Source organism: Epinephelus moara, chromosome 23 (genome assembly GCF_006386435.1).
Source record: "Epinephelus moara isolate mb chromosome 23, YSFRI_EMoa_1.0, whole genome shotgun sequence".
Taxonomy (NCBI): domain Eukaryota; kingdom Metazoa; phylum Chordata; class Actinopteri; order Perciformes; family Serranidae; genus Epinephelus; species Epinephelus moara.
The window spans coordinates 14,373,928-14,445,624 of NC_065528.1; the positions used below are offsets into that span (position 1 = coordinate 14,373,928).

Sequence of the window (71,697 nt, forward strand, 5' to 3'; positions counted from 1 at the left end):
CTGGTGTGAACCCAGCATTAGTCTAGTTTAGATTAGTCTTTAGATAATATAAGAAATACCATTGAGGGACATAGTATTTCTCTCTCTTGCAATATTGTAACAGTACATATCTGGGTGATACCTTGTCTGTAGGTGGACTTCCTGCACCAGTGTATTTCGGAGCCCTGATTGATTCAACTTGCCTGAAGTGGTCAATCAAAAAGTGCGGGGGCAGGGGGGCCTGCCGCATCTATGACTCTGACATGTACAGGTACGCCATGGACTGAAAAAGTGTTTCGTTTTTCTCCACCACAGTAATAGATACTTCTGACATTTATTGCCTTTTGTCAATCTTTTGTCTTCCAGGCTGGTCTTCCTGGGTCTGATCACATGTCTCAGTGGTTCCTCATATTTCTTCATCATTGCTGTCATCGTCCTCCTCAGACGACAGTTTAAAAAACCAGAGCAGGAAACAGAGGCGAAGGAAATTGAACTTAAGACAAACCGTAGCGCTACTAAAATTTCCAAATGGCCTTATGTTCCCAAAGCTTGGGTGAGGACCACAACAGAACTGGAGGTTCACAGAACGGAGCAGCTCCCTCAAGGCCGCAGATTCAGCTCCACAAAAAACACTGAGAAGAGGCAACAGTTCGAATCTGTGACAGTGGAGTTAACTCCACTTCCAAGTGAAGAAGCAAAGATAGAGATGGACGGACTGAAGTCAGAGGAGGTGGTGAAGGAGGGAAAAGACGAGGTCTGCAAAGAGACGAATGCACATGTGGAAAAAGAGGACCATGTCACAGATGACAAGGAGTTAGAGAATGAAACAACACACAGCAAAGAAACTGATGGCCAAGTAAACTAAGGTGTTTACCGATGTCTCTAACAAGTGGGGACCATTCTAGAAACGTTACTGAGTTTGGCCAAAAGTCACATTTATTGTCAAGAGGGACTTTTCATCTGAGCTATAGCACACGCCAGGCTAACACTATTTCCCCCCTCTTTTATTACAGTGTAGTGCTGTTATGTTGAAGTTAGTCCGAAGAGGAAATGGGCCACCAGTGATCCCTTTCACAGCTGTAGAAATAGCTGCAATACTTGGAATAAAAAATGGAATAGCACTGAGCGTGCACGTCGACCAACGATTCAAATTATAGACTCATGTATGCACCTGATTGCACAGCAGCCCTTCAAGGCCCAAAACATTTTAGAGTAAACTTAATGGTTTTTCCTTTCATGTCAATAAATGAATCCTTGAATGTGTGATATTTATTGTCAGATTTTATCTATGCAGAGTCTCAACAACATACATGAAACCAGGGCTACCTCAGTGTGATGTTGAGGATACAAATATCGTGAAAATGATGCCAGGATTTTTTCTGCATAGAAGATTACAAGGCCATTGCCTCCATCAAATTTCGTGCCACCTCCAGCTCTTGACAAAACTCTTATGGGTGTCTTCATGGGAAACACTATTTTCTAACAAGCACTGCACTTGTAAGTGCAATTGCGGCACTACGCCGATGTGGTGGAGCTGTATCCTAATCAGCACAATGCGCCAGGAAAGGCACTGCCGGCCAGAGGAAGAAAAGAGCTGTCTGTTTTCGGCTGGACCACAGCAAAATTGTTTCTGCAGGTAAAGTGTTTGCCCCCACAGCAGACAAATCAAAACAAAACTCCTTTTCCCTGTCGTTTTATGTTTAAATATAATTAATTAAGACTGTTGCAAAGTTGGCATTTGTGACTGCTGCTCCATGCACCTTTACATGTGCCTGAACGCGTCTTGTACCAAGTATGTATAGCTGCAAATGGAGCAGCTACATGGCTCACCCACCATACCTAAGATCAGCCCCTCTTTATGAATGCATGATGGGCCAGACAGAGACCACACACTGAACAGTTAGGCTGTTATTCCACCAAGATCTCTGTGACTGTGAGCTGGATGTACATTCCTCAAACTGTGCAAAGGTATTGCACAGTATCTCTCATTTAAATAGTACATCATGCAGTATTGGACAAGTCCCCAGTTAACGATGTAATGAACATGAACAGTCATTATCAGAGGCCACAGCACCATTACCTTTACTGACTCTGGCTACTTATCTACTAATCATTCCCCTGTGACATTTGAACCCTCTTACGTCCATCGCCAGAGGAATACTAATCATATAGAGCCTGTGTATTGGAGCTTCAAAGCCCAAATTAAAATGGAAACAAAGCTGATGTGAAGATGAATGTGAAATAAAAATGAAGAAGAGTTTCTGGTATTTATACGACATTCACAGTCTGGAGCCATGATTGTCTCCATATGGCTCTCACCTCTTATGTCACAAGCAAACATGGTGGAGGCTGAGCCAAAATGGTGGCTAGCAGCTTTAGCAGTGCCAACAGAGCTAAAAACTTGCCTGTGTCCAGACCTTTGGATCCGTCCACTCCACCAAGTTGACTGTTTTTGTCTGGCATCATGACATGAAACAGAATTTTTTTCTGTTGGAAAAAAACAAAAACAAAAACACTGAGGTGGAGCATGATTGGCCAGTCAGTGCCACAAGCGGGACTCACACAGTTGTCAAGCTGTCACTGATGGTGAGTGTTGTAGACAAGATAGATGCTAATACTATTCTAAATTGTTATTTCTTCTTAATATCACCTATAGTAAATTGTTTGCTAAGCTCCACTCTTAAAAACCCAGCTAAACCAATATGTTTGCATGGCTATGCATAAGTGTAGACTTAAAATGTCGTCAGATTTAGGTGAATACGTTGGTCTTTATGACTGGTAATGGAAAATCGAATCTCCCTCCCCCACAGAAATTGGTTAGAGAGGACGCAATGTCAGACTGAAGATGGAGTGTAACAAGTTGACAATTCTGTTTGGTATCTGGCAAGCTAAAAATGGCAACAGTGCTAACAGAGCTAACTGTAGCCCCTTTTACACTGCCAGATTTTCGGCGAATGTTGGGCCGTTTTGCTGGCAAGCTGTGGGCGTTTAGACACACAGAGCCGGATTGGTGAGTTGATCCGATGCGCCCAATTTTCCGCCTCGCAGGGTAGTCATATTGGCGGAACCTTTTTGGTTTAAACAGAATGAGGTGGCCGTCCACAATGGGAGGGGCTGTTGATGATGCCGCACATGCGACCCACTGGCGGTGGATAAACAGGAAACAGCTGATAGCAAGAATTAGCGAGCAGCTAGTAGTAAGAGGGAAACGCAAACCTGACAGACACTGTAAAGATGAGCAACTGGGGAGACAAAGAATTGCACGCCCTCCTTGTCCTCGCAAACAAAGAGGCCATTAACTGTCAGAGGGCAGGGACGGTGTAGAACGGGCTGACTTACGAGAGAATCACAGAAGGACTGAATACCCGCAGCTTCCCTCCCACGTCACTGTTTGCGTCACACACTGAGCTACACGTTTTGTTACTTGCTCACGCCCCCCATTGCCCCGATAAAGGTGCATTCTGTATAAACGAAAGTAGGTACGCTGCATTTTGCCGCACTCCCCGATTTTGTTTTTATACTGCCAATGCTGAAAAAAGACTGATTGGGCTTTCCTGCAAATTTGCACAATTCCTGTTTAAAAAGAGCTAGTAATAACCTGGAGGGACCTGGACAGTGAGTGTTCTGGGACAAGGCCGTCCAGCCACCATGGGTAGAGACGGCATTATCAGCAGTAAATGCAGTGCAGATTGGCAAAGACTAGCCAGCCATTGGGACGTAAAGGAAGGAAGTCTCATGCACTAAATGCATGTGCTGCAGGCCCAGCTAACAGAGAAACTCTGATGAGCTAGCATAACCTGATTCACTGCTCAGGACACTATTACTCCACTATATAGTGAATAGTTGTTTGCTGCAATATCAATGTTCTGAATGTCGTTTGCAGCTCCTTTAAAGATTGTAGAGGTACATTCAGCTTTATTTAAACTGAAGGTTAGATGCGGTTTTCTCTCTGTGATGGGAACAGGAAAGTTTCCGCCCATGTAACATCTGGCTCCTCACAATAACCAAGGTAATCCAAGGGACAATAAAACAGAACATTGTATTTAATACAAGGGACATGTTTCCCCAGACTATAGACTATAAAATCCTCCACACACCACCCACTGTCATCATCTCCCTTTCTCTGCTTTTTCTGTCTTTCCTTCCATTTGTTCTTTTCAAGATTGGGCACATTAACCTTTCTAAACACCCTGCTCATATTCACAAGAGTAGTTAAATATTTAATGGGTTAATTATATATTAAATCAAATTATTATTATTATTTTATCAACTAGACTTTATCAGCGACGCAAGATATAATTGTATTAACACTGACAAAAATCTGTTGTACAGTATGTGGCCGGACTATCATGTTGAAGTAGTTGCTTTATTTGTTTTATGTGTTGCAGAAATCAAACAGGGAGTGTCACTAAACTGTGTCGTAAATGAAGTCATAACTTTGTCTCCAAGAAAAGTCTATAGGCCTACTGTAAATGCAAAATATATAATCAATGTAAAAGTAAAGACAGTTGAAAAACATACTGACACTCCATCTTTGTCTGCAGTTACTGCATGTTTTCTTGGGAAGCTCACAGGACACACAAGGTGTTCGTCGGACCTCGGTGGGTTGGGGGTGTTTAATGTCCATTACGACTGCACTATATCTCTCCGTTAGCTCACAGCTGCGGCAAAAACCACCGGCACTTACCGGCAGCCTGCAGCCTGTGGTGGCATCTTCCCACCGAGACTGTGTGATGAACATCAGAAACGTGGTCGTGATTTTAGATGTGATGTTTAATTTAAGGCTCTTTTCTCGCATTCCCTCATAATTGCATTTTTATGACCCTCCGCTCCTCCTGAATATCTCAAAGTCATTTTATGTTTAATCCAAGCAAAGCCCTGTTTCAGTTAAAAAACATCAGCTCCTGTGCAGCAGATGATTTACTAGAAAGGGAGAGTTAAAGTCCCTGTAAACCATGTTAGACAGCGCAGGCTTCTGATATGAGCTCAGTGATTCTGCTGAAGTTACAGTTAATGATCACAGAACAGATTTGGTTATTTCACATGAGAATTTCTTGTAATTGTGTTTTTTTTTTCTTTGCTTCTTTGAATAACGGATTTAAAGTGGGCGTGGCTTAGCTTGTAAAAGTTAAAGTCAAATATTTCCATGCATCAATCAGTTTAGTAACATTTCAATCAAAGTCTGATTATGATTGTGGGGTTGTTTTATTTCAACGTCCAATATTTGACCTGCAACTTTTATTTTTGGTCACATGGGCAGTGCTAACAAGCTGTAAACAAAACAACGAAACCACCTTTTAAGTTTATGTAGCTAACTTGCTAACAACAGACACGGAGCAACATTAGCCTTTATTTAGAGTTGTGTTTCTGGCCACCTGAGGATTGTAATTCCAGTACTCATTCTTTTTTAGCTCTTTTTGGTAGCAACTATGTCCTGAGGGAAATATCTGGATCTTAAGCTGGGAAATGGTCAGCTAAGTTCATCGGATGGTCAGTAAATGGGAACTGTAGATTATCTGTTGGTTTTCCACTACAAGCAATACCACTCACATTACACGTAGTCAGCTGATCAGTTGTGGATCATCGCAAACTTGACAACATAAACTTAAATGCTACACTAAATGGATCCCTTTGGATTTCCTGTGGAAATGTTTTCATGACATTAGCTGACAGGAAGTAAGACATGGACCCAAGCTGTTGCCTAGCAAGGCAATCCCAGTGAAACGGTCCATATAAATGTTGATTATAGCAGCTACAGAAAGGCAGGGGCATAGTGTGGGGTGGCCTCTGGGGCTCCAGTCCCAAATGTTTTCTATAAAGCCCTGAATCTTTTTGGTTTTTAAAATACCTTCAACTTTGTGTCATTCAGATAATAATATAATTTCATGTTGTTTTTTTCTACCATACTGTTCACTAAAGAAATCTAAAATAATTGAGTAAATGTTCTTATGTTTTGAAGACCATGCTTGGTTTTGTTCTGCATCCTTGATTTGCAGTTAGAGCAGTCAAGATTATTATGGCATAGATAGATTTGTCAGCTAAACATTTATTTTCTGACATTTACTCCAGCAGAGTATAATGGCAGCTGGTTTTAGAACGTAAAGCTCGTCACCTGTTTCAATAGCCAATCAGCTTGTAGTGAAGTCCAATAGTCAAGTCAAAATGACCACCGACGGCTGTTTGCTTGCTGCAGCAGGTGCTCTGTCCCCGCCAAGCCCTCTGTTTCCGTCCTCGTGGTGTGCCGGTGTGGGACAGTGCTGCTGCTGTTCGCTGTATGTGCTTATACCCTCCCACACACACATTCTCATTGACTAACAAATAGGCGATGGTTATTTATATTACTGTGGCGTATTTATTATGATTATAGTCCATCTGATGCGTGTTCTTGTCGCCATTTTATCACTAAACACAACCATAGCCAGTATCTCACTATCACTATCCTTATTCATATTTTAAGAGGCTACAAATTATATTCAGCCACAAAATAAGCCCAAAAAGCTGGAAATCAGAACAAAAGTACAGAGAGTTGTTGCATAGAGATGATACACCATCTCATCTAGTTGCAATGGTGTGAACCAGCAGGTTTTTAGAGCGTTGCAGAATGGCACATTGCAAGTAGTTGCCTGTTTCAACTCGTCTCATCGCAAATATTTGGTCTGAACTGGGCTTTAGATATGAAAAAGGAAGGTGGAAGGTGGACTATTGCAGGCAAATTTTCTGTAAGTTAGTAAGTAAGGCTATTGATAACTTACTCTGAATGCTACTTGATCACTTTATGATCACATCACTATTACACACAATCATTTCCACCTCAATTGTTTTTGAGGTTGCTTCAATTTAGGAAAAAATGCTGGATATCCTAAATACTGGCATTTTAACCCCCTTCACAAATTTTTTGAATTGATTAATATTCTACAGGCCAGATGGGGCTCTTAAGCAGGCTGTATGTGGCCCACTGGTGCCAGTTTATGATCGCTGCTCCACAGGATGATTTCTTTCCTTGGCAAATACCATGTTTTTCTCCAGCGATGTACAGATTTTTATGCATTCTATTATCTTAAATAGCTTGAGAAATAGTGCATATAGCTGCTGTAAATTGGAAAATGCCTTGGCACCCCCCTCCCCCCTTAGGTTTGTTACTGAGTCTGTTTACTGAGTGCTGAATGTTTACAACAGCAGAAAAGTACTTAATATTTTACACAAAGTTTGCAATAACTGTAAAGGGGTGTGATTGCTGATTTCTAACTCGTCGGATTCTCAGGTCACATCCGTCAAGTGTTACTCACAGGTTTTACCATCACTTCATTAATTAGTACTTTCTCAGTTGTTTGTGACGTGTCCCATCAAAATAATGAGACAACATTCATTATTAACGATAATTCATCTTCGCATCTATAATTCATGGAGGGAGGCAGAGGGAGGGTCAGAGTTTGGTGACCTAAAACTTCATTACGTGTCTCAAGGTAAATATGAAGACAACTTTCCTCTCCCTGGTGTGGGTTTCTGGCGGGTCAGTCCCATCACGGAGGCTCGTGACAATGATGACGGAGGTGGTGATGAGGATGGTGACGTACAAAGATGTGTTTGTGTGTTTATGTGTGTGTGTGTGTGTGTGTGCTGTGAAAATTAGCATTAACCTGTGTGTGCACAGGTTTAAGAGTGCACGTTAAGGTACAGCTGAGTGTGCGTATGGCATATATATAAGACCCTCTTGGACTTCCCGACACCCCCATACACCCCTCCTCCCCCCCTCGTCCTCCTCATTCTGTGTAAATGAAAATGCAAGGCTATATTTGGACAGAGCTGATGTCACAAGTGGTTTGAGCAACGAGCCTATAACTGTTGGAGTCTGTTTGTGTGACAGTCTGACAAACCCTGGGCTGCTCCAGTGACGGACTGGGATCTGCTGGCTACTGGCTGAAACAACAGAAAGTAAGTGCTCTGTCTTACTTAAGGGCTTAGTTTGTCTTTTATACAGGATTATGTTTCAGTCCAATTCTTCTGTGTATATATATGAATGGGATGCTACAGGAAATGAACAGTTTTTAGTTTGTATAAATAGTTTTTCTATGGGTTTGAATAGGATACTTTGCTAAATCTCCACCTCTACCTCTCTTTTAAATTAACAAAACTACTGTATATTACTGTACTGTATATTATAAATTCAAGATTCAAATGCTTTCCAAAGACATCAGATATGTCTTGTTACATCACAGGAAAATGTGTATAAAACGATGCAGAGGAAATTTTGGATTTTCTATTTAATGTAAGAAAACATCACCAACCATGTAACAAAATATGTTTTACTGAGAAGTGTAATGTACAGACACTTTACTAAAGCAATACAGCTGTGCAATATACATATCATGTTAAATCTGACGATATTGTGGGGTTGACTACTAAAATATTTTTACAGTGATTTTTTTTTATAAATAACCGCAAGTAATATGGATATAACGAGTAAGTGGATAAAAGCAAATAATAAAATATAACAGTCTGGTCAGTTCAGAAAATTACACCACTTTACTGTAAAGCAGCCTTTAAAAATAAGAAAAGACAACACTTAGAATATTATGATATCCAAAATTGTAGATGATACCTATTCTCATATGATATTAATACAATATTGACAAGCTTTAATCTCAAGATGAAAAGATTAATTAACAGAAACGGCAACTACTTTCATTATCAGTGTCATTATATGTACAATATTCACAGTTGCACGAGGTGTAGTTCTTTCTTTTTTTTTAACCTATTACACTTATTTATTAGTGTGAGGTTAAATGTATGGAGGATGTGGTTTAAACTGTCGGCATCTTGCAGGAGTCATTAATTTCATTGTGTTTTTTAATGAAACAGTGACAATAAAAGGCATTCTGATTCTGATTTCTCAAGCAAAAATGTCAAATATTCTCTGGTTCAAGCCCTTAAAATGAGATAATTTGCTTCTTTTCTTTGCCTTATGTGACAATAAATTCAATATCTTTGGGTTTTGGATTGTTGGTCAAACAAAAAAAAAAGCATTTTTAGGACAACAACTTGGCTTCTGAGAATTTGTGAAGGGATTTTTTTTAATTTTCTGCCATTTGTTAGACAATATTAACAGATAAATTTAGAAAATAATTGGCAAATTGATGGATAATGACAATAAGTGTAAGTTGCAACCCTACTTTAATTATTTAGCTGGGCAACAGGAAAAGATATCTGAAATCTGTGTATGCTTGGTAGATGCTGATGTATTACTGACACTGAATCATTGAGCACAGCTTTAAATTAGACTGTAGGTTAATGTTAGATTGTACTGAAATATAGGAAACAGTACCGTTGTTTTCTCCTGCATAATAGTGACTCTTTAAATTCAGAATTTTTAGAAATGAAACACTTTTATGTATGTTATATTTTGACATTATGTATTGTTGATGTGCATCAGTTGGTAAGTGTGTGTGCTGCTGTCTTTTGGCCGGGTCTTTGTAGTTAAATGAAGGTTAATTACAACAAATATTGCCCATAAGTCCCCCATAACAAATAAATCTAACTTTGTTCCTCTGATCTGTGTTGATCCAGGTAATCACCCTACACTATGTATCACCTGAGGGTGCCTGTGCTTCTCCTCATGCTGCTTGTGCTGCTGCGCTGCGTCACCGCTGCCCCAAGCTACAGGTAAGTGTGCATACTACAGGGAGAGCTCTCTGTGTGGCTGTGCAAGTGGTCTAAGATTAGGGGCAGAGTTTAACTGGTGGCAATCAATCAAATTGTGCAGGTTTCACTTTGCTGAGATGTTGATCATATCAGATCTGAGGTCAGCAGACGGGCACCTGAGTATCATGGAGATTGTGCGATAGGTGCTGTAATGTTCTGCGTGAGGAGCGGCAGAGCATTGATAACTCTGGAGGTGGGAGCCAATTGTGCTCGTCTGTGGGAAAGTGCTTCATTGTGCAACTCGTGGGGAGCTAAGTGCCCACTTTTTCTTCCCGCTCTCGGGACTTGTGGATGTTTTGAAGAGGCTATAATCAGCTATCAGTGTGAAACGCTTTGGCCCTTTTCCCTCTGTAATTCAGGTACTTCAGTCCCAGCTCATCTGGCGAGCAGGAAAGTGCTCTCCCAGACGGTGACGGCTGGTTAGCTCCTGGGCTAATCTCCAACCCGTTCCTCAGCCTCATGGGTACACGGCCGGAGAGGGGGCTCACAGCTATGAACAGGTAACAGCAAACCAAAAACTGTATTAAATCCTCCTTACATGAGAAACATTCTCTCTATGAGTGTTACTGTGACGTGTCTGTACTTCCTCTGATCCCCCAGTCACCATGTGGAGAAGAGGAAATGCAACACAGCCACCTGCGTCACCCAGAGGCTAGCAGACTTCCTGGTGCGCTCCAGCAACACTATCGGTACTGTGTACGCGCCGACCAACGTGGGATCTTCCACCTACGGCAAGAGGGACCTACTTCAGCCTCGCAGCTACCTGCCTCTCTAGTACCGACTGAGGAACCTCCACCAGCACTCCCAGTGCTCCAATGATATAACCAGACATCTTATGTAACAATGATTGTGACAATGACGTTACTAACGATGACACTGATAGTGATGATGATGATTATGAAGAGTTTTCTTGTTTATTTTATAAACTTTTAAGAAAACAGTGCCTTTAATTTAAACCATCAGAGTCCTTTTTTTTTTCTTTTCTTTTTTTTTGTATTTGTGTGTGTTGTGACTCTGTTAATGCTGTTCCACAATGGCATGATGTGAATATAACAATACATCAGAGTAAATAATAAAAAAAAAGAAGAAAAAAAAAACAGATGTAAAGCCATGAGAAATGTTATCTGTTGATTTTGATAATAAAATTGTAAAAATATATTTTTGAAAATCTTAATGCGTTTAAAGCCACATTATTGTGTATCATGACAGCTGCATGCAGAAGCTAAGAGCTGTTAGCAGCACATCATCAGCTGCTAGTCCTACATGGGATGTCCATTAAAACAAGTATTAGTTTTAGTTAAGTGAGTTTAATAACCAGCTCCCACCTAGTTTCTCCATGTGTCACATAAACTACAGAATGAACTCTCAAACAAAGGAGACATGCAATAGATCCGTTTAGATTAGCTTGCCATACACAATATGATTCGGTTCCTGCTTTACCTAATTAACCTTTAGCTAAGTCCCGCCCCTGAATGCAGACTGACCAATCATAATGTAGCATCGGGCCACAACACAGCATACACAGTGTATCCACCTTATTTTCAAACACAGAAGTAAATAGTGATCAACTTCCGTGTTTTTGTGCGTGACTTCCGGTCAGCCGCTTTCCCTCATGCTTTCCCTTACCNTCAGCAAAGTTTCCCTTTATATTCATTGTCTTGTGTGGCGATCAGCAGTGATGTGGTGGTTCACTTTTACACTGTGATCTGTAGCCTATATGATTGATTTGATTTTTTATTATTGTGTCATGCACCAGAAGTGCCCAGCCTGAGTGGGCTTACAAGACACCAAAAAAAAAGAAACAAATGACAGCAAATGAAAAACTACATGTAGATACCAGGCATTAGAGCAATTAAACATATAAACCATCCTGACGCTTTTTCCAGGCTTCACATACAAAATTAGCAAGCTTAAAGACATTAAAATTAAACAACCAGTTCATTCTATCATCATCAGAGCACCAGAGAATTTCTGGGTTTTTAACAGACATTTCAGTAAATATTGGAGCTCTCAGTTCATCATACAAGGGACAGTATAAAAGAAAATGTGATTCACTTTCAGCTTCGTTGAGTTCACATAATTCACATAACCTTTCATCTTCTAGAATGTTTTTAAATCTGCCAACTTCAAGATTCAAGGCAAGGATTCCTGTTCTCAGCTGTGCCACTAAGGACCTTTGATTTCTTGTTAGGTTTGCTTTAACATAAGGTTTGGGGCCATAATTGCTTAATTTGGATATATGTTCGTAATTTGGGCTTTAACAGAATATCATTTAACCATTTTATCTCAAATAAAGCGAATAGCTTCTCATTAATTGAGGCTATTGAATAAGTTAAATTATTACTACATATATACTGTAATCCAACCTCTTCAAGTAAAGTAAATATATAGTTCAGCTTTAGCTTCTAACTGTCTTTGTCTTTTTAATCTGTTGTTGCTGAGTCAGTTTGACATCCTGGATATATCCTTCAAACACAGACTGTAGACCCCTCTGTCTGCTTCTCTCTGGAATCACTGGTTCATTTCTCCAAAAACATGATCATATCTCTTCAGGGAGTGCAGTTAGTTACAGTGTGGGCTCCATGGTTACTCTGACAGCTTGTCGGACCATCACAAAGGGCCGGGGCTTAGCAAAAGCTCAATTCTCAGCATAAATGTTTTCAGAAACCTTTTAGTGTACTGTTTAGCTGTAAAATGAGAATGTTGGTGTGGCTGGTGGGCGATGCTTGGTGCTTCAGTCGACTGTCTTCAACATGGAGGCTGGGTCACAAACTTTCTCATTTTACAGCTAAACAGTACACTAAAATATGTTGCAGAAAACATATCAGGCAAGAAATATGTAATACAATAACAGAGTATTGATTCATATTTGATCAGTGCTGTTTAGTTTGACAGTTTGGTCACAGTTCTCCATCAGTGACACGATTGACAGCTGCATTAGAGACTCCTTGACTCTGATTGGTTGCTTTTGGTGCACCGTGGTAGATTCTGGTAAACGCCAAAAGAGGCAATACAGTAGGAGGAGGGACATGATTTTTTTTTCCGCAGACTACCTGTCTCATATAATACAGTACTACATACTGTATGGATGTAGTGAGTCCCCCAATCCCAAATGGATCCCTTACAGACTGGCTGACTCAAGCCCTAAGCCCTTACAGACCTAGGACCAATTCCATTTCTTCCCCTTAGCCCTTGTCTTGGCCCTTCTCCTTGGTTTTGCGCGTTCCATTGAAGAAATGGAATTGGTCCTAGGTCTGTAAGGGCTTAGGGCTTGAGTCAACGAGTCTGTAAGGGATCCATTTGGGATTGGGGGACTCTGCAAATATGACAAAAGGTTGTTTTAACCCTTTGAGACCTGGAGTGACATCACTTTTCTTGTTCTGACTTCACATGCGTTTCGCAAATATTTTAACCTTACAATTTCTTTCAGAAACATGACAAAAAAGGCAATGAGCAACTTGGTAAGAAATGTCCCACAAATTGCCAAAAAATATTATATACATACAAAAAGAAAAAGCTAGGGAAAAACTATTTATATTATTACATATTTAAAATTATATTACAGAGTTATTATAATTTTCAAGCACCTTTTCCAGGTCATGTCCATGTTTGTTTGTTTGTTTTTAACTTTCTTAACTCTTTTTTTTTAAACTAATTTTCATGTTTTGAATTTTCTCTTTTTACTAATATCTTGCAAAATTTGGGGGTAATTTCTTCCTCCGTTGCTCATGGCCTTCTTCCCAGGTTTGTTGAATAAATCAGACAATTTGCTCAGGTTGCAAAGGGTTAAAGATACTGAACATTGTGCAAAATATTGTCAGTCAGCAGCTTCTCTACAAAAGAATCTGTATCAGACTTTGATCTTAAAAACAAGGCTGGTGGAACCGTGTTGCTGAGGCACTACCAACACTTTTAATTTGTAAATGATTTGTAAGGAAGGGGATAACTTAACCTGCTTCCTCAAGAGCTTCCACTTTAGTTTGTTGTGGTGATGCCAGCATTACTATGCAGGAGTGCAAATGTATGGAGAAATCCACATGTAATGACAGTGAGTATTAGACTGACTGAATGATTAAAGAATTGAGACATATTGTTTAAATTGCACTTATTTTTCTAAACTAATCCAAGACTGTTCATTATCTGTTCTGTAAATGGATGACTGCCCATGAACTAGACTAAATGAAATCAGCTAAATGAGTATGATACCCTGCTGTGGGGGTTATCCAGGGTAACGTAATGAAAATCAAGAGAGAGGGTATGACGCACAGCATTAACCTGTGTTTGATTACCACTGACCCAATCATCTCAGACACTGACATCAATACTCCCATGCATGGTTAACATCGGCATAAAAGGGTCTGCAAAAATAGAACAAGTGCCGGCTTTTGCTGATGAAGCCAAAAATAATGCAGCCATTATCCGCCAAACACCCTGACAGAGAACGGGGACGGTGTCAAGATCTGTCGATTACTTCATGTAAAATCACAAATGGCATTGTGCTTCAGCTGTCATCCGGCGGTGAGTTGTTTATCGCTGCAGTAATGACGGGGGATGGATGTTTTGATGGAATTTTAGATCTGATTCATGACCCGGCGACCACATTAATCTCTGACCCTGGAGATACAGCTGTGATCCAAATATAAACACGAGGGCTGCCCTGCCACCAAAATTTATTACAGAGGACTATAACCTGCTCCCACTGCTAAATTAATTTACAGGTCTATTAATGCAGAGACTGACTGGAACTACACAACAAATAAATCAACTTGGGTTTTTTTCTGATGCTAGCAATACCATAATGTCTGACAAAATAACAGACTGAATGTACTACACATACTCACAACCTCTGTATATACAGCAACTTATACATTCAGTTAGTCATTACAAAATTTATTGCAGATTTATTCGTGCCTGTAAGCTTAAGAGTGTGGTACTGAAATATTTTCTGTTTTGTTTGTTCATACTGGACGATTAAAGGTGATTGTGGGTCTAATATATCAGAAAATTGACCCATATTTTTTAATTATTTTTGATAAATGCACAAAATACTGGGTTTTTTTTTTGTATTATGACAATTATGAAATGATGAATTGAAAAAAGAGCTCTCTGCATAAGTAATGTGAGCACACAGACAAATAACTGACTGTGAGATACACTCACTGGCCACTTTACTAGGTACACCTGTTCAACTGCTCGTTAACACAACTAGCTAATCAGCCAATCATGTGGCAGCAACTCAGTGCATTAAGGCATGTAGACATGGTCAAGATGATCTGCTGAAGTTCAAACTGAGCATCAGAATGGAGAAGAAAGGTGATTTAAGTGACTTTGAACGTGGCATGGTTGTTGGTGCCAGAAACTGCTGATGTACTGGGATGTTCACCCACAACCATCTCTAGGGTTTACAGAGGATGGTCCGAAAAAGAGAAAATATCCAGTGAGCCAAAATGCCTTGTTGATGCCAGAGGTCAGAGGAGAATGGCCAGACTGGTTCAAGATGATAGAAAGGCAACAGTAACTCAAATAACCACTTGTTAAAACCAAGGTCTGCAGAAGACCATCTCTGAACCAACAACACGTCGAACCTTGAAGCAGATGGGCTACAGCAGCAGAAGACCACACCAGGTGCCACTCCTGTCAACTAACAACAGGAAACTGAGGCTACAGTTCACACAGGCTCACCAAAACTGGACAATAGAAGATTGGAAAAACGTTGCCTGGTCCGGTGAGTCTGGATTTCTGCTGCAACATTCAGAAAGCATGGATCCATCCTGCATTGTATCAACAGTTCAGGCTGGTGGTGGTGGTGTAATGGTGTGGGGGATATTTTCTTGGCACACTTTGGGCCCCTTAGTACCAACTGAGCATGGTTTAAACACCACAGCCTACCTGAGTATTGTTGCTGACCGTGTCCATCCCTTTATGACCACAGTGTACCCATCTTCTGATGGCTACTTCCAGCAGGATAACGCACCATGTCACAAAGCTCAAATCATCTCAAACTGGTTTCTTGAACATGACAATGAGTTCACTGTACTCCAATGGCCTCCACAGTCACCAGATCCCAATCCAATAGAGCACCTTTGGGATGTGGTGGAACGAGAGATTCACATCATGGATGTGCAGCCGACAAATCTGCAGCAACTGTGCAATGCTATCATGTCAACATGGACCAAAATCTCTGAGGAATGTTTCCAGGCCCTTGCTGAATCTATGCCACAAAGAATTAAGGCAGTTCTGAAGGCAAAAGGGGTCCAACCTGGTACTAGCAAGGTGTACCTAATAAAGTGGTCGGTGAATGTATGTGTTAAATTGTGTTTTATGCCCATGAACAAAACTTTCTGTTTAAAATAATTAAATATAATAATTAGGAAATAAGACTCCACTACATTTAGCTGACAGCTTTACTTAATTGCAGATTCTGACTAATCATAGGAAATATAATCAAATAAATCATGATGTAATAGCATTTTAATGATAATGTAATGATACAGATTAAGATAAAAGTTTAATGATCCCAGGGGAGATTCACAAACAACCTAGCAGGTTAAGTATATAAAGTATTTAAAATTAGCCCCATGTACTGCATACAATAATACACAGGGTTAGATTTAAGGGGTGTAGGGGACATGCCTCCCTCAAAATCTGGAACCTGTGCATTTGACCTCCATAATAACAATATTAAAGTAGCAGAGGACTTTTATTTTGAAAATAGAAGGCATTTACATCAAGTATGAATTAAAAAAGGCACACATTAAAGCAAAAATACTCACCAGAATGCAGAAAATGTTTCAGAAACTGTTTCTTGCATTTAGCGCGTCCCTCTGTGTTCGCGCTTGGAAACTTCCCCTGCTGCTTGCCGTAGCTAATTGTAAACACGGAAGTTGCGTTGCTTCAGTGCTCTGTTCTCATGTGCTAAAGGAAAATCTGATCAGCTAGCTATTATAGGAAGTATCCAGGAGCATTTTAACACCCTTACCAGTCACCAATTGTGTCCTAACTGTGTATCAGAGTGTCCACGCTAAGAGATAAAAAGATTATAGCAACTGTTTGAACTGAAAATGCGAAGGGAGCTAGTGTTAGCTACTGTAGCCACCGTTAGCTTAGCAGTTTTCTCAAAGTAATGGCAGACAGAAAAGAGAAAACATTCAGGTTTGTGATCGTGGGAGGAGGCATCGCGGGTGTGACATGTGCTGAGCAGGTGAAAATACATTAAGACGTCAGATGTACACAGTAAATCTGTTAATCTAGCTAACGTTTCTAGGCTCTGTATCACTGACTGTAAAGCATGTCATGTGGCTAGCTGCTAAACATTAATCTGCATTGACAGCTGTCATCCCAGATCCCGTCAGCTGATGTGGCTCTGATTACAGCAGGTCCCCATATCAAGGCGGTGACCAACTATAAACAGGTCAGGATGATGATGATGATGATGATGATGATGTGTCCAGGGGGAACCATATTATACATCCACATATTGTATATGTACACTAATGGCTGACAGGGTTTGTTTCCCACTTGCTTTCCCATGAAGTGAATGCATGGAGGCATGTACTTTTATCAGATATCAAAACTTTAGGATACACATTTCCTCATTTGTATTAATTTAGCAACCATCTTACATTCTTCTCATTTTCCACTCAATAGTCTTTTCCCTTGTTCTCCTTGCCAAGGTGTCCAGGACCCTGGAAGAGTTTGGTGTGGAGGAGCAACCATCCAGTGTTTTGGAAGAGAAGTTTCCCAACCTGACTGTCATCCACTCTGCTGTCAAATCACTTCACACACAGTCACATGTAAGTAGCTATTGTGCAGACTGTAATAGAGACTGGTAGATTGTAAAAGTGTCTATGAATACAGTTATTTTATATTTAATACTGTTTACATGACATGTTTCTGCTTTGGTGTGTGATAAGAAACTGACTGCTGGTAAAGATTTGTACATAACTAAGAAATGTTAATAACACAAGGCACACATGCTGTAGTTACCCATGTGTTGTTAACTGATTATAATGCAATAATTCCAATAAAATTCACAGTGATTTCCTTCAACATATCTCAACAAAGGTTTTTTGCTATTATCTGTCTACTACTGCCACCTTGTGGATGTGTGGTTACAGCATGTGGTCGAAGTGCAGTGTGATAGGACTGTGATTAGACTAAAAGGTTTTATGTTCAAAATCCAACACCAGTTTGTAAAAAGCAACAAGAGAAACAACATTCAAAGCTTGATTTAATCTCTAGTTCCCGTTCTTTTTTGTATCCTCAGTCTGTGGAAACAGCAGATGGCCGGGTGTTTGGTTATGAGAAGCTGTGTATCTGCAGTGGAGGCAGACCCAAGCTCCTAACCCAGGACAACCCTTATGTCATTGGGATACGGGACACAGACAGCGCCCAGGTACAACCCCGTCGCTCTGTTTGTTTTGTTATTGACATGAGATGTTTGTGTTGTTATTGACATGCGATGTTTGTGTTGTTATTGACATGAGATTTCTTAAGACACTGAACACACAGAAGACCCTCTTAAAGTAACCTGAAGCAGTTTGTCCAACTTTGTGCTATTTTTTGTGCTATTTTGTTTGTGTTTTGTTTGTGTGCCATTTTCTTCCTTTCCTTTATTCCTCTGAGTGTTCTGCTAAGCCACAGTAAATTCCACAGCACTACGCCTTGGCTCTTTGTGCAAAAGAACATCCCAAAACATTTCAACTGCAGCTGCTACAATATCTTGTTACATTTTTATAAAAAATAAAGTTAATATCAGAGCGCATAGAGTTCTCTAATTCTCTAAATTTAAAATGGACTTTGTCCAGACATGTCCTTGTAATCTACAAACAGCCAAAGCAGTTTGACTTAAAACATTACCTCCCTCCTTTTAACACTAAGTTTCAACTTATTTATCAATTGATGGTTTTTATAATGCCTGGTTTTAGGTCCCTCAGCACCCCCATTCCCCACATCCATGCTATATGCATAGATAGTGAAATAAACAAATAAATACCTCAGTGCTGTTGCTTGAATTCAGCCTGCATTGTGATCTCAGCTACATAACTGTTAAGTTTCGAAACTGCATTGTACATGGTTGCAAAGTTATCATGTTGAAAAAATCTGTCCACAGACAGACACCTGGCAACATACTTAAAATGGCTACTGTGGTAGTTCCTTCCACCAAAGGTGTCACTCAGACCACATTTGGCCATGATGACTCACAAGGTGAAAACAGCACCAGCTGTCATGACATTGTTGTGACTGGTGACAATGTCAGCAGTTTTTCAGTTCTAAAATTCAATTGAAAGGTTATGCAAAGTGTCTAGGTTGCACATGTTTGAACAGCCTCTGCTACAGTGGACTTACTTGATAAATTTATACTCCATTTTGTGGCCTGTGCTACAAAACTTTCAACCTCTGTAGCACCATTGTAATGTGTAAAAAAGGCTAACATACAGCTCTGTAGTTATTTGCATAATGTGTCAAGAAAGAAGCACTGTGTATGGAAACTTAAAAAAATGGTAGTGCTTAAAATGTACTACTGAGGCACCAAAAACTTGTGGAGAAAAATTCTGGGTGCACCTAAATTAAAAAGTTAGGTGCACTAGTACAACCAATGTAAAAGGTTAGTCAGGAGGAGCCCTGTCACTAGTCACATGTTAAAAATACAAACAAACATGTCGATACTGAACAGTTTGTCCTGTTTTTGTGTTTCAGGAGTTCCAGAAGCGGTTATCCAAAGCAAAGAGAATCGTTGTTGTTGGCAACGGAGGGATTGCCCTGGAATTAGTGTGAGTAAGCAATAACCAAAGCCATATTTGCACAGGACTAGTATGATTTTCAGACTGAAGACCACTGAGCCTTTATGAAACCCCCTCATGTAACATCACCACCATGTTCAGAGATAATCACACCCTCCAGTCCTTCAGTGCCTCTGAACATGTTGTGTTTAGGTATGAAGTTGAGGGCTGCGAGGTGATCTGGGCTGTGAAGGACAAGGCCATAGGAAACACCTTCTTTGATGCTGGGGCGGCACAGTTCCTCATCCCGTCACTGGAGGCAGACAAACCAGAAAGAGCTGCTCCCTGTAAGAGACCTCGCTACACCACAGAGGAACCAGCACCCGGAGCAGCTCAGACCTTCACAGCAGGTCTTCATCTTAGGTTTATTTCTCTTCTTCTCATTTTCTGTGGTAGAATATGCTCCAAGATGATCATATTCTTTTTGTGTGTACATTTCCAGATAAAAATGCTCGAAGGCAGGGTTCTTGTTCTACAGAGGCTGGCAGTGCCCTCGGCCCAGACTGGCATGAAGGACTAGCTCTCAGAGGAGCAGAGCAGGTGAGATAGTGTGTGCACCTTTGTTACTGGGAGCCTAGGAAGTCTATTTGTATAGATGTTACGTTCTGTATATGTCTCAAGCTTCTGTTATGTTAAACTTTCCTTCCTTCTCTCTGCTGGCGCGTGCTCAGGTGTCCCGGAGAGTTTCCTTAGAATACCAGTGTGAGGTGGAAAAGATCTTCACCTCTGCAGAGCTGCTCAATTCCCCACAGCAAACACTCAGACCTGAGAATGGTGAGAACGAGACCTCTGACTCATCCTTTCCTCGCTCACTTTTTTCCCTCCAACGCCTCACTGCTGCAGCTTTTCTCTCCTCTCAGTAGGATCCTGGCCGGTTTACATCCAGCTGACCAATGGCAAAACATTTGGCTGCGATTTTGTTGTCAGTGCCACCGGTGTCGTGCCAAACACGGAGCCATTTCTCCATGGCAACAATGTAAGTAAACTCACCCAAATAAAATGAAATCATATTTGTGCAAATTGTAGTTTGCCATTAGATTAAAGTAAATCCTGCTGTTTCTCATTTTTTAAATGGTGACCTCGGTGATCATTTAGTAAGTGAAATGCATCAAATGGCATATCGGGACTTTATCTGTTCAAGGCAGGCATATATAAAGAATAAATTGGCTCCCTTGTGCTCCAAAGTCTTTTAATTTGGCCAACGCTGCAGACTGAATGATGTTAAGCAATGCAGCTAAAGGCCACTAGATGTCACTAAAGGACAGATTAGGTTTGACCATTCAGGCTGTGAGCTTGAATTCCCCCTGGAAAGTTTTTCCCCATGGAGAGCCACCATATCAAAATGAGTGTCACTTTTACAGCCAAGAGTTTGCATATTACTTCGTTTCTCCCTTTTTTTTTAAACTCAGGCATTAATCATAAATTGGTTCTTAAAGTTGCAGTTCATTATTTATGGAAAAAAAAACTGTCATATTTGCTGAAGCTGTCACTATATCATGACAGTAACACAAGAGGCAGATAAATTGTAGGGGAAAAAACATGTTCCACTGCCTCCTTTTAGAGCTTCTAATGGCATTTGCAACAATCTTTCCCCTCGGGGATTAATAAAGTATATATAAAAAAAAAATAAAAAAAAAATCTACAGCAGGTGTTGGAAAACAACCAATCAGAGCCGAGGTAGTCTGAGTGGGTGGAAGTTCGCTGCATAGATCAGCCTCTCATTGGGCGGAACGAGCCACCCGCTGAAGTCCTGCCCTACCACCTCCGGTTGTGTAGCAGTTTTCAACACGTCCTTTACTAACTTTTGCGGTGTTTGATCTTGCGGGGATGTAGCCATTTTTCTGCCATGGTTCGCATCCTGTAGGCGATATTTTTGTGGGCATGTTACACCAAAACCTGTTTCCCCCCGGCAATATTTTTGCAAGCGCACCGTTGCTGTGGCACCGCCCAGAACGATTGTGATTGGTTGAAAGAAATACAAGCAGCCAGGGCGTTTTTTTCTCCAATCTTAAAGTGAGAGTCAGCCCAGCCAGACCTTTCTTTTCTTGAGAAAGGTCTGGTGAGCAAGACTAGAGCCGAGGAGTCACTAACACAGCTGTCAATCACTGCTTGTGAAATGCGGTCAAACTGTCAAACTTTGCGGCCTGGCTGCTATGTTGAAAACAGTCTAGCCAAAGCAAGCACCACCAGCTGCAGCAAACATTCTCATTTTACAGCTAAACAGTGCACTAAAATATGTTTCAGAGAACATTTGAGGCGAGAAATATGCAATGCAGTAACATGTTTGATCAGGGTTGCCTTGTTTTAACAGTTTGACTTCAGTTCTCGAGCAGTGATTGACATGACTGACAGATACAGATCATGTGGCTCTGATTGGTTGTTACAGTGACAGTGACAGTTTCAGTAAATTAACGGAAAAGTTATTTTTATGAGAAAATGACCACCCACAGCTTTCACGATGTTCACTTGTTTCATTTTTACATATTTAGTTTGCGCTGGCAGAGGATGGGGGCCTGCAGGTAGATGACCACATGATGACATCAGAGTCCGATGTGTACGCTGCAGGAGACGTTTGCACTGCATGCTGGAAACACAGCCCATTGTGGCAGCAGGTAAACTAACATGAAAAATCATTGCATCAACCTGTGTTTCCCCTCAGACTCTGCACCTTTAGAAACTCCAGGACACCGGATAGTGCCTGATTATTTGCCTTACACTATCATCCATGTCTGAACACCTACTAGTGGTGTAAAGATGCCATCTGAAAATGATTTTGATAAACTTAAGTTCTTAAACAAAGCAAAGATTCTGTGCGTCATCAGTTCTCGCACACTTCCCATAATTCAGTTTGAACTAAACTGATTATGTCATCAATCATTACACACATGCACTGTCAAAGTTTCACTAAAGTTTGAAGATAAAGTTGATGGCAAACGTGGAGAAAGATTGCTGATTGCTGAGTCTTGTTTCCAGGTCATCAAATATCGTCAGCCATGTGTTGGTAATCGGACCAAACTGCCATCCCAAATCGTCAGTGTTAGAGGACGTGAAAATGAGACTTAACAATCAGCTAGCTTTCTCCAGAACTACATACTGCACCTTTAATGAGTCTGTTTTGGAGTTTACACACTGGAACTGGGTACAGAAACACACATCTGTGACATCTTACAGTATCATAAGTTGTTTTGGCCTGTAAAAAAGATGTGCAGTCAGCACCACTATTATTCACTTTTTGCCAACTGTTAGTTTTTTTTGTTTGAGTTATTTTTGGTCATCACGAAATACGGCCTGTTTCACTTCCCCTGGTTTTGGCACGATAGCTAAAACAGATTAATAAAATAGAAGTTGAAAACTACTGTTTTATTCCCTCTATAAATCTGAACCCTTATATTGTGTGTGTTTTGTGTGCAGATGCGTTTGTGGACACAGGCCCGTCAGATGGGCTGGTACGCCGGCCGCTGCATGGCGGCACACGTCCTGTCAGAACCAATAGAGCTGGACTTCTGTTTTGAACTTTTCTCACACATCACGAAATTCTTCAACTACAAGGTGCGTGATGTTTCACATTTTACTGCAGGGAGCTGTTGAATAATAACCAATATGTTAATCATCTACTATGGAAATTATGACCATTCGTTTCAAAACCGTTCAAGGTCATTGTACAGTGCGACGTAGTGTCCTCGTGTCTCTACCTCCAGGCTCCTTCACAACTGTGCATTTTAACAACTTCCTGTCTGCTCGTTATTCCACAGGTGGTCCTGCTGGGGAAGTTTAATGGTCAGGGGATGGGGCCTGATCATGAGCTGCTGGTTCGCTGCACCAAAGGCCAGGAGTATATCAAGGTGAAACTGAAGGGGATAACAACGTGCCTATACTTGTAACAGTACCAGTGGCAGAGTGTCCGAGTTTAAGGTGTTTCGCAGATTATCCCATGTTTAAGGAGCACTGTAAGAGAATGACATCCTTCCTAGTTCAGTTCTGATTGAGGCAATGTGAAGCAACAACCAATTCCGTGAGTGAGTACCGAGGTTATGTAAGGTCAGAGTTAAAAGGGATGAAATGTAGGGTGGAAGCATCTGGATCAAAGCTCTATAATTGACCACATTCCAACGCTGTTTCCACCCGACAGCCAAATAGTGATTCACTTTCTTAACGAAAGATTTATTTTACACCCAGATTTATTGCCTCTTATGAAACAGTACCAGAATCACATGCTGGTAGACATTCTCGTAGTGCCTGTGGCGTTGAAAAAAATGTGCCATTTGAATTTGTCTAGCTGCGTGAATGAAACCACTGTGTTTCTGTGGGTGTGGTCTAATGCTGTGCATGAGTCAGAAGCAAAACAGGGTCAGCTGTTTACTTCTTAGAGATCCCCTCCTCTCAAAAATGTGTTTTTGTTATGTTTATGTCCCCTAAAATTATCAGACCGTGACTATACTGACTTGTATCCGTGTAAAGTTTGTCACAAGAGAGAGAGGTGTTTTCACATTCTTTTTACTGAAGTAGGCACTAATATGAAAGCCTATTGCTGTCCAGAATGCAAATACCAGCAAAGAAACCTGAAAATGTCATTGCTTATTACATGTAATATAAAAATTTCATTATAAAAATGTAATTACATCATAAAAACTTGACAATGTGAACACACTGCAACATTGTAGCAGATATCAAAGTATGTTTCACAACCACTAAAAATGTGTTAGTGCCAGTTACAAGCTAACAAGCTAACAAACATCATAAACAAATAGAAAATGCTAACTACACTTAGGATTCTGATACGTCTGCTAGTCGCCGATTTTGTGCACAACAAATTCCTCATCTGAGTCTGGCTGAGGTTCAGACAAGTATGGCTGAATCTCTCTAGCCATTTTGATGCACACTGCTTTGTCACGAGTCAACCTACCACAAGCAGTGATGGTGATGGGTGGGGCGCAAATGAGATCAAGAATTTCTTAATGAAGGAGAAGGAGTAGATCTGCTTCTAGCACCCTTTTTCATGTGACAAAAACCATGTTCAACAAAATTTCAATCATAGCAGACTATTTTTATATACTGTAAAAAGTATCTCAGGGGGAACTTTAAAATTGTAGATATATCTGAAAATGTCTTCCTCAAATGTCATCATCATAATTTCTAGCCTCATTTTCACACATTTTACCGCTGTATGACTTTTCCAGGTCGTTCTCAGTGGAGGTAGGATGGTAGGAGCGGTGCTGATGGGGGAAACAGACCTGGAGGAGACCTTTGAGAACCTAATCCTCAACCAGATGGATCTGACCCGCTATGGAGAGGAACTGCTCAACCCCGACATTGATATAGAGGACTACTTTGACTGAGCGTGAGGGGGGGTGATGAAGGAACATGTTGAGCCTGCAGAGTGTCTAAAGGCACGAGAAGGAACTGTGCTTTGTATCATGACTGTGTTAGATTTGTTTTTTGGCAATGAGAAGGAGCCGTCTGATGAAGTAGAAGCGGTTATCTTGGTTCTTATATGGTTTTCAACCAGCTCTGTGTCATCACAGTGTGGCCGATGTGTTCAGTTGAACAGTGTTTGGCTCCCTCTGTGCTGTGTTTTGTGTCATCAGGCAGACTTCAGTGATGTGATGTGCATCACTTGACAGACTTTTGCTGGTAGATGGGCTTAGGACACTCGTGGCATCAGGGGAAACTAAACACTGTTCATCTGCACACACTACAGTGACACAGAGCTGGTTGAAAAACGACAGTTTTCCTTTAAGACACTTGTAAACTTAAGAATATATTTTTGCTTTAAAATAAATGATTTTCAAAACCAAGTGTACTAAATTAGCACTTGAGTGATAAGTTTTTTCATTTACTTTTTGCAAGCCTTTTTATAAACTTAAATTAGAAACAGTTGCAGGTATGAGACCACAGAAATAGAGATTTATTCTATCCTTATGTATGCAACACTGACACTTTTTTACTCAGAAGAAAGAAATCTGTTCATCAATACATGGTGGTAAAGAAAGATAATCCTTTTGTTGCTGTGTAGTCTTGGTGACGCTGTTGATCGAATTTCAACCTAAACAGCAACCACGGCTCCTCCTGTGCCTCAGCAGGCATTGTAACAATAGCCATCATCAGGCCTGCATAATGCTGCCTATTGTTCTGTGGACATGTTGTTCTTGGAGATGCTGCTATTTGAAAATCCCCTGAAAATCCACTGTAAAAAGGACAAGAAACATTAGAAGTAAAGTAGAAAGAGCAGTCGCCAAAGGACAATGTAAATGACTGATATAAGTGTTACGACTGCAAACAGACACCCATTTCCACTTGTTGGTTTACCTGTAGGTTTGTGTTTTATGGTTGTGTGTTTTTTGGGTCAGTGGTTCACCTACAGCAGCCTTCCCACATTGATTTAGCTGCTTCCACTGGCTGATAAAGGTTGATATGGCAACCTTGTGTTTTTACTCTCTGAGCATTGTGCAAAATGAGTAAAAATCAATGTGTACACAGCAACAATCATTGTGTAGTAATCCTAATAGTCATGAGGGGGGTTCTTTTCCCTAATTTACAACTGTAAACACATCACGATTCTCAAAAAAGAAACTGAAGAAAAAAGGGCAATAAACATGAATAAAAAGCATTCATTTTCACCCTTCACTTAACTCACCTGGAGCTTCCCAAATGACTGGCTGATTGCACTGGGCAGCCGTCCAAAGTGTAAGTGTGTACCTGCGTGAGCGGAGAGCAGGGCATTGTTTATGGGGTGAGTCAACATTGCCCATGGTAGCACGTGTACCAAGATAAAATTCAAATCTCTGATGGATATGGAGGGTAGGACAATTGCTGCAATGAGATCCCTGGTAATGTTTTACACAGTTACCAAGCAACAGATCTGGCTCCGGATCACATGCCAGCGTGGAACAGACATTACGTGGTCAAGCTGGCTTATGGTCAAGATGGAAATACACCAGGGGTGTCACCATTGATACAAAGTATATTTAGATTTATATATTTAGAGGGGCTAAGCCTCTGCTATAGGGGCTCTGGAGGAGTGTTTCCTCAAGGAGACTTTTTTAAAACAAACTTTGCATGTAGGTTTTGCGAGTTGCAATGGATCTAAATCCTTGTGGCAAAGAATGTTTATCTGAATTGTTCTTAACATGCATTAACTGTCTCGTTTTAATGAATTATATACATAAAATCAAATAGCAGAGGAGCACAAGATACAGTGATCGTGATGATGACCCCACAAAAACAACTTGACTTCCCTCCTTGATTTAAAAAACTGCATGTTTCATACTGTCATTCAGCTCACATCTACAACATAAAATTGTTTTTTGGGGGCAATGTACTGGCTTTTCCAACATGCTGCTACTGCATAAATATGACTGGACACACGTGCAATTCACTGAGGGATAAAACAAATGGTTAGAGCTTTACAAGGCATTAATTACAATATTATAATATAAATTTAGGGTGACACATTGCACCAATATTCAAATATACTACACCCTAATACATTGATAAAATATATATTTTGAAAAAATGCTATTGTACAACAGGCAACCACACCACTGTCTGAAATAATCATTAGCAAATGCAATTGTAAACATAAAGAAACCTCTGTTATTATTACTGCCAGTTCTAGTATCATGGTGTTCTGCATTTCTGCATGAGGTTTGTCAAGTGGTGTTGCCATACCCCAGCAGGACATGACTCATGTCTTTATCACGAGAAGTCTGAGCAGAGTGTTAATCATTTATGTTGCAGTGCATGTGTAAATTATGTGAACAGTAGTAGCTTTCATTTATTCCATATTCATTTGGTAAACTGTATAACTGTACTTGCTGGTGATAAATAATAGAATATACCATAACAGGAAATGAGATTTGTTACCCCCAGTTGCATCTTTAAAGGGGAACTATACCTATTTTCAAAATTTATGTTATCCTATGATGATCTAAGACAGTCCAAAAATATGAGTAAACATGAACAACTCTCTCCCGAATCCAAAAACTAGAGTGCCAAACCTCAAATTTGTGATGTCATAGGGTATGAAGTGTTGTTCTGCTCCATAGACAATGAATGGTGAAAGATGTTCTAGATGACACTGGCCACATATGGCTACATTTTCTGTTTCATAAGTCCTACTGAAATCGTACTAAATCGACATTCTCGAAGTCGGACTAACACAGCTAGATAATGTGATTGGGAGCTGAATGCAGACCCAACTGTCTGACGCGCTCTGTGCATGCTCCACAGTTTCTGCCCAGGGCTTTGACCCAGAGGTCAAATAGCATTAAATGCATAACAGAAGAAGAAGCCAGTAACAACCCAGCCGACATTTGTATGTGGGGCCCATGTGGGTGGGCTGAAAAATAGGCCATATATTGGACTGTTCATGGGTTACGTATTGACTCCATGTCAATTGCCCAAATGTGTAGGTTTACCCAAGTGGGTCCCAGATAAGTGGGTCCCACTTGGTACCCAGGTAGTCGTGGCATAACAATGTGGAGCCCATTTGGGTAAAGCCATCAATGTGCGCAATTGGCACAGGGCCAATATGGAACCCATGGACAATCCCATACAGGGCCCATTTTCAACCCATTTACTGCCCACATGGGCCCCACATACATATGCAGGCTTTGAACATGGCAACATCTACATCTGTGCATTTTTGGATGGACAAAACATACAGAGCTGTAAAGTCATCCACCATGGTACCAGTTAGCTACCAGCTAACCGTTGCTAACTTGTTTGTCAATTGTTTGGTCTGTGACGTAATAGGTCAACCAGAAAAGGGTCCCACACTAACAAGCTGAGAGGGGGCATATCGTCATACGTCATACTTAGATCAATAAATTGAGTCCCCTCCTGCCATAACTGTGCATGTAAACATACTGATTGTCAAATTACATCTTGAAATTCTTAATTTAGGGCGGTGTCCTCCTTTAACTCCACCGGCAACCACTGATACAAACAGAAATACAATCTGTATTCCCAAAAACATTAACTTTCTTGTTTTCCTTTGCAGCAAACACACCAGGAGAGTGTGTGCATGACATTAGAAAGCCGGATAAACTCGAGTTGACATGGATTTACCCTCTCTATGTCAGAGCACAGGCCTTGACAGCTCTGACATTTCAAGAGCTCAGACAGTCCTGACACAAAGCTCATTTCATTCAAATAGATTGCTTAGGTGACGTCAGAAGCATAGTGCGCTACGTGTGCACGCTTGTGTGTATACACCGAGGACTAGCGGCCTGAGTTACCATCGGGGAATATGACTCATAGAGCGTCTTTGGTCATATTTTTGACTTGTGGTTGTCTTATAAGATTGTGTGTGTTCTCAACTCGTGGTATTAATTATATCATTTTGGATATTGGTATGCTTTTAAGGATTAAGCTCCGCCTACGGTGCGCGCTGATGCATTAAACACGCGCTTCCAGTGAGTCACCCATCTACCAGCATGCACCGGGAGAACTTTTTTTCTTCTGGTGGGTGGGATTTTTTGAGAGGCGTTGCCGCACACGGACCACTCAAGGATTTATACACCAGCCACTAGTCACACATTTTCATACATTACGCTTTTACCCGCTGCATATCGCACACTCACAGTCAGAGGTTAAGATACTCCACGAAATAAAGACGACACAATGGCTAACTACATTCATGTCCCCGAGGAGGCTCCCGCTGTGCCCAAAATAGACGTGACAGTTGACGAGAGCGACTACAGGTCCGGCGCACTGAAGCTCATCAAGGAGCTGAGACCGAGCTGGAAGCCATCTGAGGTCAAGCTAAAGGTACATTTTAAACATTTTACTATCAGTCTTGCTTGCTATGACATGTCTCCACTTCCTAACGTAGCGTGTACGTCTTTATTTTGTCGTTAAGCTCGTGTAAAAATAGCGAAAACCGTTATAAGCTAGCAGCGTGTTCTCAACTGAAAAACTCAAGTAAGCTAACACTGACGTTAATTTACTCCAGGAGCAACTGACACACGAAACCGGCTTTTATGGCGGCATTAAAAGCAGCTGAAAATGCTAAATATTGTGTGTTAATGTCAGTAACGTTGTAAAATAGCTGCTGACACCCACAGACAGATGGTAGGTGGGTTTCTCTTAAAGATACTGCGGCGATTTAATGTTTTGCCTCTGTTAATAGCATCTGCGTCAGTACAGGTTGTGATCAAACGGTGGGAGTTTCGCTGCTTTGGCGCAGCCTGCACACCCCGTGTTCATGTGACTTCACCGACGATCCATTGAAGCTGCATATTAAATCATCCCGGTGGATGTTACGTAAGGCACGAAGCAGCATTTTTGCCTGGATGTGGTTTTACAGAGAGAGGAGAGGTGTGTGTATCGGACTAATATTATCATCATGCAGCGCCTTGGTGATTGAGACTCTGGAATTTATGAGATAAGTCTGCAGGCTGGGTTTGTAAACTTCTAGACTACTTATATGTATCTTATGCAATCCAGAGTGTCCTATTTGATCTGCCAAACACATAAAATAAAGCAAACAGAAAAGGGAAGCAGAAACATGGGTGGACATATGCTCCACATTACAGCTTGGGGCAGATATTACCCAGAAAGTGAGTTATTTTTCCCCTTCCAGTAACAGACTGGGGGTGTGGCTCCACTTGGTAAACACAGTGAGGATGGGAGCTGGTCACATGCTTTCACCACCCTTGCCTATATTCATCAATGAGGCCAAAGTGGGAACTCAGCAAATGCCTGCCATAGCTTCCTCATGCAAAATAAAATTCCTGACCGTCCTGTTTTTCTCAGTCAATCGCTTATAGAGTGAACAATTAGGGCTGGTATGTAGGCATCTCCCCCTGCACCACCCCCTCCTCTCTTTAAAATGTTCCCAGCTTCATAGCAGAGACAGTCAAGCCTAAATCAACCCAGACAAGCCCTAATTTCCCAATGCTACACTCACGCCTCTTTTGTGTGGCTTGCCAAATTCCAACTCCTCTCAGAACTTATGCAATACTCAAAACAATGTAGGTTTTCATGCACAGTACTTAAATAGTATAATGTGGAGGATGGGCCCACTGTCCTCCGACTACAGGCGTTGTTGGAGCACAGGACAAATGCCTTGATTCACCTGTTCTCCACTCTTTCCTCTGTTTGTCTCTTCAGTTTTTCACAGATGGGATTACCAACAAGCTGCTGGGCTGCTATGTGGGCGCAGTCATGCAGGATGTGGTTCTGGTCCGTATTTATGGCAACAAAACAGAATTGTTGGTCGACCGGGAGAATGAAGTGAAAAGTTTCAGAGTACTACAAGCACACCGCTGCGCCCCGCGCCTATACTGCACCTTCAACAATGGCCTTTGTTATGAATTTCTGCAAGGAACCGCCCTGGAGCCTGAGCACATTCGCAGCCAACCTGTTTTCAGGTAAATTGAATGCAAACTCTTGAGGTGTTTTCACAGAGTCACCTGACTTAAAGACGTATTTCACTGCTGAAAAAAATGTCTTTTCATAGAACTAGGCTGTTTATCCAGTAGAAGGATGCAAATACTTTTGAAACTGGTGTTACATGACCAGAAAAACGGAGAAATTAACATTTCGCTCAAGAGGTAGACAACCTACAACTACCAAAATGCACTGCGCCACACTGGACCAATAAATGCTCCTGCTGGTGGGTGATGTAATGCAAGCTTGTCCGTTTTGACACAGGAAATAATGTGTTGGCCAGCTGGTAAAACATGATCTTGAGTTAAACAGTAAACTAAATAGACTTGATGCATAGATTTGACAGACAGACAGACTCACACCCACATGCAGAAAGTGCACACAGTTGCACAGTTGTCTGCTCCAGTCCAACCCTAATATACACAGTATGGCGCTATTCTGCCAGTGGAGGTGCTGTAGAGACCGTCACAATTTTGAAAATTTCTCCAAAATCAGTCATACCCATCACGTTAAAGGTTTTTTCCCAAAAGTGTAACCTTAGCTAGGAGGAATCTTTCTTGAACTGCAACCCTGTGGAAATCCACTGATATTATTTAGAAGTATAAACTTGTCACTAAAATGTCCAAATCTTTAATAGTTTCACCAAAATTGTCATTATCTGATCAAGTTATTGTTGTATGCGGTTTGTTTACCATTTATATGCCTTTGCATTGATCAAATAATTACATTTTTCCCCCTTCACAGCTTAATTGTTATACTGGGGTCCAGTTGCATATTACTGCTTGCTGCTCTGATTTGAAACCTGCCATTTTCTGTCTTTTTACTCTGCAGGCTCATTGCAAGGCAGCTAGCCAAGTACCATGCCATCCATGCCCACAATGGCTGGGTGCCGCAGTCTGACCTGTGGCTGAAGATGGGCAAGTACTTTGCTCTCATCCCCAAGTACTTCGAGGACCCTGAGCAGAACGCCAGGTGAGGCCATGTAGGAGATTATTGTTACTGAAATCTGTCAGACCCTTAGAGGTGACTGATAGACTGTCTGTCTTCTCTGTGTTGTGCTTTGAAAAGTTTTTATACATTAATAAAAGTTTGAAAAAAATTGTTTGGGAACATGTGACTTTACCACTTGTATATTTCCGTTTTCAGTTATCTCCACGTGTAACTTTGACTCACTACCTCTTTTATCAGAGTCATAAATCATCCAAATAACCTGATGTAGAGTGGCACAACACACATTTTCATTATCAGTTGTAGATGTGTCACATGTCAGAGAAAGTATGGGGAATTCCTTTTCTGATCTCGCCAGCTGTGACATTCCTGAGATATTACACAACCGAGTTAATAACAGTTTGCCTTTAAACAGCATAAATCATGAAATAGCAGCACCCCAAAATATGTGAAAAATGGTAACGTATCATCAAGTAAAAATGATAAAATCGACCGGGTCTGTCACAGATCGTGCCTTTGTTTTATGTGGACAGGCTCATTAATATTACTCTTAGTTAGCACAGTAATACTTCACTCCGAATGAAGAATTCAAAGACAGACAACTATCTTGAGTCTTGGGGTCCACGTTTAACAACAGCAAAACTATATCAACACCTTAGTTTACAAACTCTCAGACAACTCCTGCAGTATAATCCAAGTCTTATCTATCCAGCCGTATGCTCAGTATCTCCAAAACACAAGTATTTTCTCTAAAATCTTACTATTTGAAACACCTCTGCATAAACAGCCTAAAACATGGATGAGTAGTGCACCTGGGTGATCACATGCATTTGAACTATGCTCAGTGGAATGCACCTGCAGAGTTCAAACACGCATATTTGCCCAGGTGTGCTGCTTGTGTTATATAAGTATTCCTTTAAGTCTTGTGTCAATCTTGCATAAGCCAAAAACATGGAAGTATTGTATCCCTAAACTATTATATCTGCATAATATGTATGTTACTCTGTTCCAGGTGTGTCACTATATTTGCCTGATGAAGGTCTAACACCGAAACATCGCAAACAAATGTGTTTTTCAAGTTAGACAGCGTGCAGGAGTTTGTTGGCAACTGATTCTACTTGTCCCTCTCTTACGCACCTGTCTCACGAAATAGTTTTGCGAAGTGTTCTTTTGTTCCGGGTGTGTCAGTACCAACAAAACAGGTGTGCTACATCACAGCAAAACTAATTTATGATTAGAACAAGCTTCAGGCACTATGACACCATCATTGTTTGAACATTGCATCGGCAATAACAGCTACCTTTGTATATGTTGACAGTGACACTCAAATGCTACTGACTTCGCAGGCTGTTGTTTTCCTTGGAGGCCAACCAAGTATTAACATTGTAAATAAAAAATGCTAAAAGACTTGTATAAGACTGAGACGCCTGCGGCATCGTAGGGGTTTTGTGTGTGTTGAAGGCAAAAACAATTTAAACAAACAACAAGAAATGTTTATTTCTTGTTACCTTGTAGTCTCCTGATCATGTCCTACTGATGATTGTGGTGTTGCACAGTGTTAGCGTTATAGTATTTATCTGGTACCTCGGAATGTTAGCAAAGCAGAGTCTGACAAATGGACAAAAATAGTATACTGTTATATGTAAGCAGCACTTTGTATGAGCACTGTGAATGGTGAAACTACTGTAATAATAGAACCTAATCTAACAATCTAACAGGCAGGAAATGCAGTTGTGAATGCGTTGTAGTGAGGACTAGGCTTGGGTCATATCTATTTTTTCATACCTTCATTTATTAGAGTGTATGTATATGACAGAATTTGTGTAAACGAACAAACCCAGTTGAGAACGCAGTGGTTCCCAACTGGTCCAGCCACAGGGTCCAGATTTCTGTTTCGTCATTAGTGTAAGATCCACAAAGTTTAGTATATTTACCTTAATACTTGCGTTTGGCCATGTTGTTGAGCTAGTTTGCTGTCTCTGTTGAGTATCTGTCTGTTATTAACTCACTCTACAGCAGGAAACGACACTTAAAATAAAAGCTTGTGCAGGAAATTCACTGTACTTCAAAAATAAAATGCGTTTTTTTTTGTTTTTTTTAACTTAACATGTTTGTGAGTCACTTTTGGTCCATTAAGAATGGACCCGCAACCCACTGTTGGACCACGACCCTCCAGCTGGGAACCACTGATCTAGCCTACAATACTGTTTTTCTACTATAACACTTACGGCCCATAGAGTAATGAACAGATAGGAAATGAGCGCCCTTCTTGCTGAAGGACCTGATGACACTTGTTGCGGCGGATACTGACACATCAGTGGGCTCAATGGAGATGATGTGTTCAATAAAATCACGTGGCTAATAAACTCAAGATAAAGTTAGGTGTGGCAATACTTCCAAACTCCTGTAACGTTATCCCCACCTCTCACAGTCGCCATTTTCTTAGCCCAGCTGCCTGTTCCACCAGGAAAGACTGACCTCTGGTGGCATGTACTGGGCACTACAATACATTGCCTCAATACAGCATCTCTATCAGTTTAATAGAAAGAGGAGCGTTTGTATTTTTGACGGTATTAAATTAGAACCTTTAGTAATTTCTAAATACCCCAGTAAACCGTCATACCTAAATACCGCCCAACCCAAGTGAGGACTTATGCAAACTCACAAAAAGTTTTATTCTAGGAGTAAAATTGGGAGGATTTAAGTTTACCTTTTCTTATTCTTTTAACGTCATAATATGTTCTCATTTTGCTCGTATTGGGATTTTGTGAGACACAACTTGTTTTCATGCTAAACTGATTAAATATTACATAAATAAGAGCTTCTGTAACCAGATCATGTGGTTTCTTTGTTGTGGATCAATTTACATTGAGCTTGCATTTATGAATATATCACTTGTCTTTTTTCTCCACTTCTTCCATATGAATTGTATCACACAGTCTGTAAAATTAGTGTGTGGTATTTCCCTGTCTTCCCTTTTCATGCCTCTTATTTTTCTGTTCCTGTTTCTATCCTCACCTCAAATTTCTGAGTCTACTTTCAGGTTCCCTAAACTGATTTAACCTCCACCTGTTCTTCTGTTAATGCTCTCAATGCTCTTGCCTCTTTCCATATACAGTATTCACCCTCTTTGACTCTGCCCCCCTCCAGGTTGAGCACGGAGGTGCCCAGCCCGCGGTGCCTCCGAGAAGAGCTGGTGTGGCTTCAGCAGAGCTTGTCTGTGCTGGGCTCCCCTGTCGTTCTCTGCCACAACGACCTGCTCTGCAAAAACATCATCTACAATGAGGAGGCAGGTGAGTATTAACTGCACGAGTGCAGTCATAGACATTACTGTGTGACTGAATTGTGTTGTAGTGTGAACTGCACTGGTGTCTGCACTCAGGTAGGACTGCATTAACTGCACTTCCTTGACCCCCAGTCACATGCTTCACTCATTGTTGGTGTTTGCATTGGGCTGCAGGTGTAGAATTAGAACGATCAGAGAAGACAAAGCTGTTAATTGGGTGCTCTTGTTTTGCTCAAGATGGAATCCAAATTTGAAATGGGATGAAACCATTTAAAGTTATGTGTTGATTTGGGGCAAAGTTACATGCAATTGGCAAATACAGATTTTATTTAGTCTTGAGGATTTCAATTTCCCATACTGGGATACCTGCTGTAGTAAAGCTTTGTTGAGAAGCACAAATTGAAGCTGTTTCTAATGTGGATTTTATTCTTTTTCCCAAGTTTTGTCTGATCTGTTCTAATTCTGTGCTGAAAACTTAGAATGTAAACCACTGTTATCAGCCTGGACAAACAATACCATTACATCATACCACATACCAAATCTCAGTTTTATTGACAGCACATGTTTTTGGTGCTTTAGCAATGTTTTTTCTTTTTCTTTTTTGATTTTATGAAAGTCAAGCGACCTGTCCTCAGGCAAACTTATCAGCTTGCTTTTGGTCAATGAGACTGTTTTAACCACTGTCTTTGTAGCAGAGGAATTTTGGGTTGAACGTGTGAGAGCAAATAAGAAAGGGGGGGGAGAAGAGAGTATAATTTTTTGTATGTGGGAGGTGGGGTGGGGGATTGGGTTTAAGAGCTGTCAGCCCCCTCGTCGGTTCGCGGCGAGGGGCGGGGCCCTTCTCATAGCTCCTTGTGTCTAGCCTTTCTCCCCTAGGAATGACAGCCGAGGCTGTGGCTGCCCTGCGCCGCCCTGCCCCTGGGGAGGCAATGGAGAGAGAAAAACCTCGCGCACAGTCGGCTTTGAGGGCCCCTCGCGTAGTCTGCCCACTGCTCAGGCTAATCGGGATGAGTTCATGGCAGCAGTAGGAGCCACGTACCTACCTATTACCCTCCAATGCTACTCGCCCGCCAGTTGTCCCACTGACAGTAGTGAGGCTACTTACGATGCTGGTTATTACACACATGTTTTTCATGTTTGCACTTGCTTGAAGTCACTCTGAGCACCAGCCAAATGCCTAAAGTGTACTTCTACTTTCCGTCACTGCTTTTGACTCCGCAATTTCCACTTCATAGTATCAGTATTGTTCACTGAGCAGACTATATAAGTGGAAGGATATGTTTGGAGATATTCTGCATTTGTTTTTATTGTTAACAAACCCAATGAAAAAAACAAAACCAACCTGTGCAGCCAAAACTCTTTATATAGTTTATCCCTCAGTGCCATAGAGATACATTGTTGTCCAGGAACTATTAATAATACAACAATGAGCCACACTGTGTTACTGGCTGACATGGTGAACAAAAACAGTAGTTTATTTTGAGTCACCCTCCTGCTGTCATAAATAGTCATTAGTGCGTCAAATGTCTATTAATCCACAGCTGAAAATAGTCTGTAAATTCATTGTTGGCTAATGGTTGAGTAAGACTAGTTAAAAATGACAGTGTCCGCCTGTTTGAAGCCTTTCTTGTACGTTTGTGACCCCATTTTTTAGAGATTAGTGCTCAGAGGGGATGAATGGGCTTTGGGCTGAGAGCCACAGACAGACTAGGGAAGTTGGAAAGCACTGAGAGATGAACTAACACATTGTTGGTTTGGGTCTTTTCATGGGATTTGCTGGCATTAACAACAATAGAGAATATCACCACCTTTATCCTTCAAAACTGAAACATGCTTCTGCAAAAAATGCGGTGAAACGCCTATGCCTGAGCACACAGAGTTCTAGGCTACCATAGGTCACAGAGAAGTAGACATGCACACCTGCAGAGTCTAATTCGAATCTGTGGCTCTGCATATCAAACAAGATACCCTCTTTCACTGGGATTGGGCTAACACCCAGCGTTGAACTCCCTTGAATTCCTTTACATTCAGTTGTGACAGATGCAACCAAGTGTAGACTGGTATAGATCTCTTGTACGAACATGTAAAAGGCTACGTAACATCCATGCATATTTGCAGACTTGCAGAATCATGTTTCAGGCTTTAGTAAGAAAGGCTGAGGTGGAAGTGTCATTGATGAGAGGCCAGAACAGACAGGATCTTTCACTTATCCCAGCCCCTCCAGTTTATGTCTTAACACTGCAAACACAACCAGACCACACCTACAGATGACAGCCACAATGGAATGAACACCACAACAGAGTCCAGGGACTTCAGCTCCAAGCCATAATTACTGCTTTTCTGACCGCACCCACCTAAAGCTGTCGAACCCATCGTTCTAGCAAACTCTATCCCCATCTTGCCCTGCATTTGGAGCCTTTTGTCGAACAGAAAAACAGAGTAGGCATGTAAAGAGGCTAAACAGCTACCCCACTGCTTCCTGTCACTTCTCAGCTGTAGTTGCTGAGCTGAAACCACTCGTCTTCCAAATGCGACAGCAGAGAAGCCACCACTTCCTGTATTGATAAAAACTATAAACAGAAGCGGTGGAAACTCAATAATTGTTCTCACTTTTCCAAAGATATTGTTAATAGTTGCAAATATACCCCCAGCATGTGCTGTACCTTCTTACTTTTCTTCTCTCCTTTGTCTCTCTTTACTGTGTCACTCAGCCTCCAACACAGGCTGCTTTAGTTTCCCTGCCCCTATCACTTTACTCAGATGTTTGCGAAGAAGAAGAAAAAAAATCTGCACACTTTTTCTGAGTCCCAAGGGCCATAAAATCTGCAGCTCAGCAGCCAACAGGAAACCTCTCAAAGATTCTGTCATTTGCAGACGCAGCAGAGGGGGTCACGCTATTGGGTTCACAGTGGGCCAATGGGAAGGGAGCATTGGAGGGGTGTGTTGTGAGAAGGGGAAGTGAGGTTGCATGTGTGAGGAGGGCGGGCAAGGGGGGGGGTTTTAAGAGAAGAAACGGGAGGTTTGGCAGCGGAGCTTGGTCCTCCAACACAGTGCGTGGGAGCAAGAATGGATAAAAGACAAAATATGTCAGTGTGAGAGTGAGCATGTGTGAAAGATGTGTTTGCCCCAACCTTTTCATCTGCTGCACAGGGGGGGCTATAGCCACTGCCTGGAGGTGTTCAGTTGTGTCCCGCTAGGACCTACACGCCGGCTGGTAACCCACCTCAAAGTGTCTTTCTCTGTAGTCCAGCACCACCTCAAAAACTCATGTTCCACATGTTAAGCCAAAGAAATTAGGCAAGGCCAAAACAAAGAGTGGAGACATTTGAATCAAAATGTTTTGTTATTTAAAGCTACATTTATTTGCTAATCTCTCTGTAACAACCGGGCTTGTAGATGTAAGGGTTTGTATTTTGAGATCAGCCACCACCATTTTGAGATCCATGCTTCCGTCTTCCGTCACGACACCTCATGTTTTCACTGGCCTTCAAATGTAACCAACAACACATTCTTTGACTCTTCCTCTCCACACATGAACAATGGATTGAAAGTTTAAAGAGATGCCTTTTCAGATGTAGATGCCAAGTATGTATTTTATGACCTTAAGCCTTCAAGCTGTGCGACTAGATGTCTGACTGTGGGTTGACATAAAGACACATGTGACATCACAAAACTTTAAAAACCATTGTAAATTGGCATGTCCCGAAGGTTTACTGTAAGAGCTATAACTTTTGTTGGCCTTTAGATACAGACGAGTACATTGCCTGCTGTAAAACCAGACTCAGGCTACAGGAGTGTTGGGCCGATATATCCCAGATTCACCCCTCCTAAGATAACCCGTGCTGCCCGGGTCTCTCTAACCATTTCCTCATCCAGAGTCGTTCAGCCTTCTGCTTCAGGTTTTGTCACCTTAAAGTATTGTTAACATTACAGCAAGTTACAGCACCACATTAGTCTCTGTGTTGTTAACATCTGCTTCCTTATTTTCTAATCTTGTAGTGGATTAGACACAAGAACATCTGTGATGCAACCCGATTTCAAAATCAACTAGGATTTTAAAACTCCTGTAGTCTGAGCTCTGCTTAAGTCAGCAAAGTTCTGAGAGAGCACGTATCAAACAGTGTGTTGCTGTACATTTGCCCCCGGCAGCTCACTGTGCTTTTCCACAGACCACTTTCTTTGTGTTTTACTATCTTTCTCCCTTTGTCCCTCTGCTTTCTTTGCCCTTTTTTCCCCCTCCATCTCTGTAAAACATAACTTTGTCTTGGCCATTTTCCCTTCCCTCTGTGCATGTATCCAAAACAAACATTCTCTCAGAAGCCAGATGCACTCCTCTTTTTGCCTCGATTTTTGTATGCCTTCCATGTGTTGCATTAGGATTTGCACATTTTCATCTCTGCTAATGAATCCCGGCTGCCTATTTTGTTTTGTTGTGGGGAAAACAAAGGCTGATAACTCAGTTAGTGTTTCATTTAATCTGCTCAACCTCCATGAAGATCTGCAAGCTATCTATATGCTCTGGTTCTGATGACCAAATTAATATCCCACATTTACTTAACAAGAGCTTTTATTCTGAATATATATCTTGACTCTGACTTCCTTAAACAGCACTGTAGTGCATGTGTAAGAAGTATTTTGTCAGTAATTATTTTCGAAAGAACACCTTTTAAGTCTGAATGTGTCTTCTTAATCCCTTTATTTCATTATCTGTGCTGAATTTTCCCTCTACAGTCCACTTCTCTCAAAATACAAGCTCTTACTCCTCGCCCCACAATCAGCTAACTAGCCAGCCACTCCAGTCAGACAGGAAGAAAGTTACAGTGTAAAATGAAAAAGCCTTGACATTCTGAGTTATCAAAGGGAAAACACATCATTATCATTTTAACGTCCACTTCCCATGTCTCTGTCTAAACAACGCTGCTTCTCTTTTCAGGCAATGTAAAGTTCATTGACTACGAGTATGCTGGGTACAATTACCAAGCCTACGACATTGGGAACCATTTCAATGAGTTTGCAGGTCAGAATAACTTGTTCTGTTTGATGTGTATAAATAAGATGAGTGTATGAAATGTTTACGGAGTATTTAATCTGTGTGTGTTCATGTGTTGCAGGCCTGAATGAGGTGGATTATAGTCACTACCCACAGCGGGCCTTTCAGCTGCAGTGGCTCCACTCCTACCTTGAGGCCTATAAGGAGTACAAAGGCCAGACCAGTGAAGTGACCGACAGGGAGGTGGAGGTTCTCTATGTCCAAGTCAACCAATTTGCCCTGGTAAGCATTTCTCCCTGTGTGGTTACTCCTTTCCCATTGCCATGGCTTCCTCCGGCAAAGGGTTGGGTCGGTTCTCGGTAATACCAATTCGGTTTGGTACTCCGTCTTGGACCGGGGTTTTTTTTTTTTTTTTTGGAGACCGACCAGACCGCATACTCGGGTGGAACGTACGCGGAGCGGACTATGCGGAGGTCGCGCACCAGTGTCACAACGGCATGTATTTTTCACATCGCGAGGATTTTTCACGGACATTTTTACACGGAGTCCACTCCGCTATAGTACGCCCCAGTCTGTGGGCACCTGTGTCTGCCTCTTCGCCAAGCGCACAGCGAGCAGGAGAGAGAGGGGGGTGGGGCGGCGGCCTCTACTGTAGCCTGGAGTTTGTAGTGACGGGGAGTCGATAATGGCGGACAATTTAGTCTCAAAGAAATCAAAGAATGCGCCACTATGGCAACACTTTGGCTTTGAGCCAGACGAAGGAGGCAACCCTTGTTTGCACTGATTGAGTAAGCTGCAAAATTTATTTGTAAGGAATAAAAGAAACAACTTGTTACTGTCACTCTGTTGTCCTAAGGTCGTCTTTTATTTTAAATGAGTCAGTTGCACCCCCAAGTGGCGAAAATCCAGTATTACCGACTTGATACTTTTTTTTTTTTTTTAACAAAAACCGGACCGTTTTTTTTTTTTCTCATACCAACCCAACCCTAGTCGCCACAAATGCTTTTCAGTGGCTCCCGACTGTCTTATACTCATGTTACTTTCGGTAACCATTCCACCGTGATGTTGGTCCAAGCAGAGAAATCTTTGGTCTTACTTTTCACCACTTGCGTAATATATTTTACAATTACGCAACTAGCCACAGAGAAGGCAGTCTGCTTCCTCTTTACATGCGTGCCCAGTGTACATGAATGGTCATGTGATATGCATTTTCAGGCGTGTTAGAGATTATTTCTGAAATAGTGCCAGGACACTTGTGTGTACAGAGATTTTGTTCTAAAATGAGGATGTGGTCTGTATGGTCACATAGAGAGGAGCCTCCAAAAAATAGATTTATAAAAAACCCACACATTTAAAGAAACAGGTGTCAGTTTTGGCCAAATTCACATTTAAATTAGTACAGCACCTCATGAGTTTGGGAAACTAAAATAAGTTGATACAGGAGCCCATGGATTTTAAAACCTTTTTGTTTTCACATGGAGTTTTGCTGTTCATTTTTCCATTGAGTATATTGATGTAGTGTGGATGTTCTTGTATTTTTTGGCCACCAACAAAAGCATATGCAGCAAGAAACCCTTTCCAAGTCTTGAATTTTTAAAGCCCAAGACAGTGATGGTTTTCTGAGAGGCAGATAATAGGTAGTTGTCAGACTGCAGCTAGGCCTATAGTCCTAATATGGCTGTGTAATTATAGGTAAAAGAAGTATCCGGTTATTTTTGCTAATCTTGTCATCAGTTATGAGCTGTCACTCACGAGTTGAGGAACAAAATGAAGAACAACAATGACACTGTAATCTGATAATGGCTTGTTGTCACCCATATGAGTTCTGTTTGCTGAAACACCTGTACTTTACCTGTGCCTTGAGGCAAGTGAAGGCTGAGAACAGTTGGTAAAATAAAGTTGTCACTGGGTTAATATACCAACAAAGTATTAAATTAACATTTAGACTATATTTTCTCAGTAGTTGGTTAATTATGAAGTGAAAAATTAGTCTTGATACGGTCAAAGATGATCAGAGAACCGAACTTGAACACTTGGAGAGCACAGTGAACGTCCTGGGGGCTCGTCCTGAGCAAATTTTCCAGGGCCTGCTGCCAGGTGTTGGGTCAGCAAACATGGATTTTATTGTGGTGTGGGTTAAACAGAGCACAGAGTGATGCAGGCTGTAACCTGCGCCACCTACTCTGATTATGAGAGATGGATGTTTGTGATGTGCTCGCTGATGCGGCCAGCATGTGGGAGGTGCTCTTAATGCCAACTTGTAACCCCAGTGAGGCTCAGCGCTCTTCCCCTGAGCCACACTCTGCCTTGTTTACTGTCAAGAGGAAAAGAGGGCAGTGTGGAGGATGGGCAAGCGAAGCAATTGTGTTTCTGTGTCAGCTATTTGTTGTTGTTGCCATAGGGCTTCTGCTGGCATTGTACATGCTTGAGTGTGCTGTGTTGGGTAATTAGAAACGACATTTACTTTTAGACAGTGAGTGCATGCTAATCCTTTGTGTCTCTGCGTTGTTCTCTTTCTCCTCTGTGTCCAGGCATCTCATTTCTTCTGGGGTCTCTGGGCTCTGATTCAGGCCAAGGTCTCCACCATCGACTTTGACTTCTTGGGGTATGTTGCTATCTTGAAATATTTATCGACAGCTATCGTGTTATCTCAGCGCATAGCGTTTAACAGTCTGATAATTTTGCACTGGCTGCTAACATGTCATACATTTTTTATCTGAATCACTGACGCTGCTCTTCTCTCTGTGTGTCCCAGATACGCAGTCCTGCGCTTCAACCAGTACTTCAAAATGAAACTGGAGGTGGCTGAGCTGAACTTACCCGAATAAAAGCCCCCGCCCCCTCGTCTTCTCTTCCTCCTGCTCTTCCTCCCTGCCGACCTGCTCTGAGCCTCACATGACAACCGCAGAGCGCCCTGTAGGGGTCTATGTAGGAAGGAGCCAGACTGAGAGTCTGTCCTGCTCAGTGCCTACAGGTCCCCTCTACATGTCCTTATCTCTATAGACTGAATGGACCACACTTTGCCATCCTCTACTGACACACATTTGTAAACTGGTAGCCCAAATCATTGGTAATGTGGGTGTGTGTGAAGTACAGACCTGTTATAATGTGAAGCCCACGTGGATTATTCTGATATCAGTTAGGGTGTTAACCTGCGATTTGTATTTGTAAGCTGATATCACTATGAATAAGTGGAGGTGGAATGTCACCTTATCAAACATATAGTGATCATTGACATGACTGACAGGTGGCCCAAACTCTAATCTGATTGCCTTGAGAAAGCTTCCTCATGTGTGCGTTCATGGAGGAAACTCCCAAGAGTCAGCCCAGCTAACGACCAAATTTATAACAGTGAATAAAAGCAATACAAAGCCTGCTTTGTTTGCTAAAGAACCAAGATGAAAGAAAAGAACAAATGCCGACATGGAAAGGCCAGTGCTGTCCCAAAATCCCATGTGAGGTGAGCTAAGTCACTCCCCGCCCCCCTAAAAAAAAAAAAAAGAAAAACTTGTGGCCTGCCTTGTGACTGTTGTTTTCACCCTTATTTTCTTCAGCATACTGTGGATGGGTGGTGCGCCAGAGTAGCTGTGTAGTCAATGTTGCTGTGTAGTTTGGTGAGGGCTTGTGTGTTTTGACTTTCTCGTATGAAGGTAGAAACATCGAGTTGTAGGAGAGCAACTTGTGTTTACATCTAGCCCCTCCCTAAAGTCAAATAGTTGCGCTGCATATAGGTGAGCGGTTTTGACTCGAGGGAGGTTTTCACTGTAATGTACGTTTCTTGTATCGTTTTGACACTCGTTTTTCTTTGTCTTAACTGGGGACAAGCTTGCATCTCACTGTAATTTGAACATTCCGTGTTCATAATGGTAGATAGGAAATTTGGTCGTAGTTCACATGGTCAGTTAGCAGTGTCGGGGACTTAATTCACTGTGACATCGACTGTAAGACATGCTGTACATGCGAGACCAAACCATTTTATTGTCTGCTCCATGTCAGGGAACGTTTTGGAATCATCTTAATGAAACACTGCTGTTCAGTCCTAATGAAGACGGGACATTTTATATACGTTACGACCAGTTTTCACTCACGTGTGTGTGTATTAAGATGAATGTGACACAACCTTGCTGACTGTCAGATTGCTGAGCCACTGTTGGCATTCATCGTTTGAAGCGCCCGTTGTTGAAGGTCTGTTTTGAAAAGTGGAATTTTGTTGAAATAGAAAGTGGAGTTGGTTGGTTAAACACATCTGTGTCAAGTTATAAAAGCAATGTAATGAAAGTCAGCTGTAAGAGGGACCTGAGGAGCAAGAGCACCATCTGTTGGAGAAATTAATGGCTGCTATCAGTAACTGTTCTTCATATTCACCTTTGACCTTCATGTTAAATGTTTTTTAAATGAGCTTTAGCAGGCCCTTTTAAAAAAACAAGTTCATCTCTTGGTTACTTTAACAAGCCTACACCAAAGTGCTGACATCTGTTTTTCTTTTTGCTTGTACATAATGCACACTGTATCATTTCCCATGTAGCACAAAGAGAATAACAGTTCTATAGACTTTTTATACTTATTTAAATTGAGACGTTGAGGCTGAGGTCTTTGAGAGTGTGTGGATGTTTCCTTATGCAGCAGCACTCTATATAGTGGCAGAAGAGCACCTGAGTTTCTGCTTCCTACACTTGAGCAAGTAAAACATAAAATGTCACATGTAAAAATGTGGTCAAACAAGTTTTCTTGTTTACTCCAAAACAGTTTGCTAATCACATTGTTGCCCAGGTGCTCTCTACTGAGACGGCTTCGCAAAGCTCTGTGAAGAAGAGACCATTACTGACAAGACTGGACACTAGTGTGATGGTGTGCCTGTGAAAGCTCTTATTTTGTACTTACGGGTTTGAAGGTTAGGCCTGTTACTGATTTAAGATCGAAGAAGTGAGAAGTTGTTTGTGTTGAGCCTAATGTGAATTTGAAATTTATGTACAATGGCTTTAAGCAAATGTGAAAAACTGTTTTGATAATCGTTTTGATTTGTGTTGAAGGAACATGTATAGGTTCTGTAAAAGGGTGTCCGGTTAGCACACTGTCAGACCACATTTACACATAACACTCATACATGATTGAAGTTAGTCAAATTAGACTGCCACATAATCAAAGAATGTTAGACATAATATTGCTATTTTTCAGCTATCTGAAACGAATGAATTTCACTGTACATGATACACAGGTCATCTTAGTACCGCTAACAATATGAAGCTCCACTACTATTTAACATTGTACAAAAGTCTGTCCTTAAATTTCTGGCCACTTTAGCATATGTTTATATGTACAGTAAACACATGTAATAATATCTCTGCTTGTTCTCAAATGTGAATGAATGTAAATAGAGGGAGTTCTTTTATCTTTTTTTCTTTTTGTTTTCTAAAAGTTGCATTAAAGTGAATAGTTGCCTGGGGTAAGAGCTGAAAAAAAAAAAAAACATTTTCAATACTGTAAACATGCTTTGAAAAAATAAAGTCTATTTACCCTTATTTGTGTCTTTGTTTCGTCTTGTGTCTCTTTGGGTGTTGAACAAAGAGCTTTTTGACTTTGTTGTGAGTTAACAAGTTCAAAAAGTTAAAATCTGGGTGGTAGTTTTTTGGCAGAGGGGCAGTTTTATTACAACAACATAACAGAATCATACTGACCTTTAATTTTATACAAACATTGTCAAGACACTTATTTTAATGTTGTGGCCAGTGTTGGGGAAACCACTTGAGCATAGCTTTGCAAATCTAGTTTGGTTAACTAAAGTTACTAAGAAAAAGTCTGTTGAACTTCTTTATACATGTGATATGAAAATATAAAAAATAATACAAAAAAAGTCACATGCCAGAAAAACTTCACAGGTCATGCATGAACTAAAACAATAAAATTCGCCACTGTTACGGGAAAATGCAAGGGATGTCCTCTTTGGTTTCTTTAAGAAGTTATAATAACATGCGACAACTTAGCTGAACATTAATAAATAAATAATAGAAATAATCAATACTTGTGACTAATTGTGATTGAAGGGGAGTCACTTAGAGAAGCAATAATAAAAATAAATCAATAAAAATTTAAAAAAATCATCCCATTGGTTTTATGGCCCAGAACTGTTTGTAGATTAAGTAGTTAAGTACACAAAAATGGCACAAAAGTAATTAAACTACATGAATTACTATGCAAATATAAATGTAACGTTAGTTGAACTAGTAGCAAGCTACTGCAAAATGTCCCTAAACTACTAGTTTAGTTACATGTAGTTCACCACGTCCCTACTGTTTTATTACAACAAAATAACTAAAATGAATACGAAAACAATTATTGATATAAATATTTTTAAAATAAACAAATTTAATAAGTTTCTTCGTCAAGAAACTTCATTCCATGTAATGGCCATGTCTTCTTCTCTTTTCATTCTGCCTCAATTGAGTGAAACGGCGCCCTCTAGGCAAACGGCTTGTAAACTTTTACCAGTCGATGCGGTCAAAGACGGTATTGCACCCATAGACATATACGTCTATGATTGCACCCGTAGCAAAGTCTACCAGAGGGGAGAAAGGTCAAAAGAGAGGAAGAAAATTAAATGGCCTCCTCTAAAAGCCGAACGGACAAATCTCTGAAATTGTGCCACAAGTACTTCCTATAAATAATGTAAAGTTCACAGCATAAATCAAGTAAAACAGCCTGTGAAGTTAGCTTGTTTTCCAGAATTGCTAAAGTTGTGTTATAGTGGCTTGTCACACAGTAGCACTGTAACATTAGTAGGAAAAACACAGGCGTTAATGACGACATTAAAAATGCCTGCATTAGTTCCAGGGTGTTGGTATTGTTACTGGCTCACTGTCATGACTAACTGGGCACAACTAATGTCACTTCACTAATTTTTCCTACTATGACGAGACAACGTGTCTGCCGCCTTGGGAAATGCCTACTCTGCTAGTTAGCTAAGGCTAGCTGTGTTGAAGAAAGGAGACGAGGAGATCTGTCAACAACCACAGTTACTCTCCCTGGGATATCACACCACATGGATACTTCGTGAAAGAAAGAAGAAAGGACTTATATATTAAAGAAAAACGTGAGTCAAATACACCATATTCCTCTTTCTTTGTCTCTTTGTTGCTGGTTTATTTCCAGCTTTTTAAAAGTCTCTTTGTGGCTGTCTGTGTGTATCTAACCTAATGTTTATTCCTTGCTGTGCAGTTGTTCATCCTATGAAGGTCATATTCTGTAGTTTAACTGGTCTCCAAAGCTGTTGAGTTGATGCTGTTGTCCACACAGAGACAGTCAGCCCTGAGGGACTTTGAATATTGAGCTTTTTTTTTTTGGCAGTTTGGTCAACCTGTCCATGTGTGAATGAGGCCATGCAGTAGGTCTACTGTTTGTCTGTGAGTTACTTTTGTTATTAATCTGTGCTGTAATCTTTTATTAGTAACTCAAAATGTGTAGGCCTTCAAAATTATCTTTTGTATGTCTTGCACATGTAGCCTACAATACTGTGTAAGTCATGTACTTCATACATGCATTGTTTTTTCAGTCTGTGACTGTTATGTTCAGCCTTTTCAGTATTCAGATCTGCTTATCAGAGTATAAGATTCATAGTAGGCTTTGTATGCTAAGAAAAACCACAAGTCATATAGGCTGCACAGGTGCATTGTTTCTTTGTAATGTGAACATAAATCTATTGCCCAAACCAATTTATTATTGAATGTCACGTGGTTTGAGTGATATTACAAATCCAGATTTGTCAACTTTGTTCAGAAATTGACACACTGTCCTACTTATGTGACCTGTGAGAAGTTATGGAGCACAGACACTGCCAAAATAAAAACAATTACCTAAATAAATGACTTGATAAATAAATTAATACCATTAAATGACCCAAAAATAGTATTAAAAAATGAAAATATCAAGAAATAAATGTAAAAAGATAGACAGTTAAACATTTGTCTTGTTATTAGATATGTGAATTACTCATAGTATACATTTCTTCATTTAGCTACATTTGCAATTTCTTTCAATGTGATTTTTGTCCAGGAGGGCGACACCATTATATCATGTGACTTGTGTCACACGACCCCTACATAAGTTCTTAGATTGCACACCTGTCTTCAGTGCATTTTACATCCTGATGAAGACTCTCTAGTCAAAATGCGTTGGTTTATCCATGTATTAATATTGGTAAATGATTTTTAACTATAGTCAGAGTGCCTCAGATACATTTTTGGACTGCCTGCCTGTACTATGGACTTTTACACTGAGTGAGCTGGTCACTTGTTTTTTATCTTTAAATAAAGAAGCAAATTCAACCAGAAATATCAATTTATGTCACATCAATGTCTACATTTATTTTTACTGTTTGGTACATTCAGTGGCATAATAATTTATTCATTAAGTCATTTATTTATTTATTTTTGGCAACCTCACCCCTGCATATAAAGTGGCTTCACTCTGAACCACTCAACTGCTGGGCCTGAGGTCCCACTGCATGGCAATACACTACTGCTTTAGATTTGGGTGTAGTGCAAGCAACATGACATCTTAAAATATTTCACGATGTCAGAATGTTGCTGTGAGGTTGCGTTATATCTGGAAAGATCCTGAGATTTCATTTTCCCATCAGAATCAGCTGGCCTGGGACTGAAAGCAGTGTAAGATTCGTTTATTTTGATGAGAGTTTATATCAAAAATGACCACAAGATGGCAGCACATCCCATAGAAAGAAACAAGTATGTGCACAGGTCCCTTAACCTGGCAGAAAGCTCACCACAGGGTACAAAAATAATCCTTTTCGCCATTTATTATTTGTGATATTAACACTTATTAACAGATTTCTATATCTAAAATAAAAGCAGTGCATTGATATGCCTTGTATTGAACCTCTCTTTCAAGGCAAATAGGAAAATACCAAATTTACTGAAGAAAATATCACATTGAAAATAAGGCTTAGATTGCTTTGCCACATTGAGCCCTGGGCCAGTTTTCCTTTGTGGAGGACCAAATTTGGTTATACAGCCTGGATGTAAGAAATAAGTCTAAATAATTGAGATATGGAATGAATTCAAAAAGTGACTAGGTGAGCTCTAGGGGACTCCAGGCTGATGTCAGACAAAACTTTGTTAGACCTATTAGTCAGTGAAAACTACTATAAAATGAGATAGTGTACCGCATTAGTTTGTGTGTGTGCTGCCAAAGTGCTGTAAGTAAATAAGGGGTGCACAGACAGGCTTTAGTTGTGCACATGTTTACAGTTTGCCATCCCAAGGGTAAAATTAGAAACTCATTCATGCCTCAACCCCCAAAACCAAACAAGTAATTTCTTACCATTCTCTTGAAGCAAATCAGGCCTGCCTTTCGTCTCCCTAATGTGAGCACTGTCTTATACAGTCCAACAATTACAACAGTGCATTATCCAACTCGCTGACTGTAATTCAATTAACTTCCTCCCCCCGGCTTCATCCACCCGGATAATACACACATTAATTAACAACAGAATCCAATATCGGCTGTTCTGCGCCTCCACTTATTTTCATTTCCCATAAAAAGGTCATAGCAGCCACTTCCAACTGAAGACAATTGGTGTAAGTGTGTAGTAATGGATTACACTTGTATATCACCAGAGTTCAGAGTGTGTGTATGTGTGTGTGTGTGACTGGGAATAGGGAAGTGAGCCTGTTGGTAGTCAGAAGCTGAGGCCTGGGAGAAATGCTGACACAGCTGTGATGCACATCCATTACAGTTGTCATTTTACCAAACTCATAAGGCAAAGTCCCTGTGGAGTGGGATTTTAGCAACAAGCATTTCAGGCGGGTAGAACAATCTCATTGGTTTCATTTCTCTGCAGGCAGGACAAGCTCATTGGCTGAGTTTAAACCTCAGTGGAGAGAGTTGGATTTCTTTCCCCAACTTCTCTTTGGGTCTAAAAACATAATAATAAATCCAATAAATGGTGGTGAGGTACTCACAATTGTTAAAAAGCAAATTTTTATATTACATTTTAGCAGTTTATCGATAAACTGACTTGTAAAGATGACTTCAAACTGCTTACATTGTCCCACAAGCCACCAAAGTAATCATTTTATGGTAATATTCAACAAAGAAGCAAGCAAATGAGAAACTTTTTTTTGTAGCTTCACTTAAAGGAGCTGTCGGTGAAGATTCACAGTCATCCAGGTCATGGTAATCGTAAGTGCGATATCGTAGGCAACTGGACTTGTTCGCGTTTCTTGTAGACGTTTCGCCTCTCATCCAAGAAGATTTAGAACTGAAGAAGCTTCTTGGATGAGAGGCGAAATGTCTTCAAGAAACGCAAGCAAGACCAGTTGCCTACGATATAGCACTTACGATTAAAGGAGCTGAATGCGAAATTCAGAGCATTAAATAAAAGAATGAGGTCATGCTACCTCTGTAGCCCTGTATACGCTGCCTGTTCAAGGTGGGAATTTCATGCTGTTATTCTGCCTTGTTGTTCTTAATAAAATGTACAATTGCGGAATTTGGGGACAGAGTAGTCTCGCATTTAAGCCAACAGTAGAAGTAGCGACAGTGCTGAGTCTACGTGTGTGTAAAAGGGACAGCTGTCAGGACGGGATCATGGACCGGAAGGGTGTGTCATTTGGACTATGCCTTATGAGTGTGACCTACTGTTTGGAAATTTAAATAGCAGCGAGCAGCAGTTTGCAGTTAACTCCAAGAAAAGAACAGTAGTAAAAAATGTCCGTAAATTGGCTTAACAGTGAGGTGCGGGAACTCCTTACCCTCGGAACAGAGGATGAGGGGACGGTAAATGGTTGTTATCGCCGTGTTATGCCATTGGTATTGTTTAAAAAAGCGCTGCTGACACATGGCATGCCATCTAAAATCACACACTGGCGTGGCATGATGCTGCTGTTGTTTGGTTCTGTATAAAAATGCAAAGGCTGTTTAAAGAAGGGACTTTGTAGCAGGCCTTAAAGCCAGGGGTGGAAATTAGCACCAGCCACCACCCAAATTCTCTTAAAATATGCAAGTGGTTGCCTCACTTTAAGGATAACTTTGGTATTTTTCAACCTGGAACCTCTCATGTTATTTTGTCCAAGTGGCAGCAACAGTTTTTGAAATTGGTCCAGTATTGAGTGAGACTGCTGCAGCTGGCAGTAGTGAAACAGCCTGCAATACAACCACTTATGGCAATTGTGCATTGTCAATTAAGGTCCACTAAAAGTGCCTGTTTAAGTAAAAGGTTTTTGCCACTGACAGGCTCAGATTGTTATTCTACCACTCTACCACAAAATAATGGAAGGGATCCCTACAGGGATAGACCTTTTTGTTTAACCAAAAACAGCCTCAGAATCGCCATCAACAAACCCACCAGACTCCATTTAAAGGTATAATATGTAGTTTTTCCACATAAAAATTTCTAAAAACGACTAAACCAATATTATATATTTTGTTTAGTTGTGTACTTTGATTATCAGAAATGTTTCCAACAATTTTTCAAACCCAGATAAATATGAAATATTAATAACAGTTACGGACCGTGTCATTAGGTCGCATGTCAATGGCGACGTAACTCCAGTTACCATAGCCATTAAATGAAGGAGAAGAAGAAGAAGCAGACCGGATGAGACGTCAGAGAATGAACGTTACTGTTGCTAGGCTAAGCTAACTCGTCATGGATCATGATTATGCATTGACGGTTGCTGCACCTTCTGACACCGAAGCTGTCCCGGTAAACAAGCCGGTAAAACGGAAACGTACGGGTCAACCAAGCGATCCCAGAAGAATTTGGGATAAGAAGAGAGCTAAATCAAGGATAAATATTGGTGTGGCCTTTCCGAGATGGAGAGAGCTTCGTGAAAATCTAGGACTACAATTCGACGCCGACCTCGCGTGTGTTCTACTAGACAGGTAAGCAAACATCTGGCTGATGTTATCGAAATATTAATCATTTCCACCAGTGTATTGCAAGCACTGCTGCCCGCCGGGGCACCAGCGCTCCGGCCAGCGGCCTCCGCTGCGGAGCGGTGTGGAGCGGAGGCTGGCTAACCACAACATCTAACGATAGGTTTCTATAATGCTGAGCTGATGCCGGTAAATGAACTGCATTTATAAAAGAGGCAGAGGAATAGCTAAACATAAGACGCACTGAGCAAGAGAGAGCAGCAGAGAGGGAGAAGCCATCGCTAACTGTAAAGCTAAGTAACTAGCAGTTTGCTCAAATAACTAGCAGATTGCTAACCGCTCAGCTAAAGTAAGTAGCATTTCTGAATAGAGTGTAAATAACTGAGGTTAGCGAGACAGTCGCTAAAAAAGAGAGCTATGACTTTAACACACGGAAAACCGGACAGTATAATCAGTTTATAAAAAAACCCCGGACGCCCCAGACGGGACGTGAAAAGTGGACATGTCCGGGCAAAAGAGGACATTTGGTCAGCCTAAGTAACGTTACTACTGATAGTTAGATCAGAGTTTGACAATCCGGTGTAACGTTAGGTACCAGATCGGCTCGGGCTGATACACCGGCTGACGGACCCCATTTGCATAAAGTGAATATAACTTCAGTAATATACCTCGTCCATGAGCATTTCTCTGCTGCTGAAGCTCGCTCTGCCAAAAAAACTGCCACGGTCGGTTTCAGTTACATGGAGTGAGGAACATTAGATCTGTATCTGTTATATAACTACAACTCCCATGATCCCACGCTACTTTGTGACGTCATCCAACTCCGTCTTCTGTTATTGTTTTGGTTTGAGACCCCTAGTGGCAGAAAATTACATATTGCACGTTTAAAAAACGGTAAGTTTATCATCATAAAACACACTTCTTTAAAGTCCACAGAAACAAAATAAAACTCATAAAAGCCATCTTGGTTTGTCCTCCCACTGTTCCAACAATCACCAGCTCTAGTTTGGTTGAAATAAACTCGTAATTCAATCAGTTAGATGTAAAAACATGCTGGCTTTATACATGCTAAAATTACAATTTATTAAAGGGAGTCTGGTGGGTTTGGCGATGGCAATTTCGGGGCTGTTTTGTGTCAGACAAAAAAGATTTTACTCTTTAACACAAAGGTCTATCTCTGTAAGATAATGTTGTCAGGCACCCATAGCAATAATCTGAGCCTGTCAGTGGCAAAAACAAGCACTTTTAATGGACACACATTGAGGGTGCACAATTGCCCCAAGTGATTACATTGCAGCCTGTTTTGTTGCTGCCGATTGCACCCCTCTCGCTCAGTACTGGAGCAGTTGTTGTTGTTCCTGTTAGCCACTTAGACACAAACATGGGGGAAAACAGGGTTTAGGTTGAAAAATACCGGAGGTACCCTTTAACTAAGCATTAAGCCAAGAAGTTATACTTGGATAACCAAACCTACACAGATGCTCACAGGTGCAACAAGGTCCTGATATGTTTCTTAGTAGTAGGGTGCCCTTGCCCCCGTGACCTCTAGTTGGCCAATTTCATATCAACACTGTATTTCCCCTCGCATGCAGATCAAAAGGCCTCACACATGGGTGCATTGCAGGTAACAGTCTCACTTTGGCCATCAAATTAAAAATGCCCATAACACACCACTCAAGAGAAAGAGACAGGAACGCACACACACACACACACACACACACAGTCATACACATGTATCGTACTACAATCAAACAGAGGAGCAGAGAGCAACACAAAACAATTGCGGGGTGTGTGTGTGTGTGTGTGGGGGGGGTCAGGGCAGTCTTGTTCATCCCCATTCAACGCTCCAACCTAATTACCAGAGGAGAGGGAAGCAGTAATTAGCAGCGAGTCTCACCTCGTTAATCACAAAGGGCTCCTTCGCTCTATTTATATCTGATTAATGGGTTGCTTAAGCACGGCGAGATATTTATGTTTCTGTTAATTGTGTGCTGCTTGTATCTGCTCCGCTCGCTGCGGCTTGCTCAAACCCCCAACTGACACACACAATGATACACACACAGACACACCTCCGCAACACCTACCTCGTCTCATTATAGGCTACTACTTACTGTTTTGCTCAAACAGTCGAAGCTGTTAAAAGACCATCATTTGTCTCATACCTGATTTGTTTCTTAGTCATAATTAGCCTATTAGGCTGGATCCCTTGTCTACCATCTCACCGCTGCAGGAGGTGGGAACCTTTTTTCTTACCTTTCATTCCTTGTTTTGGATATTTTGATGACTCTCAGTGAACTTAACTGCACTTAAGTGGAAAGAGAGGCACAGCAGAATGTGAATATTTGGTAATGAAGCAGTGCAGGAGTGGTGCGAGGTGTACTGGAGGTTTTTGCGCCGACATTGCCTCTCTGTTTCATATTTTTAACATTCAACAGTAGGTTTTGCCTACCTCAGTTTGTGCCTTACATTATTGTTTTTGCCACGCAAATTATACACCTTATTATTCACAAACATGACATGGAATGTAAGGTAAATGAAGAGAAATGAAGCTGATAAGAAAACCTGCAGTTTTGTAACAAGAAAGGCAAAGAAATGTGTGTCACCTCTGGATGCCATCTTAGTCTGCAGGAATGAGGATGAAAATCTTCAGCACTGGACTGAATATTTATGGTTCTGGCAGGAAAGAGGAGTCTTTGAGGATGCTGGAAACGTCTTCAAAACAGTTAAGTTGTGAGAATTTACCTGCCAGTTTTCCACATTTTGGCTTGATTTTATTTTTGAGGAAACGGTGGCTTATGCTGTGTTTTTGACTTAAAAATAAGTCTCTTTTAAACAAAAGTCCATGGAACTTTTATTACCAGGAACTAAAAGGTCCCTTCAGTCCATGACTCGTAGTTAAATAGAAATTTGTGGACATAAAGCCCTTATTGTCCACATCGTGGTTCCTAGTTCTTAATTTGGATTTCTGTGGAATCGATCTAAGGAAGAAGTATCTTAATTATCTACAACACCTCCCTGAGGGTAGAGCCTCAAAGTTCAAGTTCAATTGGTGGGAAGCTATCACGTAAAATCTTGAAAGCTGCTCTCAACTGTTACTCAATCAGCTACAAAGCAAAACAGTAGAAAGAGAACTGGATACAGCATTGGAGGCAGGACCCCTTTCATGCCTAGGAAAGTTGCTCGGTGGCCCATGAGGCCAAAAACGTTCAATTGCCTCACCCAGATGATTGGCACTACTTTCGCACTGTGTGGCCCATAGAGCAACTGCACTTGAGACTTCCATCAGCCGAGTCAGCTACTTCCAGTTTATCGGTGAAGATTCTCAGTCATCCAGGTCATGGTTATCGTAAGTGCTAATATCGTAGGCAACTGGACTTGCTTGCGTTTCTTGAAGACGTTTCGCTTCCGAGATCCCAAGACTGCATTGTAGGTGGGGGATAAATAGTGTCGTAAGCCACGCCCTCTGTTTATAATGCAGTCTTGGGATCCCTCCTCAGACGACTTCACACCCATCCACCCCTGGTCCCACCTGACCCTAACGACTCACATGGTGGCCAGGTGGATCACAACTCACATTGTGACCTTAACGACTCTGAAACTAAGAGCTCATGTGACCCCTACGACTCTGCAAGGGTTCCCACCCACACAGGGTTTATAGCCTGCAACTTCGTACCAGTCATTTAGAACTGAAGAAGCTTCTTGGATGAGAGGCAAAATGTCTTCAGGAAACGCAAGCAAGTCCAGTTGCCTACGATATAGCACTTACTTCCAGTTTAGCGTTCCACTTGGGGATGAAATGATTTAGTCATGTTTCTCCTCTAGACTTTCAAATGTTATCTAACCAAATGGGTCAAATCTCGATACTGGAGTTATTTCGTGAGGGTTATGGCGCTCAAAAAATTCATCCACTGATTCACAGACATCTCTTGCACCATGTCTCTGGGAAAATGTCTCTTTGGCACACATGGCATCACATGACAGACCAAATTCTGCTGTTTGGCCACAGCGAAAATTGGCATCAAAGCCTGGCGTGGTTCCTGGCCTGAGTTAAAGCCCCTCCCTGAAAAATTCTCAGGAAATATTAAAAACTAACCTGCCTGAACCGGGACATTTTGATGTAAACACAGATGAAGTTCCTCAAAGGGTTCTCGGACCCCTGGAAAAGTTCTTACTGTGAGAACAGCCTAAGAAGATAGATGGACACTTTTTCTCGTACAAGCAACATAGTAATCACATGTACATTTCTAATTCAAGGTGCTGTATCTACAGGGACAGATTATCAGACCATAGTCCCCTGGGCACAGATACACATAGGCCCCCCTACCTCTTCTACATATGAGCAAGACACACACACTTTATAGTTGTTTAGCCTCATTTTGTGTTGTGGTTTGCTTCTCCTTGTAGTTGTAATGCATCTTTTTGTGGTTTTGTGTCTCTTTGTCATCGTTGTGTGTCTTTATGGAGTCACTTTGTGTTTTTTTTTGGTCATTTGTGTCTATATGTGGTGGTTTGTCCCTTTTTGTAGTTATTTTGTGCCTGTTTGCAGTTCCTTTGCATCTCTTTGTGGTCATTTTGAATCTCCTTCTGGTCAGTACATGTTAATTTGAGTTAATTTTGCAAGTTAGGACCAGGGCTCCCCCTTACACTTGGGTCTCTGAGCCTGTGCCCAGTAGGACCGTTCAGTAATCCTTCCATGTGTGCTCATGCTTGTGGCAATCCTGTATCTCCTGCACAAAGACAGGAGTTAACTTTTTAACAATGACTCGTTATAGCACGGAGCAGACTGCCTAAAAAGAGGAGGGAAAGAAAAGAGGTGATGTGAGTCATGGCCGACACCAGCTTCTACTCTACCCACCCACAATGTAAATCACTACTGTAAATCCTCTCCTGTGTCTTAACGGTGCAGCAGGCGTGCTCTTCCCCTGTGACTAAAAAATCATGTTGTTTGCCTTGTGCACTCGTGGCAAACTACTATGACTGAGCACCATTGATGCACCCAAATTGGATCCTCTGTGTCGTCCACCTGCTTTGCAACTGTGGGAAGAAGCTGAAAAGGAATTGAGATGATGTTCACCACTGAGCCCCTAACCACAACCTCTGGGTCTGCACTTAAAGCCTGAATAGAGTGATGGAGAACAAATGAAGGGTTTGGCAGATTTCGATCTTGTTCTGTCTGTCCGTCTGACTAGCCGTGACAGGTGTAATAGCTCCGAGAGAGACGCACATGGAAAAACGGTAAGAAACATCTGTTAATAGACGAGCCTCTGATGGGAGCTTTGTGTATTTTCCCTCTCTCTCTATCTACCCAACATTCCAGCACAGCTTTGCCAAGCTCACTCCCTGGTTGTGATGGGAAGGGAGGCATAATGGGAGAGGATCAAAGAGCTAAACGAGGGGCTAAAGATACTGAAGCAGATTAGCAGCACTTCCCACAATGCCGACAGCTGCTCATAACCACGCTGGGCCTAAAGGTAGCTGCCGTCTGCTGCCCATAATACAATAGGAGAGGGAGGATCAGCGCGCACACTGAAAAACATGTGTTATCATCACAAAGGGATTGTCAGCTTCAAACGCCTTACATCCCTCTGCCATCCCTCTGGATCAAACAGGCTGTTGGCTGGCAGTTATCACAGAGCTCTCTTCTAGTCTAGTCACATCCCTATTCTCCACTCTTCACTCTCCTTCCCTCGCTCTTTCTCTCTCCTCTCTTTTCGCCCCCTCTTTCTCTTCTTCCTTTCTCTTTCTCAGCGGGGCCTAATCTCAATCACCGTTATCCTCCGAGCCATCGTCGTTCATTATACGCTACTGACATCGCTGACGGACAAATAATCAAGACAATCCCTTTTGTCTGGAGTTTGTCTCTGTCTCAGTACCCCCCCTCCCCTCCTCCTCTCCTCCTCTCCCTCCCTTTCAAAATTATCAACAACACAGGATCTTTTTGTGGAGCTCTTGATATATCTCAAAGCGATACATTGTTTGCCTGAATTCCCTGACAACCTCAGAGCCATACTCAGCATCATAGAGAGAGAAATGTCTGAAACAGATAGGGGAGTGCTTTGTTCTTTATTGTAATGGATGAACTCTCTAACTCAATCCGCAGCGTCCTAAACAGGCTGGAGCTGAATGCACCCGCTGATATAAATGTGTCATATTATGAGGCAACAATTACAAGAATTAGATGAGAATTGTGCTCGGCAAAAGAAGAAAAAAAAAATCACAGTAATCACATTCCTGCACACAGGAGATCTTTCCCATCGCACATGCTTTCTGATCGCCTCGTGTGTGTGACATACACAACAACAAACACATATAAACGAAGACAGAGAAACAATAGAAATTTCATTGTACTCAAATCATCTTTAATTTTCTATTTACACCCCAACTTGACACTCACATTAACAAATTCCCCAGCAGACTTTTGGCAGCTGCACAGTAAATAATTCTGACAGTTAAATCTTGTCATATGCATGTTACTATTTACAGTCTTTATGTTTTTACTGCACTTTTAACGCACGCTGTCATATATATAAACCTCAGACACGGGCAAAGTGAAGCATTTATAGCAGTCACTGACGCTGTGGTGAATAAACATGTCAAGTACCATGTGTGCTCATACCGAATGCACATAAATATACAGCACAGTAAACACACGCAGGTATTATTTGTATTATTTCCCCGAGAGGAATCTTTTGGATTATGAGTTGTTACATACATCCATTTAGAATTTGAGACTATACTACACCAGTGAAAGCATTTAATTCATTTCATGGTCAGAGAGAAATGTTTTTCTAATCTTGCAATATAAAGTTTAATTTATTTTTCCAATTATAATTTTTCACTTCTTGTTAAATGTCGTATCTATTCATCGCCCATACATTCCATCTTTTCTGCCTCTAATGAAAACAGAGGTGGTAAGATGCAAGGGCGTACATGTGAAGGTTGTGGGATCCTCTGTCAGAAAATTATGAGCACCAAACACTTAATTTCCTGCATTCTGGTGAATTTTTATGCACCTTTTTGAGCCTTTTCTGCATCAAATTATATTTTAAATGTCTTTAATTTTGTCAAATAAAAGTCTTCTGCTACTTTAATGTTTTTATTGGCAGGGGACAAGTGCATGTGTTGTAAAAATTGAGGGGAACGTGTCCCCTTTGTCCCCCTCTGACATCTACACCTGTGATTTTATGACTATCATTGCCATTTTTAAAAAGGCTGACTTGTATAAATGTAACTAGTGACTAATACAACTAGTCTTTACTTTAACTTACATCCAAATATTGAAATAGAGCTGCAATTCAACACTTTAAAATCTGAAAAACAACACTTTCTGCTTCACTGGATCCAAAGTTTAAAACTCATTTTGCTTAATTGGTTTACTTAATTAAATCTGTATTGATCAGGTATAGATTGAGTGTACTTAAAGTGGCAAACTGGCATCTTTAAAATTTAAAAATTTGTATTGTGTATAACTCAATATCCGAAAGTCCTGATTATTATGTGCATTAGACTTTACTGACACATCCCACATTTTTTTACTTTGTAGCTGAAACCAGTCCTCATCAGGAAATCTGTCAGTTTTGGCAAAACTGCTGATGATTAAGTACGTGTCTCGCTTTTTTTTTTTTCCTTTTTGCCAAACCACATAATGTCTGTTATTCATGGTACGTATGATGCTTGAATCGGAGGTGATGCCTCATCTGTGGAGTTAATCATCCACTTGGAAGAGGAGAGCAGGGAGAGGAGAGTGAACAGTGAGGGTCGGCCGAGTTGCCTCAGCGCCCGGGTTCCTCCGTTTCTCCAGTAGATGCCAGCAGTGAACCATTTAAAACGCCGCCGCCGTCTCTCCCCCTCTAATTCGAGGGCGCTCTGCATGTAACTGCTCTGGAGTTGGAGATGGTACAGATGGCTGGCCTAAACGCAACACTTATCCAGACATTTCACTGTTTGCAGAATGATATCAAAGTCAACTCAAAATGGAGGCTGTGCCATCAACTTGAAACAAATTCTAACACTTCCAACAAAATTGTATTGTGAGCAAAGTCGCCGCAGATTTGGTCAGCGTTCAGCACAGATGTCCCCCCTGTGTGTGTTTGCGTTAAATAAAAACTAGTGCTCACATCCTCTTAAAAATTCAGATGTGGATTTTCAGGGATAAATGCTCACAATTATAATGTTTTAATCCAGATTGGATTCAGACACATTTATTTATTTCCGAGCGTGAGAGTTTAAATCGTGCATTAAGAAAAAAAAAAAAAGCAGTGTCGGAACAAAAACAAATGCCCTAAATTATGGGAAATATGGGTGAATAACTGAAACAGCAACACGGAGTTGATTTTGTCTTTTAGGCGCTGAAGAAATGTCAAACTGATTATTAACATTTAGATAATTATGCACATAAATGTAATACAATTCCAGTTGAAAATTAAATTGTTTTCTTTCTTCTTATTTTTCGTGACGGGGGTTGCAGTCACACAAGCTCAGATCAAAGTCGTCAAATTTCCCACATGGGTTTGCAGACCTGCTGTCATTTTGATGTTACAGTGCAAACGTCACGTCGCATTAATACGTGTGAATCAAAGAATACAAATTTATCCCTCAATATTTGTCTCCCTCGCGTCCTAAAAGTGTGTGTGAGGGGAGGAAGCACATCTTTATGAATGTGGTATTACGTTTGTTAAACCACAGTTACAAAGGATGCCTTTATTTTTACCCTCTTCCAGCCCAACTGCCCCTTTTCTCACTGTCGCTCTCTGCTCTGCTTTTCACTCCGAGCCATTAGTTGTGTGTACAATTTGTGGGATTAAATAGCTGCGAAAACACTTGCAGTACCTGCCGCACCTCAGATCCAGACATGTTTGCAGCCGGCTTCAGAGCTACTCTGAATATGTGTTTTTGTGTGTGAGGTCATCTGTGTGTGTGACCACTGTTTGAGCTCTAACAATAGGTTATCTGTGCCTATTTCTGGAGGGCGGGGCCCCTGAGACCTGGCCTCCCCGCATGATTGGCTGGCTCGCCACTGTGAGAAGTTTACTTTGGAGGGTGCTGTATGCTGGATTTTTTCGCTTCCAATTAAATGTGGAATGCAGCACTCTCGAAGGCCATTTGAAGTGTGTTGTGTTTGCATGCTTGTGTGTGTGTTTCGTGTGTTTGTTTGTCTGCGTACCCTCCTCTTTCATTTCCACACACAGAGGTCTTTCAGCAGAGACGAGACAGCCTCCCCGAGCAGGTAAGATGGGACCCGAGACCCGCATGGTTATTTTTCCACGGCGTCCTCAATGTCAGTTTGATTCCATCTGTGTTTGGCGTCATGACCTTAAGAGGGAACGAGGAGGCTACAAACACAAATTATTTCTTGCAATGCCAAAATCGTCTTATCCGGAGAGGAATAACACTTTCTGTAAATGTGTGTGTTCCCTGTGAGTCATAAAAGACTTCTGGCTCCTTGTTTACTGTTTGTCAGAGGTGTCTTTTGTCTGGATGTGATTAGTGCCAGCCTTTTCCTCTTCCATGCATGCTCAGGAGAAGATGCGGCCCGCTTTCAAAGGGCCCGTTTGGACAGAGGACTATTGTCGTGGGCGGCGAGCGAGAGAAAAAGATGTCACCGATTGGTCGAACGTTCAGTTTTTCAAGAGAACTTGTGCACCATGCAAACACGGAAAAACACAAAAACACAAATATTAGCACCCGGACTCAAATGTTAAAAGGGAGGTGGAAATAAAAGAGAATTTGAACTTAATGAACATGCATTAGTGGCATAGAAGTGCTTTCATCAGACTCCTTTTCAAACGTGTTTTCACATCCCCTCAGATGCAACATCACAGCACCAGTGAATCTGACAGAGAGGAGAGAAAGTCTTTATTTAGACTCAAATGGGTCTCATCTGAAATAATGAATATGTCCTTGAGAAAAACAAAGAGCCCCACAAAACGGGCTACTCTTCTACAGAGGCAACGGAGATGGCAGATAATTGTTTTCAAGTCTGGCACTGCTCTGTAAATGAGTTTGTTCTGTTCTGCGGGCGGCTAACTGTGTCTTTCCTTCCTTTCATTTCTCTCTCCTTTTCACACACACACACACACACACACTTTTTGATTTTCTTCTCTTTGCCTTTGTTTTCTTGTTATCTGGCCTCCATATTTACCCTCTCCTTGGCTCTCTCAGCGCCCTCTCTTTCACTTTCTCTCTTCTCAGTCTTTCTCTACTCCCCCTCTTTTCTCTCAGTTCCACATTCTTTGGAGTGGCGGGCTTTTTACATCTTTACTTGTTGTTCTCTTTGTTTTGTTTCCTCACTGAGTGCTAACAACAGAGGAATTCTCTATTTTACTGTGCGTTGTTCGCAGCAAATAGTTTACCTTGACATCCGCAGCCTCATCCTTCTGTATTCTCCTCTGACTGTTATTAGCGCTCCGCAACAATTGAAGATTTCCATGAAACACTGATGAGTTCATCTCTGAGCAACTGTGAATGTTCAAGTTTCCTTCACACTGAAGTAGCTGTGCAAATTGTGTGTCCCATGGGAATAAAATGGTGAGCAAGAGTGATGAACAAGGACCTTCCCATGGGCAATAATAAGTCCTTATACAATTACAAAATGGCTGCCTGAACTGTCACAGGAACAAAAGGTGAACTGTTGCAGCAACATGAATGAAGTCAAAAAGGACATAAACAAGTTTTTAGGTAATGAACAGTTAACTTAATATTCCTCCGTCGTCTAACCTCTCCCTGTTTATACCACATAGTGTTTTCTGTGAACCAAATGTTGAGAAACCAAACACAGTTAAGACATTTAGACTAAACTGCTGTCTTAACATGAAAGCTTTTGTTACACTGTAGCTGCTGAAGGGGGCTCTTTGCAAAATCCTGAGTGCGTCAGTTGTCTGGACATGGTTCACAACATAGAGGTGGCTGAGGTAGCTGTTAGCAGCTAACGGTGCTAACTCCATTAACAGTGTTAAACAATAGCAACAGTGCTAACAGAGCTAAACTGGAGGGTGGGCGTTACGTTTCTGCGATCATGACATCCCGATATCAGCAGTAACCGCTGTACAAGTGCAGTGCAAAGTGGTGGCGATTAGTTAGTAAGTGGGATACACACATGGACTAACATGCATGTGTGGCTGGACCTGTTTACCACAGCGAACCACAGAGAAGCTTGGATTACAACGCACATAAAAGTTGCAAATGGTAGTTTGCTGCTGTATTGATGCACTGAAAGACGCTTACAGAACCTTGAACCTTGGACAAGTTGTGAAACTGAGCAAAAGCAGTGTGCGGGATTTTCAGTTCAAAGACTCGAGTGATATTTTTTAACGCACCTGCATCTCAGACAGTTGGATGTGTGAATACCTTTCTTCAAGCTTACAGAACTTTGAAATGATCCAACTAAACTCAGTCCCCCAGAACTCGTTCTAATGACTGCAGATGCACAGTAACTATAACCCTGAATTGTAAGATGATTGAAATAGATTCAGAAGGTAATAGCCAAAGTGTTCTGGCAATAGTCAGAGCCTAACCCAAGAATTATGTACAATACAATAATTGTATTAGCTTGGTTTCAGATCTTCAAATCATCATCCCAGCCTAATTCAAAAAGGTCTGCGTTCTGTCCTTTGACAGCCATTTCCCCAATTTGAGGAATAGCTGACACATCACATTTTAGGATTTAGAATAAGGACATATTTTTCCTACATAGCTCCCTAGCTAGCTAAATTCAAGAAAAATAGTGACTGAAGATTCAAGATGTTCAGATATCGGAGTCTCGTTCGATTGATGCAGCTGTACAAGTTAAGTCTACATACAGAAATGACAAGTCTTAAATGTACAAATTTATCTGTGGAAGATGTCACTTGGCTAACCCCGTTTGGAGAAGCCAAACACAGAAGCTAAGCAATGAACTGTTGTGGACAGGAGCAGCAGCAAAACTTATTTTAGCCACCTAAAAGAAAAAAATCTATATCAGTCTCAGTAGATGCTATATTGAGTATACTGTATTTATGAAGTTTTACCTTGCCAACAGACAGCCCTTTCTTTTGGCACTAAATTTTCTAATCCATACAATCTCTGTATTTCCACACATAGGAAGTAGTAAGAAAATGAAAACTGTGCCATGCACTGTATCACACCGCAGATCAGCTGTTGGTTCAGAAAGTGCAGTTGATGGATCAGACTGAAATATAACTTCACTTTGTTAAAGATTTCATAGATGCATGCTTGTTTTTTTTTCTTGCTTGTTCAACCAAAGACGTGTCCTTGAAACAGGGCCTGAGGAGGCATATGCCAATTCCCACGCAAAATTAAGATTTTTAGGAACAAACTTGACGGGAGAATGTGTGCACCTGTACCGAACATGTGTACGGAGATTTTGGAGAGAGGGGAAATTGGTGACGCAGATGGTTAGGTGGTGAATTGAAGCCAGATTGTATGATGATGCCTCTCACACATTTAATTTCACTTGATATTAAATGTTAATTTTAGACTCATATTATCATAAACATCCAAACCAGCAGTGTGATTTGTACTTGTGCTTGTAGAGAGCCATAGCTATTACATTAGTACTTTTCAACATAAAAAGATATAAGATATAAGCCAACTCAAATGTTAAATAAGAGCACTGTCTCACCATCACATTCCCAAAGTTGGGCAGAGGTGAGGGACAGACTGTATTGTAACTAACTAATGAAATTATCGTCATTGGTCATAATCATCAAATATTAAAGGATTGTAGAACAGAGCATCAGTAACTTGCGGTGTTGTACATTATTGTGGATATATGTATGATTTTACTTTTCATACAGATTTTGTGTGTAAAATTGCTGCAGTGACCACAACTGTGCTGTCACTGGAGATTCAGCGCTGGCTGCTACACACACTCTGCCTTCTCCAGTCACCTCACCCGGCACATCTTCCCCACCTGCACATATGGATTGTGTAAAAGTCTGGAAATAAAGCCAGCGACAGCTCCTGCACAATTATTACGCTCCATATCCTCATTATGAGTCCTAATCATAACGCAGGCCAAGTTCACCATAACAAAACTTAAATAAATAAATGTGTTCGCCTTGTAAATTATATCTCAGGGTGGAGGATACCACTGATTGTCACTGTCATTTTGGCCAGATGTCAAGCAGTCAGTCTGATTGCTGTGTATAAATACTGCAGTGACACTCGTGCGTAATGCTGCATGATGGTTGCACTGGCGCTGCCAGAGGACTGTGTGAATGGAAGAATTAACTGTGTGCTTTCTAACCTCCACCGCATTCACAGGCACCACAATATCTATCCTTATTTTGGTCTTCCTCTCAGTTGTTGCCATTAATTACTGTGGAGAACCGTTGATCAGCAGGCTCATTACTATGCATTAACATTCATTAGGTGCTTTGACCATTTATGGTTGAATGTGGATGTGTAGAGGACGAGATATAAGGTTGATAAGGCTGTGATTTATAAAGGGACCATTGCCTGCAGGTTAGGGATGAGCGAGTACACCATTATCTGTATCTGTATTTGTATCTGTTTAACCAACTAAATTATCTGTATCTGTATCTGTACTCCAAACTGGCAGGGTTTAAACAAGAAGTGGGGGGGGGCCTAGGCAGAAGTTGTTATTTCAAGGCTGAAATTGATATGGTTTGATCAGAAGTTGCCGTAATCATAATTTATTAGAGTAAGTATGGATCCTATATAGTGTTTTAGAAACGAGACCTCTGGTCACTAGATAAAACCTTTGAAACCACCGCCAATTAAACAAATGAGACACTTGCTGAAGAGCACTGCTGTACACAACCCTTAAAATGTTAAAGTTCTAAGGTTGAGCAAATGTAGTACCTAAAGACAGGGCTTCCTGATGGCAAGGTAATGCATAAAAAATAATCTCAATACAGCGTACTACAGAAATCCAAACTATCCTTCAAGTTAACTGGTCTTAGCAATATCTACTGTAGCTTCAGTGTCAAGAGTAATCTCTGTGAGCAGATATTTGCATGTGTATGCAGACTCTGTAGGCGACAGGACAAGATTTGGGTATCAGAAATATTTTGGTTTCTGTCACTGGTCAATTTGTAGTCTGTGTGAGGAGGCGGAACACATTAGCCGAAATGCAATCTCGGAACCAACTGGCTATCGTCTGATGACGATTTAGCTGTCTGTTAGCTTTTTTAAAAATCTATCTGAATTCCTACGCAGATATCTGTTTATAGATTTAGCCAAAATGGCAGGCACATGGAAAAGGAAGTCTTGGCCCAGTAATCTGCAGGTTGCGCCGGATCGGCCTTGAGTATGGCCCTCAACCCAGAGGCTTTATTGTTGTCAGTCGATAGCTGATGGGTCCCAAGATTGTGTTCAGAGTGAACAGAAGGCTAATTTTAGATGTAGTGCAATTGCATACTAAGTCAAAGAAAATGGACAAAAACAAATGCAAAATGCTTAAAAGGGCACCAACTAATGCAAAGACAAGTCTGTTGTAGTGACTTTGCGAACATGTAACCTATACAAAAGGGAAAAATAATGACCATCAGAAAAGACATTTGAGATCAAAAATCAAACACAAGCACAAGAACAATTGGTGCATACATTACAAGCAGCAACCTCTGGGAGCGAAGTGCCAAAAAAAATGCAGTTCCTCGAATGGCCACTTGAGGCTGGCTCCAGAAGCGAGTCAGTCCCCATAGACCCCATGTCTGACTTTTAAGCAGAAATAAACATTGCCTGGCGCGAAAAACAATTTTGGTCTCTTTAGCTAATTTACCCGTTCATGACAACTGTATATAGAGTGAATTTTTATATAACTCACCTGTTCATCTGTCCTGTACATTTTATTAAGGCTTAAAGTTACGCATATTTAAGGGCAGGGCGGCTTGAGTGACAGGATGTCTACGAGGCATTGCTACAGTCTGTGAGTCAGATTCACCCATCGCCCCTTCACAGCTCCTCCCTCTCGTCCAAATAAGGTCACTTCTGGCTCCGAAAAACCAAGATAGGGATGGCCAAAATGCCGAACTTGAGGTTTCGAGTCCACAAACCAATGGGTGACATCATTGTAGCTACAATTATTATTGAATACTAGCTAACTGCAACCAAAATTAGTAGTCAGTAAACTGGCTGTTAGCAGTCAGTCATTCAGCCTGAATGTGCTTTTAAGGAGGCGAAAGCTGTGAAAGCTCCTGCTTCCTCACTGTATCCTCAGCTAATGACCATGTATAGATACCACATCTGATATCTAATGTAGAAAAAATCTGAACAATCCCTGCAATTTGAAGACAGGAGCACTGTAGAGCAGGGGCTTTACTTCCTCACTTCCTTCTCCCCTACTTCCCTTCTTGTTCTCTAGGGTTTTCTATTCCCAGGGTTCCACTCTGGGGAGCCCGCTGTCCCTTGAGAACCCTACTAAGCCCTCTTTGGCTGGGTAATAATGGCTTTCCAACGTCGCCTATTTAGACTGCAAGTTTCCATTAAATCTCACTGTGTCATTACAGTTCATATTCTTAATTATGCAGCAAATGTCCCCAAGGGAATATCATGGAGGCCACTACTCCACAATCTGTCCATATGGCACTTAATTAAAAGTTTTCTTAAGAATAAATTGCATTCAATTCAATTAAAACTGTAATGTCATACCAAAATAATGGGCAAAGCCTCCTACAACGTGCAGCTCAGAACACACACAAAAAATCTTTTCTCTGTGTGTTTTTTTTTTTTTTTTTTTTTTGCAATGTTTGCAATGGGAAAAGTGCATATCTCCCTTCCAAAAAAGCCCCCTAGTAGAAAATATGCAAAAAGCAAATATCACCAAAGCCTCCTACATGCCACCGAGCCCCAGGCAACAACCGCGCTTGAACACTCGAGCTATTTCTAGATTCCACTCTTGGAATTCACACCATGACAAATGAACCATTGGAGTTTGGAATTCCTATTTATCTGCTGCGCACAGAGGCACTTGATTTGGGTGTGAAGAATAAAGGAATTATACGGACAAAAAACCAGACGACTTAAAGGATAAATGATAAAAAATAAATAAATAGATTGTGTGTGTGTGTGTGTTTTTCTTTTTCCTCTGGAGCCAGAGTTGTTTGTTCATCTGATTGAGGGCGTTTAGGTGGGCGTGTCCTTATCATCTGGATGCTCTGATCTCACCAAAGCAAGACAATTTCAAATAAGCAGCATCTGATATTAAACATCCCCTGCCACAGATGCACTTCCACCGAGCCCTGCAGGATTATTTCCAAGTAAAGACATTTTTCCTTTTGAACAATAAGTGATATTTATTTTTCTTCACCCAGTTCAGATCTGCGGCGAGCGCCGACACACACCTCAAAAAAACACAATCACGCTTTTGCTTCAACCGGCAACTTCCTAACCTCCCGCCTGCAGCTCCGGGTGCCATCTCGCAGACGACGAGCATTGATTAGTAGATTGGGAAACAGGGAAAAGAAAAGTCCATTTGGTAAAGTAGGCTGCTGTTCCCTGCGCCCCATCTGTTGGGTGTGAGATGCTGACTTCATCTGTTGACGACGCGGCGGTGGCTAGGGAACCAGGGATGAGTTGATTTCCCTCTTTCACTGGTTGAGCAGTGAAGGGCCCTAAAGCGTAAACAAAGTGTTTTTCTTGTTCTAAACACAGAGTCTTGGCTCGGCTCTGGCTTGGACTTGGCTGCTACGTGGGTGTGTGTGTGTGCGAGTGTGTGTGTGACTCTGCTGCTCATTCAACCTCGCTCTAAAGGCCTGTTTGGTGCCCTCGACACAAACACCCTGCAACCAGCAGCCTACAGGTGATTAGTACGCGAACATGCATAAAAAGTCCACACCTACACATCGACAACCACACCCACGTATCCCTCAACCCCCCCCTCGCACACACACACAAACACACACACACCATCTGAGTAATCATACCATTGAATGTCAACGCTTTGAAAGCTACCTCTGAATGGAAACACGCTTAAAAAGATTGGAAGGTTGAGGGTCAGATCGTTTTGTTCCCATCACTACATGCTGGTATTTTTCATTTGCTGCCTACACACAAATACTCTGACTCACAGGAAAGAACACTGGGTTTCAAATCAATCATACAATCACAACAATCCACATCTTAGGTACATACAAACATGCCTTTCTGCCATTGTGACCATTCAGTGCTTTGATATTAGAAGGAAGAGAGGCTATTATAGCTGGCGCTGATAGATTGTCTGAGTTATGTGGCCTCGACCTGCCGTCTCCCCTCTGGAAACGGGGATTTTAAAAGAGATACCTGGGCAAAGCATTTATTTCAAATGGCTGCAAGTATTTCAACTGCTAGAGGTATAATTGATTTAACTTGCTGACCAGTGCGCCTCAAACGGGCAGCAGATGAAAGGAAAACCAGAGGGAGACTGAGAGAGCTTGCACGAGAGACAAAGACTGACAGCGAGACAGAAAGAAAGAGCATAAATGAATTTGTCCTTTTCCCTGCACAGCAGCCTCCATATACAATAACTCACAATGTGGGCTTTAGTGAAAACATTTGCTGTCAACAGCCAGTTTCACTGTACTAAGCCAGTCTAACAGATGTGCACTCACCCAAAGACTTGTGCAGCTGCTACTGCTGCTGCTCCTGTGTGTGTTTTTTCCCGTGTTTGTGTGTGTGTGGGAAAGCCTGCTTATATATATGTATACGGCGATGTTTACGCTCAGTTCAGCAGGGTTTATGGGCATGAGAGTATGTGCGCCTTTATAACTTCAAAAAAGCACCATAAATAAACAAAAAAAACAACCCGAAATCTGTTCTAGTTAGATTTGATGTTGATTGCATTACCATATGAACACATTCTTGGCTATTGTCCTGCTCCCCTGGGCTGACTCGGGCTCAGTTTTGGACCATGCTGGGCTGGCCTCCGGATCCTCTCTGCCTTGGGAGAGGCATTCAAGGGACCGGGGGCATCCTGCGGCCCAGTTTAGCCTCTCATTCTGGTTCAGGGCACCTGGGTGGCTGCCCTAACCTCTCCCTGGAGGCCCGGGACAGAGTCTGGGCTCCACCACCGACTGTTTGTTTCACAAGCATCCTAAAAGGTAAACAAGCTTACAATGACGCTTTCAGCTCTTTTCCCAGAAATAGTTGTTTTTAGAATTTGATGTAGATGCTGAATGATTTAAGTTGCTGTCAGTGTTACTCTCTTCCAAGTAAGCCTATTTTTTTTATCTAAGCAGTATGTAAGTACTGTCTTTAGGTTTTAATGTTATAAGAACTGTCAATCAGTCGGCTACTTGATCAGAAAATTAAAGGGCACCTGTTTTAAGAACCTGCAGTGGTGAACATAGCACATTTGGCACCTTTGGCACCTTCCTCTGGTGCCCCCCCCCCCTTGCCCACAAAAAAAATAATTTTTAAAATAATTTTTATAATTATTATTTTACTTTATTTGCTATTTTTTTTTAAATTTATTTTTATCGTATTAATTACCAACAACAACAGAACGCTGACAAGAAATCAACACAAATAAACAATTTAACTAACAAGCAATAATAATAAATAATAATAGAACACAGCTTTTTGTCTTCTTCCTACGGTTTTTGTACTGTACTTTGTTTGTTTTTTTGTTGTTTTGTATGTATTTGAGTGTCAAAAAAATGGGGGGAGTTGGGGCAAATTTTTGCAACACCAGGGATGTAGTTTTTTCCCGTAAAATAAATTCACGTTCTCTCAAAGTGTTGGGGTTTCTTTGTCATCAGTACTTTCACACTGAACATGAAAAATTAGTGGGAAAAAGTGACTTTGTTTTTTGCAGAATGAGGCTGATATTTCTGAGCTTTTGCACCACAAATAATGGCATCAACCAACCATGCTGCGTCTGTACTTATGAGAGTATAAAACAACATGTATGCTCCACAGTCAGAACCAAGACGGCAAACTTTATTACTCCGTCAACCTTGACAAAGGCAGCGCATTTCCACTTACATTCCTACCTTTCACAATAAAAACCTGAGACATTTAGTTTATCTAAAGGAACCTAAATTGACGCGGAGCATTCGCTTAAAGGACTTAGGGACTCGTCAATAACATAACTGACAGTAGCTCAGGCTATACAACAGTTAACCCCAGACAGACTGACTGGTAGTAGTCGCAAAACTTGCCTCGCTCCCGGCGAATCTGTTCCCGTCATAACCTTTATTTAACAAGTGCTGCAAGTGTCGAATATTTGCATCTGTGCCAGTGTTTAGACACCCCTCCCTTGGTCTTGGAGGATGACCTCATCAGGTGAGTGGCTGACATGGAGGGGTGTTGGCTTGATTGAGCTCACCTGGGCCTTTCACGCCATAAAAGCTACCCCACGTGTTGCAGGAAACATCCATCCTGCACTGCTGCCTTTTGGTTTTGCACCTTCAACACCTCCACACACACACACACACACACACACACACACACACATCCATGCATCGCTTACATTGTTGACTTTGCTGTTATTGCCACTCCATTGTTCTTTGATTTAACCTTAATTTAAGAAGAAGTACATCTTTTGTGTGGACTCTCTTGTCACAGTGTGAACTGTTTCATGCAAAACATTCGCAGGTGTGTATTTTGCAATTTTGTGTCATTTTGTGTGAAGGCCTTTAGTGTTTTTGAGGCCAAAATGCCAAACATTCTCTGAATTCAGCATCTCAAAAGTGAGAATTTACTGCTTTTCATGGTAATTTATGATAATAAACTGGATATCCTTTACTTTTGTGTTGTTGGTTGGTTCAAACAAAACCTTTGAAGAT

At 41.2% G+C, this 71,697-nt stretch overlaps 4 protein-coding genes across 7 annotated transcripts in view; all 4 read left to right on the forward strand.

Moving 5' to 3' along the window:
• Positions 1–1,242, forward strand: part of LOC126384657 (solute carrier organic anion transporter family member 1C1-like) — a 13,452-nt gene extending 12,210 nt beyond the window's left edge. For both annotated transcript variants that reach the window (XM_050035813.1, XM_050035815.1), the window contains 2 exons: positions 133–250; positions 346–1,242. In XM_050035813.1, coding sequence (XP_049891770.1) covers positions 133–250; positions 346–844 — 617 coding nt within the window. In that variant the 3' untranslated portion in view covers positions 845–1,242. The remainder of the gene's footprint in view (positions 1–132; positions 251–345) is intronic.
• Positions 1,243–5,436: 4,194 nt separating this feature from the next.
• On the forward strand, positions 5,437–10,767 carry LOC126384671 (islet amyloid polypeptide). 2 transcript variants are annotated; one of them, XM_050035843.1, is made up of 5 exons: positions 7,484–7,529; positions 7,844–7,911; positions 9,544–9,639; positions 10,038–10,178; positions 10,279–10,767. In XM_050035843.1, the coding sequence occupies exons 3-5, from the start codon at positions 9,560–9,562 to the stop codon at positions 10,451–10,453; spliced, it is 396 nt and encodes a 131-aa protein (XP_049891800.1). In that variant the 5' UTR covers positions 7,484–7,529; positions 7,844–7,911; positions 9,544–9,559; the 3' UTR covers positions 10,454–10,767. The 2 variants fall into 2 exon arrangements, with proteins under 2 accessions (XP_049891799.1, XP_049891800.1); XM_050035842.1 differs by having other exon boundaries at positions 5,437–7,911.
• Positions 10,768–16,551: 5,784 nt separating this feature from the next.
• On the forward strand, positions 16,552–25,258 carry pyroxd1 (pyridine nucleotide-disulphide oxidoreductase domain 1). 2 transcript variants are annotated; one of them, XM_050035839.1, is made up of 13 exons: positions 16,552–16,879; positions 17,009–17,089; positions 17,352–17,471; positions 17,945–18,073; positions 19,378–19,451; positions 19,614–19,810; positions 19,903–20,000; positions 20,132–20,234; positions 20,324–20,436; positions 21,950–22,072; positions 22,872–23,009; positions 23,213–23,302; positions 24,638–25,258. In XM_050035839.1, exons 1-13 carry the CDS (start codon positions 16,802–16,804, stop codon positions 24,794–24,796), a joined length of 1,503 nt encoding a protein of 500 aa, XP_049891796.1. In that variant the 5' UTR covers positions 16,552–16,801; the 3' UTR covers positions 24,797–25,258. The 2 variants fall into 2 exon arrangements, with proteins under 2 accessions (XP_049891796.1, XP_049891795.1); XM_050035838.1 differs by having other exon boundaries at positions 20,321–20,436; positions 24,638–25,257.
• A 3,686-nt stretch (positions 25,259–28,944) lies between these two features.
• etnk1 (ethanolamine kinase 1) lies at positions 28,945–45,597 on the forward strand. The gene is made up of 8 exons (XM_050035841.1): positions 28,945–29,231; positions 30,576–30,835; positions 31,686–31,826; positions 34,953–35,095; positions 40,022–40,105; positions 40,200–40,360; positions 42,610–42,683; positions 42,834–45,597. Exons 1-8 carry the CDS (start codon positions 29,085–29,087, stop codon positions 42,904–42,906), a joined length of 1,083 nt encoding a protein of 360 aa, XP_049891798.1. The 5' UTR covers positions 28,945–29,084; the 3' UTR covers positions 42,907–45,597.
• Positions 45,598–71,697: the final 26,100 nt, after the last annotated feature.

Bases quoted from the DNA above. Each gene is read 5' to 3' on its own strand.
- LOC126384671 (XM_050035842.1), top strand. From the start codon at position 9,560: ATGTATCACCTGAGGGTGCCTGTGCTTCTCCTCATGCTGCTTGTGCTG. The intron at 9,640-10,037 runs GTAAGTGTGCAT...TCTGTAATTCAG, and splicing joins ACCGCTGCCCCAAGCTACAG to GTACTTCAGTCCCAGCTCAT. The intron at 10,179-10,278 runs GTAACAGCAAAC...CTGATCCCCCAG, and splicing joins GGGCTCACAGCTATGAACAG to TCACCATGTGGAGAAGAGGA.
- pyroxd1 (XM_050035838.1), top strand. From the start codon at position 16,802: ATGGCAGACAGAAAAGAGAAAACATTCAGGTTTGTGATCGTGGGAGGA. The intron at 17,090-17,351 runs GTCAGGATGATG...CTCCTTGCCAAG, and splicing joins CGGTGACCAACTATAAACAG to GTGTCCAGGACCCTGGAAGA. The intron at 20,235-20,320 runs GTGAGAACGAGA...CTCTCCTCTCAG, and splicing joins AACACTCAGACCTGAGAATG to TAGGATCCTGGCCGGTTTAC.
- etnk1 (XM_050035841.1), top strand. From the start codon at position 29,085: ATGGCTAACTACATTCATGTCCCCGAGGAGGCTCCCGCTGTGCCCAAA. The intron at 40,106-40,199 runs GTCAGAATAACT...CATGTGTTGCAG, and splicing joins CCATTTCAATGAGTTTGCAG to GCCTGAATGAGGTGGATTAT. The intron at 40,361-42,609 runs GTAAGCATTTCT...CTCTGTGTCCAG, and splicing joins AAGTCAACCAATTTGCCCTG to GCATCTCATTTCTTCTGGGG.